Genomic DNA, 69,898 nt, shown 5'->3' with positions numbered 1-69,898 from the left:
GTGATGGGTAAGGTTCTGGCAGAGGGAAGGAGGAAGGGGAGAGACGTTGTGGTGTCTCAACAACACGCCCTGGTTCAATAAACAACCCCTGATAGTCCCACCTTTGCCATATGGATGTCTTCCTCCAGAACCCAGCTTCCTGTTGCAGCTGTGACCGGAGAGCTGTGCACTTTGACCCTGATGGGTGATTTGTGTGTGCTGTGTGTGACTAAGCATAGGGAGTTCAGTCATGTCTGTTTGCAAACCGCCCCCAGCCTGGTTTGCTGACTAAGGGTGGAGGGGGTCATAAGTCCCACACCACCTACTGTGTGTAATTCTGCCCGATTGCACATGGCCCGAGGAGGAGCCAGACTATGTAGACCAGGGAAGACTAGGGGACCGTCATTCAATCCCCGTTCTTAGTTTACCTGTAGACAGTCACAGTACATCCATCCTACTGACATCTGACATGATATATAGTCACACAGTTATCCGCAGAGTTTATGGTTGAGAACCACTCAATAGTCCACACACACACACACCTCATTTTAAGAGGATTTATAATTTTGTGTTGGGCCATATTCGCAGCTGTCCCATGGGCCATAGTATGGATGTGTCTGGTAGAAGTCTCTTGGGGATGCGAGGGCCGTCAAATGCGATCTCTAGTTAGACTGGGTTCCTCCTGTGGGGCTAGCACCCCAGGACCCATACAGGAGTGCTGTGGTAAGTTTAACAGCAGGCTGTCTCCGGGAAGTGTCCCCTTGATACCCTGGGTGTAGGATTGTGTCTGGAAGCCTGCCAGTTTGGGAGTGGAATGTGCTAGTTTGAGGACACAATTCTGGCAGCATCTCTCTATAAGCTGTAAACGCTGGTGTCGGCCAGTACCTGGTGCATAGTAGGCCTTCAGTCAATACCCGTTTAAATGAATAGGCCAAAGGACAGGTATAGGAATGAATAAACATGAGTGAATTAGCAAATGCATGAATGAACGGACAGCTGGCTGGGAGCCGAGGGCTGCTGCAGTTTGGGCTGACTTTGTTGAGGGATGGAGAAAGGGGACAGAGGTCTCAGAATCAGGACCCCGCTGATCCAAGGGGCCTCAGCGCCAGCCCCGGCCCCGGCCCGGCCCCTGCCCTGGCCTCAGCTTCCCCAGCTCCCCCAGCTCCCCCAGCTCTGGCCACCACTTCGCACATTCTCTCATAAATAACCCGGGTACAGTTAAATGCAGGTTTCTTGTTGGACCTTTTGTTCCCTCAATCATTACAAAAGCCGTATTAATGAGTTATTGGAAAAAACCAAGCCCTGCTCCCGGCCAGAGAAGCAAGAAGTGGCAAACTTAGAGGGGGTGGGGCCAGGAGGAGGGGGTGGGGTCAGGAGGAGGGGGTGTGGTCAGAAGGTGGAAGTGGGGGTGGGGTCAAGAGGAGGGGGTGGAGTCAGGAGGTGGGGTGGGGTCAGGAGGGGTGGGGTCAGAAGGTGGGGGTGGAGTCAGGAGGAGGGGTGGGGTCAGGAGGAGGGGGTGGGGTCAGGAGGAGGGGGTGGGGTCAGGAGGAGGGGGTGGGGTCAGGAGGGGGTGGGGTCAGGAGGGGGTGGGGTCAGGAGGAGGGGGTGGGGTCAGGAGGTGGGGTGGGGTCAGGAGGTGGAAGTGGGGGTGGGGTCAAGAGGAGGGGGTGGAGTCAGGAGGTGGGGTGGGGTCAGGAGGGGTGGGGTCAGGAGGGGTGGGGTCAGAAGGTGGGGGTGGAGTCAGGAGGAGGGGTGGGGTCAGGAGGAGGGGGTGGGGTGGGCTGTCTCTGGAAAGTGTGAAAGGGAATTTAAGTGTTCCCACAGCTCTGTTGCAGCACTACAGTCCACACAGACTGTCTGAAGGATCCCCCACAGCCTGACCGGGTTGGAGTCTAGTAGTCGAGCACCATTAGGGGAGCTACCTCAGGACCTTTGCTCTTGCGATTGCCCCTAGACACTCTCTCCAGCCACGCCCTCACTCTACGGTCACCGAACGCCACCTCCTCTTTGATACCTTCATCCCCGGTGACCTTGCCTAACAGGACACTGTTCTCCGGCCTCCTACCCTCATTCTATTTCAATTTTGATTTCATCGTATATAGAAGTTTCTAGATTTTTCTAGAAGTGGACCCAGATGGAAAATTTGAAAGCAGACAGTTATTTGTTGGCACTAGGGGATAGTAAAAAAGGGGAGGTGATGGAGGCAGAAGCTGTGAAGTTGTCACTGTGGGGGGCGGGGTTGGAGCTCACATCACTAGGAAATTGTGAGGCACATTCCCGGGGACACCTCCCCGATGAAAATGGTGTGGCTTGGGCCGGTGAGATGGCTCAGTGGGTGAAGGTATTTAAGATCTGGCTCAAGACCAGCCTTGGCGGGTGGGTCGGGTCCAAGGAACACACCATGCAGACAGAGCTTGCGTGGGAAGTTTTATTGGGGGACAGGAAGAGAGAGGGGGGAGAGAGAGAGATGGATGGGGGGAGGAAGATGAAGAAGAAGAGGAAGTAGGCAGAATCCCGCCTTTTCAAAGGACCACGCAGCAGGCCGGGGCACTGCGTGCACTGCGTGCCATGCGTGCCATGCGTGCAGGGGTGATGCGCATCGCCGGGTACCCAAGGGGCTGGGTCAGGTTTGCCTGGATGCTAACATTCCTCCCTTCTGTATTAAATAACGTGAGGCGTTAGGCGTGGTTAGTTAGGGAAATGAGCACATCAAGTTGAGACTGCTTCCTGCTGATTTGTGGGTGTCGAAATCTTGGGGGACCTGAGAAAGCTGGAGAGACTACAGGAAATAGGCCTTTGGGTGCAGCACTTCCTGACTCCTCCCCCCTGCGTTCCCTCCAATCACTATCCTGAGCTGTACCCTGGAAATCAGGCTTGTGCAGGTTTGGCCTAGCCCACAGGAGCATATGAAACCCCCTTCTTCAGGGATGAGCCCTGCTCCCAGGACCTTTCCTGCCTCAGCTGGGGTCCCCAGAACTTCGGATGTCGTTCATTGACAGCAGGGAATCCCTCAGGTCTTCTGGGGTGCAGAGAGGCAGTTAGTTGGGCACGCTGATCTGAGAAATGGGGGTTCATCTCAGCTAGCCTGCCGTGCTAGATAGGGACACATGCAGATGCAGGAACTAAGTAGCCAGACCCCTCCGTGGGTCTGCAGGCCACTTGAGGTCACGAGGATGCTGTGGTGGGTGCCTCTCAGTGTGTGTCCGGGTCCAGGGCAGTGCAGCCTGATATAACCTTCAGGAGTCACAGTGACAGAGTCAGTGACATGGCAACACAAGGTTTCTTTTCCTGGGCCCTAGAGAATCAAGCATAACAAAGACTGGTTTCTCAGCATTGCAGCAATTGGAGACCTGGGATCCGAATTTATTTGACTTGGAAAAATAAAACAGGATGACATTTATTGCAGGAGGATGTGGCAGTGTAAATTCAAGCCCACTCCAGTGCAGGAGGCCCTTGGGGCCTCTAGGCAGAAGGGTCTGGGTTGAAAGGCTTGCCCTGGCCAAGTGGGAGGAGGGGCGTAGAGGTGTGTGTGTGTGTGTGTGTGTGTGTGTGTGTGTGTGTGTGTGTGTGGTGGGGGGGCGGGCAAGAAGGCCACTAGGGAGACTGCAGAAGAATACAATGTTTCGTTTTGTCTCTAATGCACTTGAAAACAATAACATTTCTTTATCTCTGATTGTAAAAATAACACCCGGCCGCTGCTTGCGGAAAATTGGGGAGAAACCATAATATATGATGTCAGAGTTGCAAATCACCCCTAATTCCATCACCCACGATAGTCATTAAAACAGTATTATCCAGCCTTCTCATCTTTATTCCATACCCAGCCCTCCCCATAATTGAGGCCATATTAATATTATTTATATAATTTATATTCTATCTATAGAAGACAGCAGATCCCTGGAGCTCTGCACTGTAAACAAATGAGAAACCCCCACACACAGTCCCTTCCCATACACACTCACATCTTAATTTGCAGGGCGGTGGAACACAGAAGAAAAAAAAATGACAGGTACCCACTCTGCCAACAGACAGTATGGTGGCCCTGGAGAAGCGACCTCACGCCCCTCATGCCTCAGCTGCAGGGTCTGCACCTCACAGCGCTTTTGAGGAGAGTCACATAGCAATGTCCTTTAATGGCTGTCCCGGCATCACACAGCCACGGTGGTGAAGGAAGACTGACCTGCTGAGCTTTGCCATTCAATCTGCTATAGACTTCAAGGCTGCTGCTGCTGCTTCTCTTTCTCCTCCCTCTCCTCCTCCCTTCCTCCTCCACCTCTTCCCCTTCCCTCTTCTTTTTAAACATTTGGTGCTGGGGTGAAGGCTCCGCGGTTAAGAGCGCTCTCTGGCTGCTCTTGCAGAGGACCTGAGTTCAGTTCCCAGTGGCTCACAACGTTCTGCAGCCCCAGCTCCAGGGGATCAAACGTCTTCTTTTGACTTGTCATCACCCAGGCATGCAGGTAGCTCGCTTACATCCCTGCAGGCAACACACACATGAAATAAAAATAAATAAATCTTTAAAAAGAAAGAAAGAAAAAACCAACCCTCAGTAAGGCGAAGAAAAGGCCATCAACAGTCTCTGGTTTGAGTGCCCCCTTTGCTTCATGGTGCCTATCTGTGTGGCACCGGGGCTGTGATTAAACCCGTTTGTTCCTCAGAACCCTCATCTCCCAGGTTCTTGAGGAAGGCGGTCTGTGAAGACAAGCGGGTTTTTAGTCTAGGCTGTGAAATTTGAAACCACAGCCTCCCCCCCCCCCAGAAAAGCCCTGGAGTAGGGGGATGAAAAGGGCATGTAATTAATAGGCTGGGTTATCCACAAAGGGTTGAGAGGTTGGTCCCTTCCATTCCTGCAGCCATGCCTGAATCCTTATGCTCCATACCGCTGCTGTGGGCTCTGGAGATCCTCGAAAGAGCCAGGCAATGAGACTGGTTAGTCAGAAGGACAGAGAATCCCCTGGACTCTGGGCTTCTTGAACTGCTTGACTGGTGGCAAGGGACCCTGGCATTTCCAACACTCCCTGAACACTCAGAGCAATCAGAGCAAACCCTGTAGAGTCAGGGGACAGGACAGGGTGGCCAGAGGGAGGGGTGTAGGCCCACATGGCTCCAGGGTTGATATAGGTTGGAGAGAGGAAGGGGAAATGAGGGCCTGGGTAGGGTGATGCCAGTCTGCGGTCACATCTGAGCAGGAGTAGGCCCATACTCCCAATGTTCAGTGGGGCCAGGGACAGCCATGGTCTTGTGGAATCTGTGTGAATGGTGCCCCCTGCAGGAAATGCCATACCTTCCCCCTCACTGTGTGTGTGTGTGTGTGTGTGTGTGTGTGTGTGTGTGTGTACATCTGTTCATTCATACAAGTTGCCCCTCCACATTTGGTGCCAACTTACATGCCCCTCCAACCCCATACTCAAGTCGCAAATGAGTCATGGCCTGCCTAGCCTAAAGATAGTTCAAGGCTAGCCTGGACCACTTGTAAGATCCTGCCTTCAAATAAAGAAAAAGGGACCTGAGCATAGCTAAGTAGGAGACTGCTTGCGCAGTGTGAGTAAGACCCTGGCATTCGTTCAGTTCAGTCCAGTGGTGTGTAGGGGTGGGCAGGGGCAGTGATTGATGACTAAAGAAAACAATTTGGGAGAAGATTAAACAGAGAGAAGGAGAACTCAGGGCCTGTCCTTGAGTCCCCAGGCTATGACCTCGGCTTCACCGGTCTCCTTCCTGGGCCATCTCTTCAAGCTGGGGAACATTTGATCCTGCTTCTGGTAGAGCCTGCTGGGAGAGTGAGAAAAGCCAGCTCAGCGGAACAGGATACTTCCACGGGGCCCCGGGAGCCAGAGGACAGACCCTCTCAGCCGTTCTTGCAGGACCTCTGGCCCAGCCACTTCTCAGAAGCTGGAGGCACTGGGGACACTGTCTACAACCTGCTTATGTAGGGACTTCCTGTGGCCACCTGCCCCTCCCCTGGTTGCTTCCTTTCTCCAAGAATCAGCTCCCCAGGCTGCATGTGACTCAGATACAGCTTCGGAAACCTGGGCATTTGCATCTGCCCCTAATCCAACTATCCACCCGGTGATTCAGGCCTCATCCAAAGGCAGTTTTCGTTGATCAGCTTGGCTCACAAGTGCATAGGTGACTGTTGTGTGGTCAGCCCTGCCCTGGATGCTGTCAGCGGCCCCCATATGAGCAGGGCACGTAGAAGTATACATCTCGAGACACCAACGCCTCTTCCAGGCCTGGGACGTGGGTGGCATCCAAGACCGAGTGGCAGCTGGGGTTCCGGAAGTGGCTGATCCGCAGATGCCGGGCAGTCCCAGGGGCTGAGATGGGCTCCCGGAAAGGCTTCTGGAGGCTTCTTGCCTGAGTGGAGCCTGGCACCGCGGTGAGAGCCGGTTTTCTTGCCTGTGTGTTGCCAGCTGCCAGCGTCAAAGACTTCACCATCAAACAGGCCTGGTTCCCAGGAGCCTACAGAGACATTTACATTGAGAGAAAATGCCCAAATAACACTCAGGCTGCTTTTCTGGGGGTGCTAAACCTGGGAAGCTGCAGTCAGCCAGGCAGACGGGGTAAGAAGCAAACTTGCAGTAAGAGCATAGCGTCAGACACCAGCCTAGGGCTTTCTCTTTGCTATCAGGGTTCATCCCTAAATGTGTTTGGAATCATTTCTACACCAGGATCGGAACCCATCTCCCCTCTCCAGCAGGAGACAGGGCCCGGGCTGTGTCTCTTCCCTCACACCCAGGTTCCCTGTGGACAGGCTGTGTCTCCTCAGATGAGACTTCCCAAGGACAGGTTTTGCCCCCCTCTGACTGGGCCTCCCTGGGGACTGGCCAGGTCTCCACGCGCTGGTATCTGCTATACAATGGGCTGTGTTGACTACAATGTAGGTATGAAACTTGACTAAATCAAGTTCTTCTGCCTGTAGTCTTCCCTGGCCCATTCAGCGGGGACACAGCCTGGTGGCCCACTGTCATAGGACAGAGACCATGTATTTTTTTTTAAGTCAGTGTTAAAACAAAATTACTTCTGATCCGCTGAGGCAATCGGCTCAAAAGAGGTTAAACCAAACCTCCCCTGTTCCAACAGGAGTGTGAGCAGAGGGAGCCTGGGCAGCCCAGGCGACTGTCCGGTGGGAAATGGTGTGTTTCAGAGGCCAGGCCTCCGTCACAGCTCACAAGCCTCGAGTGTGATGCTGTGAGGAATCTCAATCCCAGCAATGTGGATATACGGCAGAAAGTTCTGGAAGCCCAAAGAGAGGAAGGTCACACAGTGAAGCAGGGTGCAACCACAGCCCAGTGGTTAGTCAGTCGGGGAGTCGCTCGTGGGTTCGTTGTTCTCATCTGTAAAACGAGAGGGCTAGCTGCCCTGCCCGAGCCCTGCCCTGGGACCCTGCTTCCCTGGCCCATCTTAGTCACACAGCCAGTGTCAGCTCGTTCTGGGTGCTTGCTGGGGCCCAGGTGCTGTGCTTTCTCCAAGACAAAGCAGAGAGACTGGGCCTGGCCCCAGTGGTGTCGTCGCCTTGCCAGGTAGATTGCTTCTGGAAATCACACGGTGGCAGCTATGGATTGAATTGCACAGCAGGCTGAGTTCTGGTCAGGGGGAGGAGGCTGGCTGGGAGGGGTTGAGGGATGGGTGAGAGTTATGACCCCGCTGCAAGACCAGTTTATTAATTCGAGCTCTAACAAATAGCCAATTAATGGTTCCAGCTGCTAATTAGTAAGCAGTTAACTTCTGTTATAAATTGTACAGCTCAAGACTAAGGATAAGGCAATCTTTCCTTGACACGGGGAGAGCAAGAACCTACCAAATTTTGTCACCAAGGCTGCAGCCCCACCACTCCCTCTCTCCTCCACGCCCAGGTAGACCCTGCTGACAGAATGCAGGCTTCATATGCGGACACTCACCTTGGTGTGGATCATTCTTTGATCTCCCTAGGTGCTGGGGACTCAATACAAACAGAGACAAAATCCCCTCTGCGGCCAGTGAGATGGCTCAGCATGTAAAGGTGCTTGCTGCCAAGCATGAAGACCTGAGTGCATCCCCAGGACTCACACGGTGGAAGGAGAGAACCGACTCCCAAACACACACACACACACACACACACACACACACACATATATACACACATACACACACGCACACACATACACACATACACACACACATATATACACACATACACACACGCACACACATATATACACGCACATATACACACATATATACACGCACATATACACACATACACATATATACACACACATATATACACACATACATATACACACATACACACATATATATACACACATACATATACACACATATACACACGTACACACATACACACACATACACACATACACACACATACATATACACACATACATATACACACACATACACACACCACATTCATACCATATACATACACATACACACACATGCACACACGCACACCATAACCTCATGTAAAAACTACTATTAATTTAAGTTCTTCAAGACAGGGTTTCCCTGTGTAGCCCTGGCTGTCCTGGAACTCGCTCTGTAGATCAGGCTGGCCCCAAACTCACAGAGATCCACCTGCCTCTGCTGTGATTGAAGGCGTGCACCACCATCGCCCAGTTTGTGAATTTTTTAAAAGACAAAACACCTGGGAAATAAAGAGGCCCAGTCTCTCTCCACTCTCCCTCTCTTCCCTTCCAAGCTCTGTTTCACAGGAGGAGAGCAAGCAGCTGGGTGGGATGGCAGTCTCCTACTGACAGTGATATCATTAGAGTCTGCTGCTAGCTGCCCTGCCCGAGCCCTGCCCTGGGACCCTGCTTCCCTGGCCCATCTTAGTCACACAGCCAGTGTCAGCCTGTTCTGGGTGCTTACTGGGGCCCAGGTGCTGTGCTTTCTCCAAGACAGAGCAGAGAGGGCTTTCTTCCATGAGGAGTAATGGTGGCCTGGGTGGCCTGCCTCAGTCTGATCCTAGGCTCCCTTCAGGGCTTCTCAAAGGTCTTGGGGTCTCATGCTGCCACGTTCCTAGCAGCCCCATGCAGGGTCCAGAACACTGTTCTGGTGCATGTAGAGCACGTGAGGTGCTTCTCATGAAGACATGGCTAGTCACCTCTGGGCTTGCATAGCATAGGTAGCTCCGGAGGAAAGAGCTAGGCTGTTCAGCTAGGGGCAGCTGGCCGTTCCGCAGCTCTGTGAGACACCCTGACAGGAAGCCTCTGCCCCCAAAGCAGGCACCCAGCTCTCTCAACCACTCTGGCAGGGAGGGATCCCACCTACTTGACACCTGCGGGAAATGAGGCCCAGAGAGAGCAGGGCTGGAACACTGGAGACGATGGCATTTTGCCTTCTCTGAGGTTGTCAGGCCTGGGGCTCTGTCCCAGGCAGCAGGTCTGGAACACTGGGGAGGAAATGTCTGCGTTGACAAGCACACATGAACAGGCTGTCGAGGTGTTTACACTACACACAGCGAGTATTCACAAGTGGATTAGCACAGCAAATGTTCAATCCCAGCCTGCCAGGCTCTGGACTTCTGTTCCCCTCCTCCCCAACCCTCCTCCCTCACAAGGCCTCCTTCTCTAGGCCAGTGTGTGTTCAGACAGTGTTCCCATCGTCTCCGCTGTCCAAAGAGGAACGGTTCAATGCTGTTCGGGGTTGGGGTGGCTAGCTGGAAAAGAAGACTACAGCTTCCCAGAATAGGCAAAGCCAGGAAGAGCCTGAGTCATTGGGATGACTCCCTGGGAGCTTCCTGGGGGATTCTGGGAGCTTTCCAATAACGGCAACACCACAGTAAACTGAGCTACTCACCATCACCCCCTCAGTTGGTGCCACTTCCCTTTCAGACTGCGAGGTAGAGGTGGGTGGGAAGACGCTGGCTATCTACGGAGCAGATCATGCATTTTCCCTTTGGGTTGACGGAAGACTGTGGAATCTGACCCGTGATGGGCATCATTCATTCATTCATTCTTCATTCATTAGGTTAACAAATCCCCAGTTTCTGAGTTGGGCTTGGACAACCTTAACTGAGCCTTGGACCTCCACAGCGAAAGGAAGGAAGAAATGAGGAGGGCAGGAACAAGTGTGGATGGCCTGGGTGAGTCAGAAGGGAGCTAAGAAGGGGTAGGCTGATGGACGCCCCTCCCCACCTACCAGACATATCATGCTGCCCACTCCTCTTTAGCAGGTTAGGTCTGCCCCGCAGGGCCAGAGGGGGAAGAACGCTGTGGGAAATGGATTTGGAGAAGGAAGGGTTTATTACTAATATTTTAATTTATGCGTGAATTTACTTGCAAGAGAATCAACTCTTTGGGTGAGCAGGTCTTTGAGCTTGGACTGATGCCTGGGAGTCATGGATCCACCACCGCGGCAGATCCGGAACAGGATCCAGTCTCCGAGCTTGTTAGCTGCGGCGGCTGTCCGCGCTCCCACGGGCCGCTCTAGTTCAATCCCTACGCTCACGCCGAGATAAATAGCGGCGACAGGTGGAGCAGGTGAGATTAGCAGGACCCGGGTGCGGGGACGCGATCGGAGGCGCCGGGGAGGTCGCGCGCCTCGCTCCCCAGCCCGCGCCCCTCCCTCCCCAAGGGCGTCTGGAAGGAACTATGTCTTGGTCACAGCTTGGGGAGGACCAGGTTGGGGTGGCGGGGAGACCTGGAGTGCTGGATTCAGGCCCCGGCTCGGCTGCGGGAAGGGCGTGCACCTCCAGGGCACTTGGCCACGCCTGAGGTCCCGCTGGGAGGCAGGGTGCCAGAGAAGCAGGCTGAAGGGAACCCTTGGTGCCCCCGTGGAGCTCTGGCACTGGGGTCTTGCTGGCAAACCTGTTGGCAACCTGTGGGCCGGGGCTAGGACGCGGAGCTGCAAGCGCGTTCTCCTCAGCGGTTCTGACCGTGGCTCGGCGCCCGACCCGGGGAGAGGCCGAGGCGTCTTGGAAGGGGGCCGGGGCTCTGCCAGGGGCGGGTGGCGGTGGAGGCGGCGGCGGGATTCCCAAGCCGAGCCAACATCCCTGCCGAGCGACAGCAGGCAACCGGCTCTCGCGCCAGCACTGGTCTAGAAGAAGCAGACGTCTCGGCCTTTCCCTCCGGCCCTAGGCTCCAGTCCCGCCTTCTCCAAAGTACAAAACATTCATAAGTGTCCAGTGCCCTGCAGACTTAGGTCCCCGCAGCGAGCCGCCCGTGCCTGGCCCGCGAGCGTGCAGCGACCGTTTGCACCCGGCCCGGGCTTTGCCCGCCTGGGCTGTGCAAGGGCAGGCGGAGAGCGTGTGCGAGTGAGCGGCTGCAGAGCCCGCGCCGAACCCACGTTCCCGCTACTGTCCTCGGGATAGATGGATCCATTGCTGCTTTCTGACATTTTCTGCCAGGGGGTTGGTGGGGGAGGCGGAGATAGCGAGAGAGAGAGAGAGAGAGAGCGAGAGAGAGCGAGAGAGAGAGCGAGCGAGAGAGAGAGAGAGAGAGAGAGAGAGCGAGAGAGAGAGAGAGCGAGAGAGAGAGAGAGAGAGAGAGAGAGAGAGAGAGAGAGAGAGAGAGAGAGAGAGAGAGAGAGAGAGAGAGAGAGATGGGGAGGAGGAGAGAGAGAGAGAGAGAGAGAGAGAGAGAGAGAGAGAGAGAGAGAGAGAGAGAGAGAGAGAGAGAGAGAGAGAGAGAGAGAGAGAGAGAGAGAGAGAGAGATATTGCTTCCCCCAGCCCTGTTTTGTTTTCTCTAATTGGTCCTGGGGGAAGCAAGGAAATTGGACAGAGGCTGGGCCGGGCGAGCTGGGCTGTCTTTAATTGGCTCCTTTTTTTAACTGGAGGGGAATCAAACAGGAGAGCGAGCGACAAAGGGTGGGAGAGCGAGAGACCGATCGCGGAGATGGGAGGAGGGAGAGAGGGAGGAGGGAGAGAGGGAGGCGGGGTGGTGGTGGGGAGGTGGAGGAAGCGCGGAATGAAAAGCTCGGAGGGACCAGAAAGCAGCACAGCGAAGCCCAAGTTGCCGAGCGAGCGGAGCGCTCCCGCGGCCCCGGAGCCCGAGTGGCCGCCGTGCCCGGGAGCCCGGCCCGGCCCCGCCCGCTGGGGCCCCCTCGGGCCCAGGCCTCCGGGAGGGGGGCGGGGACGCCCAACTTGGGGCGCGGCACAGACCCGCTCTCCCGAGATCGCGGAGCCCGGGAGAGCCACGGCTGCGGCCAGACGGCGGGAGAGGAACGTGGAGACAGGAGGCGGCCGGCGGCTTCCGAGCTGCTGCCCGGGCCTCCGCAAGAGCGCGAATTATTTTCAAAGGACTCAAACTTTCCTCCTTCCCCTGCTGGCTGCGGTCCCTCTTGCTTTGGAATCGTTCTCCGGATTCCCGCGGGGGCGCCGGGACGCGATCGCCTCCTCCGGATTCCTCGGCGGCAGCTCGGCTAACTTCGTGGACCCGGGGACCCGGAGCGCTCGCCCTGCGGCCGAATTCAGTCCTCGCTGCTCCTGCGGTCGACAGGACCGGGACCTGGGGCGTCCTCGCCTCCAGGAAGGGCGCCTAGCCCCGCTCCCTTGGGTCGGGCCGCCGAGCCCTCCGCACCCACTGCAGGACTGGAGCCAGCGGATTAACCTGGCTCCACCAAGGGAACAAGTTTGTCAGGCATCGGTGGCCTGTTGGATCGGAGCTCGGCCGCCGCAACAGAGAGTACCCCCGCGGTCGGCACCCTCGGCAGACAGCCTTGGAGACCCGGGGCTGCTAGGTGGCCGAGCTTTCTGGGGCAGGGAGCTGGCTGCTGCGCCCGGTGCGTAGAAGCACCAGGGTCTCGGCCAGCGCCCCCTGTACCCCCACCTCCGCAGCTGCCCCGTGGGAAGAGGACAGAGCCGAGTCGCCGCCTGCTCAGACTCTTGCTCTCGGTCGCCACGCTCTCTGTCGCGTCTCAGCAAAAAGGAGGGAAGGCAGAGGGCATCGCGGTGCCCCGGCGGATGCGCCCCCCGCCGCCTCTCAGGCTGCGCCGCCTCGCGGGGATGAAGCACTGGCCGTGAAGATGGAGGTGACCTGCCTTCTACTTCTGGCGCTGATCCCCCTCCACTGTCGGGGACAAGGAGTCTACGGTAAGAGCCCGCGTCCAGCTCCACCCTGGTGGAGCAGCGCGGAAACTTTGCTAGATCTTGCTCAAAGTGCGCGCTGCCGGGCTTTGGTGGAGCCCTGGGCTTGCACTCAGGAGTGGATGACCGCGTCCCCGCCCTCACCCGGGCGACAGGAGACCCAGTAGGCTGCTCCCGAGCCTAGGAGATGGTCTTAGGGTATGCAATGAAGCTGGGGGGTGCTGAGGCGAGGTCTCGGCTTTCTGAAATCTTGCCAGGGGTTGGAGTGATCTGGAAGTCTTGGGAGAATCCGGTGGCTCAGGAGACCGGGAAGAGCCCAAGCTCTGGGCTAGAGCAGCGATTTCCACCGAATTTTCTTCCTTCCCTGGCTCAATCTCCCGAGTGAAAGCAAGCGATGTGATCCGGAGTTGTGCGCGGCTGGCGGGCGGGCGAGATGCTTGCTAGCACCGCGGCCAGGCGGCTGGCTCGCATTCCCGGCAGTAGCCACCGCTCGGCCGCCTCTTCTTGATTCCTAACGGTCTGAGCCGATGCTAGACAACCCCTAGTCCAGGCGCCTGCCGTTCACCGCATCCCTTTTCAGACCTCTCCCGAGCCAGCTCCTCCTGTCCGTGGTTCCCACCCTTAGAACCCCAGCCCTAGCTCTCTTCTGCCTGCTTGCACACACAGACACGTTCAGCCACCGTCCTCAGGAAACGCAATCACGGCTCGCATCCATCCGACTACGTGTCTAAACTCTGCCTCCTTCCACGCAGCTCTGCTCCCGCATCCCCGAGCCACGCTCCGGGGCGCTGAGGAGTATTCTGGCCACATTTTCTCCACTTCATGCCGTGGCTTTTCTCAATAAAGGCTTCTTGGTTCAATACTACCCAGGATCGTCCTCCCGACCGACACAGCACAGAGCCCATGGCCCTGACTTTGTCTTCTCCTGACCGCAGGGTGGGCTTTGTAGTTACTTTCTAATGATGTGTGGCTGGGGTGGGCAGGGTTCGCCCTCTTTCTCTGGGGCCAAGAATCTAATTATTCTCTTTGAGAGTGGAGTGAGTTGGACCTGTACCGTGTGGGTGACAGAGCCCATGTCCCCGACTACTAGCTTTAGGTCCTGGTTTTCTACCTGTGCCTGGCAAGAGAAAGGAGCTTCCTGGGAAGCCAGGATCTGAAAGGATATACCCCTGGGCTCCAACAGCTAGCTGGCTTGGGTTTAATTCCCCGGTGAGGCCAGCCCAGGCATCCAGCCAAACTCCTTTTCTTAATTAGTTTGTGTGTCTCTTGCTGCCTGGCCCCTGGCATGGACCAGACCAGGCAGGCAGGAGGGATGCTACAAGAGGCCGGGTTGTATGTATTGTGTGTGTGTGTGTGTGTAAGAAACATGTCTTCCCTCTCTAGGACAGGAAGATACCAGAAGTCTCAGAGTCCTTCCTTCTCCAGTATCACCAAAGACACCAGCAGCTTAGCCACGGCCGCCTTTAAGGGAGTCCCCCAGAGAGGTTATTGCACCCTGCTCATATGCCCTCCCGAGTTCTTAGCCCGCTAAGCACCTCCCTCCAGTGCTCGGGGACTGGTCTGATGGCCTATCTCATGGCTGTCTCCAGTACATTCAGGGTGGCCCAATGAGCACCTAAGGAACCCTCTCTGGGCCTACATTGGGACCCCAACAATGAGGACAGACTAGGAGACAAGAGCCGTGGTCTCTGTAGACCCTCTGTCCCTCCCCTTCTCTGCCCTTTCCCTCTTCTTCATTTTCTCCCATCTCTCACATGCCCAGGTCCCAGGTGCTCTTGTTACAAATCCTTTGGGTCTAGCCTTGGCTCTTCCCCAGCAGTCTTCGCACCTTCTCTTGGAGAGCCTGGCTCCAGGGAAGGCTGGGCCGCAGGGAGATTGCCGCATGTGAAGTCCTCTCGGAGGTGGATGGGAAGCAAGAGACAGAGGAACTGGGGGACCGCCGCCCCTTGTAATGTTACAAGCACCAGTGACACCTCAGGAGGTTGGGACTGGCCTAAGAAGTAGGGTGGAGAGCCGGGGTTTGTCCTGACCCCTCCCATTCCTCTGTACCCCAAGGCAGGTGGAACAAACGCCTGGGAGTGTGGTGCCAGACGGGAGTGGAAGTGTCCACCCTGGCCGTCCACTGCAGCGTCCAGCCCCAGCATGGCACCCGGCACCCTGCAGGAACTCCGGTGAGGTTTGTTGAGTAGGTGAAGGGCTGCAGGTTGAAAATGGTTCATGAAATTCTCAGGTGTCTCCAGAGCTTGTCACCCCGCCAAGACAGACGGCTTTAGTCGAAGGTTTCTGCTCAAAACCACGAAGGGCCCTAGGGCTTGCAGCCCTGAAAGAGAAAAGCTGGACGGAAGCGCTGGGTTCTGCTGGTGTCCAGGAGGGAGGCAGCGTGCCGCCGTGTGCTGGGGATGGACTTGGCCTGTGCTGCTGCTGAAGGGGTAGGCTCGGAAGGAGGGTGAAGGCCAGGGAGGAAGGAGAGTCAGGATGGAGGCCTCTGGTGTGTGTGTGGGGTCAGTCCATCCTAGTGGGAGACGGCCGCTCAGAGCCCCACATCCTGCATACTTCAGGGCCTGCCCTTCAGCTCTGACCCTGTCAGCAGCAGCAGGACTGTGGGAGCCTCCCCGTCTAGCCAGGTGGCTTTACTCTTCTTTGGGGCCACAGATGCTACAGCAGCCTGGTGTGGGACCAGATGGTCCATTTGGAGCGGGGCCTCTTCCTTCTCCAATTCTCAATCTCTAGCCCAGTTTGTTGTTTACAGGGTGGATTCTGTAATCTGCTTTTGGCCTGGCCAGTGTGTGTGTGTGTGTGTGTGTGTGTGTGTGTGTGTGTGTGTGTGTGGCTGTCCCCAGAAGGCTAGTTCGGTGACAAGCACAGTAGGCGGGTGAAGGAGGGGTAGCATGTACTATGAAGGCAGAGTTGGAGGCCTCGCATCCTCTGTCCTGGCTTCTTGTCCCTCTCTCAAAGCCGTCAGACTTCCAGGCAGGGCCGGTGAGCAGGATTCGGCTGCTTACAAGAACACAACAAACCCCTGGATTATTTAATATGCAGGAGTGGGAAGTGACATTATCCTTAAGACAGGTTGTTTGCAACGCACTGGGGGAAGTCAAAATATTTCACCAAAGGTGTCATCAGAAACTACTATCCTATGCTAATTTTTGTGGGAACATGAAGACAGATGTTGAATAATTTGACAAGAGCAGCATCGCTTACAGAATTATCACCAAGTCAGCACCCCCCCCTCCTCGGGGGAGTGTGGGGAAGGAATTTCGGGAAGTGGGTTTCCCAGTGTGGGGCTTCTGAGTGTTGAGGGGGGTGGGGGTACATGGGCCTTTCCCTCCTCTGAGTCCATGCCTTGAAGGTGGCTGTCTGTATGGGGTCTTTCCTGGAGAAGGCCTCACCTCTGGAAGCAGGTTGCCCCTAGACTCAGCAGCAGTCTTAGGCCTCCCCAAATCCCCAAGAAGGTCCCCTCCCCCCACTTTTCTTCCTTTTCCCTTCTCATTCTCTGTCATAGACATTGTCCGAGGGAAAGAGAGTCTACAAATCCAGGCTACTTTAGCTGTGCGGTCTTCGACAACCTCCCAAGCCTGCCTGGGGGGGGGGCTCCCCACAGGGCCATCCTGTAGAGCTCTTCCTGGCGTGCCCCCCAGGCCACTTCAGGCAGATGTCTCCTCCGGCCCTGCAGGCTGGGCGTCCGAACATCATCCATACACAGGTGAAGTTCTAGGGTCTGGAAGCCAGATTGGAAGGGACTGTATGAATCAAGGAAAACACCCTCTCGGGGCGAGCTGGGAACTATCTGAGGGGCCCACGTGTAATTGGCTAGGTCTGGCTCTGAGCTGCTGTGGCCGGGTGGTAAAGCCTCATTTAGAGCCCCGTGTTAGCTTTGCTTTGCTGGAACATGGAGGAATGGGCGGGGAGCTCCGTGGGGAGGTGGAGAGAGCTAATCACAGCCGCCAAGGCCTGGCAAACGAATAATGCCAAAGATCGATACCTGGGGTGGGATTGGAAACCAGGCCGTGGCTGCAGGGTTGGCTTCTCCTGGTTGCCCAGGAGGCACGGAGGGACCTTGGAGTGCTGAGGCCCAGGTAGGATATGGAGGACCCCAACTTCCCTCTCAACCTGTTCCCCACAGCAACCTTCCTGTGACTCGGTTCAGGAAGATTGAACCAGAAGGTACCCCGCCCAGGAAAGTTTGGGAGAGATGGAATCTCGGGTCTCTCAGTCTAGCAGGAGCTCCAGTTCTCCCTATCCAGACACCTCCATCTGAGTAGGTCCCTGAGTCAGAGAGGTCGGGGTGTAATCCCTTTGGGTCCTGCAGTATAAAGCTGGTGCTGCTCTTCCAGACATTGCCAGCAGGGGGCGGGCTTGGCCACCACATCGCTGCTTCCCTTTGCTGGCCTCCTTGCCCCATCACAGAAGAGGGGGTCTCCTCGTTCTGATTCCCCAGTCTGAGGTGGAAGGGGGCTCTCTCCAACTCCCACATACCCGCCTTAGAATCCAAGGGCACCTCCATGGATAAAGCCACACTTTCTGCGTTTTCTAGATGACTCAGTTCTTTTCCAGGCTGGCTGAGAACTTTGTAGGCGCTCAGCTGAGCTGGGGGGGCTCTGACTCTAGGAGGCTGTGTGTGTGTGGAGGGGTCTGATTCCCCTGCACAACTGCATCTTTGCAAACCTAAGTACGGACCCTGGCCAGCATCTCCTTTTCCACTGCCACAGGCTAAGGACCCATGTGGCATTTAATAGCTGGTGCAAGAGGCCAGCAAGAGCCACACTTAGCCCAGAATCTTCCTTCCTTCCTCCTTCCTCCCTTCCTACTTCCTTCCTCCTACCTTCCTTCCTCCTTCCTTCCTCCTCCTTCCTTCCTTCCTTCCTCCTTCCTCCTCCTTTCTTCCTTCCCTCCTTCCTTCCTCCCTCCTTCTTCCTTCCTTCCTCCTCCTTCCTTCCTTCCCTCCTTCCTTCCTCCCTCCTCCCCCTCCCTCCCTCCTCCCCCTTCCTCCCTCCTCCCCCCTCCCTCCCTCCTCCCCCCTCCCTCCCTCCTTCCTTCCTTTCCAAGGGATTCTTCCTTTTCCCTAGGACTAGATAACAGATGAAAAACAACTAAAGCATACATGAAATATAAGAAAGTAAGACCCAGCCTCCATGAGTTGAAGATTAGAGTCCCTCACAAGTGCGGTGGTTCCCCATGCCCTGCCAAGTCTTGACCTGACTGTGGCCTTTACTTCCTTTATTCTGAGACGGCAGTCTGCGGAGGTGCCTGTCTCCATCCCTGAACTGAGGTTCCAAGGATATAGGTGACCTGCTCAGTGTGGCACAGTGGACCCCATGGCCCTTCTGGGTATGGAGTAAGGACAATGAGAGGTGATTTTCTTTGGTGTCTACTGAGTTTTACCTCTGGTAAAGCTGGTTCTGGACACCATGGGGCTGCTTGGCATGAGTCAGGGGGAGGAGGGAGTAGCTCCCCAAAGATCTGATAAATCCCTTGTGGCCAAGACAACAAGAGGCGCGCAGGAAGATGGAAAAGTCACCCCCAGGGCTTGTGGAGGTCAGAGATTGGACCAGCCTTGGCCTTCAACGGTCAGGCTTAGGGAGGCTGTCCCTGGCAGAGGGCGTATAGACCTGAAGACCCTGTGTGTCAGGCGCTGGTTGAAAGGCAGCTGAGGCTGTGAGGATTGGAAACACCAAGGAGTAATAATAATAGTGACAGATGATGAACATGTATTGCTGTCTCTGGCTTGCGCCAAGTCGCCTGGAGAGGTAGATTCTGCAGCCCATTCCACCCCTGAGGAAGCCGAGAGGTTCAGGGAGATGAAGTTGCAGCCCAGAGATGCAGCCTGCAAAGTCTGTGACGGAGGCCTTGCTGGAACGATGGGCTTCGGGAAGCCGGCCGGAGGGTCTCGGCTGGAGGCATGGTGGTGGCTACTGTTTTTGAGGGGACGGTGTGGAGAGACTTTCTGGAGCCTTTGCAGGGTGCAGAGCTGTCATGAGGTTTGGCCTGGCTCAGTGGCTGGGAGCAGGGAAGGGAGGAAACGCCTATGTAGCAGGATTTGGCTGCGGGGCGGGGGGGGTTCAGTCCTGTTTCTCCTAAGGTTTACATGTCTGTGGAGGGAGAGACTGGCCACAAGCATAAGAACATGAATGCGATGTGTCTTACTGACGGGAGTGTCGTGTCGACAATCGGACTGTGTACAGAAACTGTGGGTCAAGCTCATTCACGGTGGCTGCAGTTGGGGGGCTCCCCCGTGGAGGCATCCCTAGAGCAGAGACCTCACGGATAGCTATGGGAAGTATTCCAGGCAGGGGAATAGCCAGTGCAATGGCCTTGGGGTAAGAACGGGCCTGGCTTGTTAGAACAAAAGTCAAGGAGTCCACTGTGGGGAAGAGAATGAACCGGAGGAGGAGGGTGGCAGACGGGGCGGCGTGTGACAATCAGTAAGGACAGACGTCTGAAGTATTGAAGGCTGCGTAAGGACTCCCGAGTTTAGCGGGTTGGGTGCGGCGGAAGGGTTATGAGCATATGAGGAGCACAGTGGGCAGTTCCTAACAGAGTCCTTGAAGGAGGGGAGTGGGCAGGTTAGGGATACTGCAGAACCCCGTCGTGATCCCGTGGAGACCGGAGCTGACAATGGCCTGCAGTCGCAGCCGGGGAACAGGCTCTCAGTGGGAAGAGAAAGAATACAAAGCTGCTGATTAGACAGATTTGGGGCAGGAGAGTGAAGAGGGTAAGGCCCAGGCTTCTCAATGGCTGCTTGATCCTGCCCCAGAATGAAGCCCGAAGAAGAGGCGCTGTCCTGGGCCAGCCTTCTGTCAAGGCAGACGGACAAACAAAGGCCTTGACAAATAGCTTTAATGACTGGGGGGAAGGGGAGTGTTATTTTGAGTCGGGCTGGCTAGGTGGCCAGGAATGACCTTGAACTTCTGCTTTTCCTACCATCACCTTCCGAGCGCCTGGGTTACAGTGGCATCCCATCGTGCCCAATTTACGCTCGGGGACTGCGCTCGGGACTTTGTGCAAGCTTAGCATGGACTCTACCGACGGGGCTGCCTTCCCAGCCGTCGAGTGTGGCTTTAAGGTCGGCTTTGTGCGTAGGCTGTGCGGCAGTGAGGAAATGGTTACTGTGCACCTTGGTTTATGTCCACAAAACAATACGGACGTCACTGGGGAAGGTGTGTGTCTGTGGGGGACACTGGGATGAGGCCAGGGCCCCATGTCTAGAGAGAAGAGAGATGGGGATAAAGAAGATGTCATTAGGGAGGGGATGTCAGAGGTGGCTTGAGAAGGCTTAGCCGGGACAAAGTTGGGAGGCACCGTGTGAGGGAGAGGAAGAGGCGCTTCAGGGCCTGCTGAGGGATGGGGGCTCCTACACTCTCCCGGGGAGGCTCTTGGGAAAAATGCAGATCCAGGCCGTGTTGCTAGCGGAGCCCTCACGACGGTGACAGAGACGCTGGTGGCACACGGGTTGTTCTTGGCATAACAAGGGCAATAAGCAGGAGGAGAGCCTCAGTTTCCCTGTCTGGAAGGTGCTGGGGTCATGGGGAAGCCTCGTGTAATGCCAGCGTTTTGCCAGCTCGGAGGTGACTTGTAGGGACTTGCAGGAGTAGAGGCAGAAGTCCCTGTGTGTGTGCTGCATGGAAGCAGTGTTGTCTGGGAAATCTGGGAGACCTCCGAGGCCTGAAGTGGCTGTGGTTCTAACCTGAGCCCAGCCTGTTTGTATCTGGTAGAAGAAATTGGGGCTTTGGAATGGGTGACCTTGTGGCTTGGAAGAGGCTACTCCAAGCTCCCTTTGGCTCCCTTCCAGTCCCAGAGTCGGCCAAGAGGCCAGGATTATCTGGTGGGTTGGAAGCCGTGAGGTGGCACATCACAGCTATCCGGGAGCTTATCACAGCGCAGACCTCGCTCTGCCTGGGCCCTGTGCTGCAGGCGCTCTGCGGATGGAAGCTGTGGCGGGAAGGCCTGGAATTGGTGCTTTGACACAGAGGCTAGCTGGATCAACACAGCGGGTGTAGACACATTGGAATAAGTCAGGCCAAACTGCATCTTCTCCCTGGGATGTCTCCAGCGCATTGTCTAGGCTTCCAAGCCGACACCCAAGCTGAGGTTCAGCCAACCTCTGCTGGACCCTGGGGGCTGTAGCGCAGGCCACTTATTGTCCCTGAAGCCACCAGCTGGATACTTTCTGCTTGCGTGATTCTCACAGAAGGCTCAGGCTGGGATCTGGATAGCACTTTATCCCTGCTTCTAACCACAGGGCCTCCTTATCCCAAACCAACGAAGAGCTGCAAGGTGGATGGGTGCTGGATGTCCCTAAGGATCTCTCCACAGCCCTCATTTTCCAAGTGCAAAGGTTGATGGTCAGGCTGAGTGATGTATCTAGGTCCTGCCATCGAGCAGATGGTAGAGTTGGGATTTGAACTCAAAGCCACCCAATGCCAAACTTCATGCCTGCCTGTACTCCCCCGTGAGAGGCTACTCAAGCAGTGCCTAACTGGTTTGTTCCCCAGTTTTTCTTAGGGTGTCTGTGGCGGGGGCTTGATTCTTGGAGCATGGGGAGCCCTCCAGTCCTCCAGGGACCGCATTTGACTATGAAACACTGAGGCTTCAGTCATTGGCTCCTCGTTCCAGAGGTCCCCCGGCTCCTCCCACCTCGGGTCCTCTTTAAGCTGTAGTTCTCGGATCTGGCTGCACGAAAGACAACCCGGGACACTTGGACAATTCCCGGTGCTGGAGTTGTATCCTGCACAGTGAAATCAGCACGTCTGACATTTTGGCTCAACCCTCCTTCCTTTAAGGAGACTTCCCAGAAGCCCCTGGGTGGCTTCTGCTTACATTGGGCAACCTTAAGTTCCTTGGCCATTTTAACTGTCAGGGAGGCTGAGGTGGGCACATTCTTGCCTGCAGACGTACAGGCCTTCCATAGGAAGACATGCATAGGGTCAATTAGATGATTCGGTGGGGAAAGACACTCGCCACCAAGCCTGAGGATGTGAGTTCAATCTGCAGGTCCCATGTGATGGAAGGAGAGAACTGATTCCAGAAAGGCCACCCTTTGACCTCCACAAGCTCTCTCTCTCTCTCTCTCTCTCTCTCTCTCACACACACACACACACACACACACACACACACACACACACACACAATCCCACAACACACACACACTAAAAATTAAAATTAAAAAAGACAGGAATGGAGGAGGAGGTGGATAGGTGATGAGCTAGACATCAATTCCACTTAGATACGGGTCCTATTTTGGGGTTCGTATACATTGGAGGCTAGAGGCTGATGTCAGGTGTCCTTCTCAGCTGTCCTCCACCTTAACTTTTGAGACAGGGTCTCTCCTAGACCTGGGGACGCACTGACTGGCTAGACTGGCTGGCCATCAAGCCCCAAGGACCTGCTGTCTCTGCCTCCCCAGAACTGTGACCACAGGCATATCTGGCTCTATCTTTTTCTTTTTAAAATATTTATTTTTCACACACACACACACACACACACACACACACACGTACGTACGTACGTACGTACATACGTACAGGCATCTGTGGAAGCTAGACTAGGGACATCACATGCCCTGGAGGTGGAGTTATAGGTACTGTGATCTCCCTGATGTGAGTGCTGGGACTTGAACTTGGGTCCTCTTCTAGGGCAGCCAGTATTCTTAAGCACTGAGCCCTCTTTCCCACCCAAGTCTGACTTTTTCAAGTAGAACAGGGTGTCCCAACAGAATGTGGCTTCGTGTGACCCAGATGGTGAACTCTGAGGAGGAGGTGGGTCTTGGGGCTGGGCAGCCTCACACATTGAACCAGAGTGGGCAAGGGACTTGCCTGGAGTCACACAGGCACTCCTGTGAGAGTCTGGCCTGGTCTCCTGAGGCCTAAGGCTCTGGTCCCTCCCCTCCCAGCCCCGCCTCCCACATCTGCCTGGGAGGCTCTCCAGGGAGTCTGTCTCCACTGGCAAGTATCTCCTTTCAGCCTGAACTCTGTGACCTAGGGAGTGGCAGCTCCTGGCTTTCAGGCACTGAAGGCTATGGGTTGGGAAGTTCTTCTGAGGTGGCCAAGTTCATCTGCCAACTTCTGGGGGAGCCCCCTCTCTTGTGAGGTCATGAATCCCAAGTACAATTCGCTGCACCCTTCCTTGGGCCTTCATTTGGAGAAGTTCTTCTCACTGTCTGACCTGATGTCAACTTGCTGGAGCAGAGCCTGATCTCAGAAAGACCTGGAGCTGAGTGCCGTGCTGAGCTTGAATCTGCCCTTGGCCCAAAGCCTCTTCTTGCCTCACGGAGGCTCGTTTCTCTGGGTAGAACTGAACTCCAGTGACGGGATCCCTTGGATCTGACTCTAATGCTCCAGTAAAATACAGGGGGCCTTGGGGGAAGGTGGGGTTAGCTTCATGCACTGCTAAGGCCTGAGGCAGAAGCACCAGAGGGTGTGGCAGGCAGGACTCAGCCACCCCACAGTGACCTCATGTGACCCAGCCCGTTGGGATCTCTGAGATTCAGTGTAGGAAGAGACTTGAGACCAGAGAAGACAATTAGTTTGTGAAGGGCCTAATGGGTGGGTGGGTTCAGGCATGGGGGTATCCAGGGACAGTGTTTGGGGTGAGTGGTTAGGCAGGGTGCGAACTCTGGGTTAAGGTCATGGTGCTTGGAGGGGAGGTGACACGAACATGACATGGGTGGGAGCGGAATGGACTACCTACACACACCATAGATCATCGAAACTTCCTTGGAGTGTAGGCAGCCTGGGTTGAGAAGCAGAGACGTGAGCTAGAAAAACTAGGGGCCCCCTCCCCCTTGAGGAGCCTGATTAGGCCAGCTGCCCTGTGTCCCTCTGGAGTGGGCTGGTTCTTATCTGCCTCTCTGCTCCTGGGTTGGGGAGCCCACCCATTGCTGCTTCCATTGGCCAAGCCTTCCCCCATGGTAGGACTTGTTAAATTCTAAGCATGTAGGAACATTGGCTGTAGTGGTCGGGGTGGCATCAGACTTCACAAGATGGTAAGTGCTTGCTAGCGGCTAGGAGCTAGACGGATGGCCACTGAAACGGCTGGAGGGACATGGGGGACTGACAGCAGGCACCCTGCCGTCACCCTTTGTGGATCGGTCCAGCCTGATTTGGAGAGCAAGCTACTCACTAAATCTTGGTGTGATGATTTCCCCTAGACCAGTGGCTAAGTCTCAGTGTGAGGATTTCCCCTAGACCAGTGCTTCTCAACCTTCTTGATACTGCGACCCCTTAGTACAGTTCCTTATGTTGTGGTGACCCCCAAGCCTAAAGTTATATTTGGTGCTGCTTCGTAGCTGGAATTTTGCTACTGTTATGAATCATAATGTAAATATCGGATATGCAGATGGTCTTAGGTTACCCTTGTGAAAGGGCCGTTTGCCCAAAGGGGTCACTACTGCCTTAGACCTTTCTGGAAAATGGGGCAGGGCTTGTCCTTGAAGGGAACAGGGTAAGAGAGTAGTGAGGACAAGCAGGGATCTCCAGGGTACTTTGGGCAATGTTATGAGTGGATACTAGCTCTGAAGAATTCCAAGTCAAGGTCGAGGTGGCCCAAAACCTTGCCCTCCAGGTGTTGCTGCCCTGCAGTCCTGAGCGACTGGAGGTTTTCCAGGGACCCCATAGCCTTTTGGGGAGTTTACAACTGGGACCTGAGATGAATTTAGCATTTAGTGAGCACCTGCTGGGTTTCATGCAGCAAGGGCTAGACCCAGCTCAAATCCACGGAGGTCAGAGGTTGACGGCTGGTGGCGAGCTGGTCTATTAACTCCGATCTTCCGAAGCAGAAACGGGTGGCCAGGTGTAAGCCAATGGCCTTGCGCTGTCTTCTCAGCGGGACCCGGGCTAGCTGAGATGTGACGGGTGTGTGTGCGCGTGTGCGTGCATGTTAGTGTGTATGAATGTATGTGTGCATGTGTGTGTGTGCAGGATAGGCAGCAGTGAGTGACTTTTCAAACCACCTCGCTCCTAAGATGTTCAGAGGCTACAGCGAGCTTCACCCAGACGATGTGGTCCCTGGCACTAGCATCATGGTGGGTCCAGTAGGTTCTGGCTTCTAGGTCTCCGAATCAGAACGCCCCTGTGTGGCTCACTTCCTTCCTTTCACCTTGGGAGGAGCCGAGGGAGCCGGTGGAGAGCTCGCTGGGAGCTGGGACAGGAGCTGGCCACCTCCCTCCCCCATTCTGCTGGAGATGCACATGAGGTTGGCAAATGCTTCTCACTGTGGACCCTGACAGTCACACCAAAGCCTCTTATCTCTCTCTCACGCACATGGAAACCTGTGCACACAGATGAATGCATGTGTGCGCTGGGCGTGCCCTCAGGGACTCTGAGCAGCCACCTTTGTCCCCAGCCCTCCAACAGACTGTGGTTCCTGGCAGCCACCAGGCTCGGCCCCAACACCCCGGGTTCAATCTGTCTGTTCCTGGCTTTGGTCCCTGCTGGGCACAGGCCCTCTCTTCTCCCCCCAAAAGGTCTGGAGTGGGGGGCAGGAGCAGGCCGAGGCTGGCCAGGAGCTCATGGCTAATTTTCCCTGGCCACAATCGATCCAGCAGTTTCTCCTGAGTCTATTAGCAGTCGGCAAGTGAAAATATCCCCCATCGAGAGCACTGACCTGAGACAGGGAGGGATCCATAGCAATTTGTTCAAACAGAGGAGAGTGGGTCCCTCTCATTTCTATTCCAAATTATTCCAGGGAGAAGGGGGTCAGGCTGGGAGGCCAGAGCTGGACCCAGGCCTTGTCCACTGGGTCTCCTGTGCCAGCCAGGGTGGCAGCTGGTGCCACCCGTAGTTCCTGGGGGGGGGGCTGTGTGGGGAACTGGGAGTGAGGCCTGCCAGCCTTCCCGGCAGGCTTTGCTTGGCTGCTGGGCTTGGTTGCGGGGTTTGGTTTTCACAAAACACAAAGCCACCCGCCAGAGCCTCATTCCCAGGCACGGGCCGTGTGCCAGGAGTGTGCTCACCCAGGACACCCTTGCCAGGAAGGAGGCTGGGCTGGTGCAGGACCACAGTGCCCCCAACTGGGCCCAGCAGAAGGAGATGCCGGGCAGGGAGAGGGGTTGCCTTATGAAGTTCCATGGCCAGCTGGTTGGGAATAACTATGGCTCAGACGGGAGAGTGATTTCCTTAGGGCTACTGTGCGCCTAACTTCCTGACTCAGGCTCCTACTCTGAGCCTGGTCAGAGCAAACATTCTGCTGGTGGCCTAGCCGGGGAATCTCTTTCAAGCTCCTTCAATAATCGCCACTTCCGGGGCTGGGGATGGAGGGTAGTTGCTGGAGTGCTCGCCTAACACGCATTGAGTTGTGAGTTAGCTCCCCCGACACGGCACAGACTGGGGCGCACCCCTGATTTCACCACTTGGGAGGCAGGAGCAGGAGGTTCAGGAGTTCAGTCATCTTGGCTCCAATAGTGAGTTCAAGGCCAGATGGGCCGCACGAGACCCTACCTCCAGAGAGAAGAAAAGCCTCCTTCCCCAACATTTAAGCGCCCACTGTTTTCTGGTCACTAGGCATAGAAGCCAAATCCCCCCCCCCCGTCTCCCCCGGTTTCTCCCACCCCTCTCCCCGGTTTCTCCCTGTTGTTCCTTTTTCTCTTGAGCGTCCACTTGTCCCCTCAGCCATCTGCCTGGGTCCTTTTCAGGGCCTCCACGGCCCCAGGGAGCAGCCTCCTTCTTCTGGATGAGGAGACCCTGATGACTGCAGCCTCAGGACTAGGGCCACTGCAGCCCCTTCCCCAGGGACACCGCGCACAGGACCCCATCAGACCCAGGCCTCTGAGGAGTGGTGCCATGGCAACCGGAGAGGAGGCTTCTGGGAAGAGCTGGCCAAGTGGCCCCATGCGCAGAGGCCCCTCCCTCCCTCCCTCCCTGCTCACTTCCCTCCTTCAGAGCCCCAGGCAGGGCACGATGGGAGAAGATTCACACTGAGGTGTCAGCCGCTCGCAGATCTGAGGTCAGCTGTCTGCACATGACTTGTCGGGCTCAGGTGACACCACCACCCGCTAATTTCAGTACCCAGTAACTAAATATACCACAGCGAGAGTGAACAATGTCTCTCTTGCTGGGGGGGGGGAGGAGTAGGAAGGGGAGTGAGACAAGTGTGGGCTGAAGGGAAGCTGTAGAACCTTCTAGAATGCATCCTGGGTTCCAGTCCTGCCTCAGCCATGTGAAAACTTGAGTGGGATTTTATTTTTTTTTTGCCCTGTGCCTCAGTTTCCCCACCTATGAGGAGAATCCACGTGTGCTAAGCTGTCCTCGGCCCAGTGCCTGGCCCAGGGAGGTTGAATGACAGAGATGTTGAGGGAGAGAGCCCAGAAAGCAGCCACAGTCCCCACTTCTTCCCACACAACGCCACCAGAGTAGCGGCATAGCTCGCTCGGTGTTCAGGCAGACGGCGGTATCAAGGCGGGAGAGGACGAGGTTAGGGCTGTGGCCCCAGAAGGGAGAAAGGTAGAAAGGTTCTCTCTCGCCGCGGTCCTCACATGGAAGCACAGCCCGAATCATTCCCATGCCCATTCTGCCTCACCCAGACCCCCAGCCACCTCTGTGTCACCGTAAATGCCACACTTCACCTTGCCTTCCTGCAAGCTAGCCCCTCCCATGTCACAGCCACGGCCTTCCCCTGTGGAGCCCTCAGGCCTCAGGAGCAAACCCCTCACCCTTCGCCCACCCAGTCATTTACGGGCTGTTGCGAAGCATAGCATTATAATCAGATCCCACGGCTTATGCCACTTACAGCCAAAAAAAAAAAAAAAAAAAAAAAAGGAAGAGAAGCCTTTCAGTGATGGAGGAAGAAAGAAAACAACAGGAACTAAGGAGAGCGTGCTAAAGAGGAGGGCAGGCATTGTTCCCTGGTTTGTAAGTATACTGGGTGCTGAAAAGAGAGCAGCCCAGACTGTGGGTCTTTTGAACTGACTCTTGGAAGAAGATGGCATGTCCTTTTAGATATTTAACATGTGTTCCCTGCCCAGGAGTGTTTGCTTTGAAGGGATACAGAGAGAGAGAGAGAGAGAGAGAGAGAGAGAGAGAGAGAGAGAGAGAGAGAGAGAGAGAGAGAGAACAAAAAAATGGCTGGGTGTGGACAGACTTTATTTCCCTTTAAAATATACTATATGTATGTATTTGTGTCTGCATGTATGTGTGTGTGTGTGTGTGTGTGTGTGGTGTGTGAGTGTGTGTGTTGTGTATGGTGTGTGCATGCATGTGTGTATGTGTTTGTGTGTGAGTGTGTGTTTGTATGTTTTTGTCTGCGTGTGTGCATGTGTGTGTGTGTGGTGTGTGTGTGTGTGTGTGTGTGTGTGTGTGTGCATGTTAGTGTGGGCTTCCATGGAGGCTGGAAGAGGCAGTTGTGAGCCACCCGATGTGGTGCTGGGAATTGAACTCGGGTCCTCTGTAAGAGCAGCCAGTGATTTTAGCTGCTGAGCCATCTCCCAGGCCCTGATGAGCCTTATAAAAAACCCCACCAAGTCAGCGCAGGCTGTAAGGGGGGTGGCCAGGGAAAGCCTCTTGGAAGGAGGTGCTGCTCTGGAGAGTTGGGGATACCTCCCCCAGCGGAGCAATGCCTTATCGGAGGCTGTGAGAGAAGAGGGGCGTGCTTCAGGAACTGTGTGGCTGGGCTCAGGAGGGGGCAGCGGAATGCGGGGTGACAGGGAGGAGAGGACAGGCGTGGTGGCTGGCCCCCGGTGTCACCTGGCATGGGATCACCTGCGAGACACACCTCTTGGGTGTGTCAGTGAAGATACTTCCAGAAAGGGTTGACTGAGGAGGGCTGGGCGGCACCAACAGGGTGTGCACCTCTCTCTGCTCCGACCACGGATGCCAAGTGACCAGCTGCCTCATGCTCCCTCTGCCATGACTCCCCACCGAAATGGACTGTGAGCCAGGATAAAGCCTTCCCTGTCCAGGAACTGGCCACAGCCGGGAGGAAAGAAACGGCTCCAGCCGGTTGTTGAAGGCCTCGTTCAGGGTTCCATGAGACAGGAGTGGGGTGAGCAAAGGAAGACAGGGTTTGTTAACGTCACTTCTGCTGCTGTGGGGCAGGCTAGCGGGTGAGGGAAGAGGCTGTGACGATCGACCTGTCAGGGCCGCTTTAACCATCCCGGCAGGAGCAGGTGACAGGGACCAAGAACAGGGTGGCGTAGGGGACGCAGGCTCCAGGAGACAGCTGGTGAGGCTCGCTAGTGGGCTGTGTGTGGGATACGGGAGGAGGAGAGGTCTCGGGTGACTCCTGGCTTCCTGACAGACAGTGAGCATCGGGAGACAGTGTGCCCCACTCATGTCGGGGTGACGGCTCCAGAGGCTGGAGTGGAGGGAGAGTCAGTGTAACCTTGGAGTGAACCCACCCGTGGGACCTTGGTGATATCCTGGCCTTCAGAATCACACCGGTGACTCTGCACATAAACACTCTTTGGGAGGTTCTGGAAACGTGGCTGTGGTTCCTCTCTGAAGCTGGCTCGGAGCATCCCAGGAGTGGGGACTCCACTGGGGACTCCCAGCAACCTGGGGTAGGGGGTAGGGGTCCCCAGGCCCGAGTCCTCCATTCTTCTCCTCTCTTTCTTCCACCCTAGAAGCTGGGGCCCTGCCAGCTCCCGGGCTGCAAGATTGATTTTGCTTTCAGTGTTGTTATTGTTATTATCAGCCACTTAAACAACTTCACAGGAAGCAGCCGGCCCCTGTGCCCATCAAACATTAACCGCTCATTCGAGCTCTCTGCCCATACCTGTCGATACATTTTTACATAGCGGTAAACAGTCTTCCCTTCCGTGCTCTCTGCCGACTTTATCTCCCACACACGCCTCTCGCTATTGACAGAGCTCTCAGACCTGCCACTTTAATGGGCAGGTGGTAGCACCCTCCGCATTGATGGGCCGGGCTTGGGTCACCGTTTCTCTGTAGCCAGCTCCTGGGCAGATGCCAATTTGCCTTTCTCTTGGATACCGCCATCACGGATATCCTTATGTGAGCGTTTTTTTTTGTTTGTTTGTTTGGTTGGTTTTTTTGTTTTTGTTTCCCTTTGCGATTCTTCAGAGGCCTCTTCCCCAAAGTGAGATCTCCTTGTAGCTTCTGGCACAGAGACAGTTCGGTGGTTTTCTTGTTGCGTGGCCTGGCTGTACCAGTCTGATCATTTTCGTGTGTTTGCCTGCCCTGGTTTCACAGATGGATGGTCTCGTGCTTCTTAATTTCTGACTTTTCACGCCCCGAGGCCGTGTTTGGACCTCTCGACACCTGATGATCACAGCAAGGGTAGATATGCACTGGGCTTTGCAGTTTACACAGCACTTTGTTAGATGTTGCACTTAGCAAGACACTGTGAGCCTAATATTATTTTGTGGGGGTTTAGTCAAGTGAAGAGCTGGTATGGAGCCTTCGCTCAATGCCCAGTTCCAGCAGACTGGATGGCAGAGGATTCAGACCCAACCATCACCGTCACCGTCACCGTCGTCACCGTCACCGCCACCACCACCACCACCACCACCGTCACCATCACCATCACCATCATCTTCTGTCTGAGGGCTCAGAGTCTCGGACAAGCCCCCCACCAGAAGCCCAAATGGAGCCCTATGCTTTGGGTTGGGTATTGGATTCACAGGCTCAGATGGAGCCCCATTAACCTTTCATATTCCTGGGCTTTGGGGTCAAAGTCTTCGGGGACCCTTGACTTTAGCACAGTACTGCTTTGCCTGTTCCTGGCCAGAGTCTGACCCAGGCTACGCCTTCTAGGATGGGGATCTGGATGTGGTACAGTAGGAGAGGCCTGGTTCCAAGGACCTGTGTTCCAAAATATAGGGACAGCAACACTCTGGGGGGGAGTCATGAGGATCCACGCTGGAGTGCCCAGGCCTGCAGTGCGGGTCTAGGTTACTGTGTCCTTGCCCGTCTGTCAGGTGCCCAGTGCTGACACTGGGGCACCCTATCCTTACATGCTCACTATTTATGACCAGCCCATTTTATAGTCAGAAAACTGAGGCTTCAAATGAGAGTATATGATAACTCTCATGGATTTGCCTCAAGTCACACAGTAATTATTGTCACGGTTGAGACAGGAAGCCTGTCCCCTAAGATGCCCAGGGCAGATCTGTGTGTATGTAAGGGCAGGGGCCTGGATTATAATCAGACTCTGGACTCCTGGCTGAGACTAGGGCTGGAGGAACTGTGAGGATGAGAGAGCATGTTTGGGGTAGATAATGAGGATCCAAGTTAGAATACTGAATGAGTGAACCAGTGAGCACCACCCCAAATCCCTGAGCCAGGCCAATAGGCAGCAGCCTCCGTACCCCACCAACAGGGGGAGCTCTTTCACTGGTGACCAGGCTGCTCTGGTTTTTGTATCCTGCTAAAATGTCCTGCACTGAGTTTTGTTGACTCCTCTTGGGGAACTTCAGGGCTGTTTCCCAGAGGACCCTGGGCTCACTTACTAACTGGAAATGGAGCAGAAACGAGTGCCTGCAGGCACCAGTCCCTGTGCCCAATGCTCGACCCTCAAGCAGAAGTATGAGGAGCAGTGCTTCCCCATCTTGCAGATGAAGAAACTGAGGCTCAGAGGTTTACTAACTTGCCCAAGGCCACATGACTATGGAGTCCCACCTGTGTCCCTCAGACCCACCTCATACAGCCCAGGACTCACAGCCTCAGTCTAGCAGGCTCCTGCCTGAGGTTCCGGCCTCCCTGCTTTCTCTTCCCCTGAGCGACTGCTCCGCGCTGGCTACTGCTGTTCTTTGCCCTCCTCAAGTTTGGACTGGTGCCCCGGCACCCACAGAAACCTGCAGTTCTCATTTAGAGGTCTTCCCCAGTGGCCTAGGGAGGCTTTCCAGACCCTGGTGAACGGACTTGTGAACGGACGTGCACCCTCCATGGCCGCTCACTGGCAACTGGCCAATGCGAGCTTCACCTGGCCTCCCACTGATGAGGCGCAGATGTGGTGGGAGGTGCCAGGGACTCAGAAAGATGAAGTTCACAAGAGGCCCAGCCTCTTCCAGAAGCTTCAGGCTCTGCCAACAGGCAGTGTAGCTTGTTTCTGGGCTCAGTGGTGGTGCTGGGACAGCAAACTTCTCATCCTTGCTCGGCAGCAGCTCCCTTCCAGGTAGTGGTGAGGAAGGGGGAGGTTGGCTGGGTGTGTGGTTGGTCTTTCGTTATTTACTGTTCATTATTTTATTATTAGCATGGGCATGTGACTGCAAATGTGTATGCAGACCCATGTGTGTGGAGATCAGAGGTCAACTTTGGATGCCGTTCCTCAGGAGCCTGGGTGGACCGAGACGGAGTCTCTCACCGGGCGGTGACTCACTGACCTGGCAAGGCTGGCTGACTGACCAGCAAGCCCCAGGGATCTGCCTGCCTCTCCCTTCTCGGCACTCACTGCCATGCTCTCTGGCTGTTAGCGCGGATGCTCGGGGTGGAGCTGAGGTCGCTGTGCTTGCAAGACAAGCACTTCACTGACGGAGCTGTTCCTTCTGTCCCGTGGGTTTGGTTTTGATCAGCACAAGAGGCCTAGGGGTGGAGAACACATTTTACCTTGGTCTGTGCAGAGGAGCCCCAAGGCTCCTCACAGAAGAGACTTTCTGTCTATGAGGCTCCATACCCTGGCTCGGAGGCTGGAGATCGCTCATTCTGGAGGCTCAAGAAGTGTTTCGGAACCAATCAACACATAAGTGGAAAATTCAAAGGCGATCCCTGTGCCCTAGGGAGGCTTGGGAGTACAGGAAGAGAGGGAGGATGAAGGACAAGGAGCATGGCCTTGGGGTGAAGCCTGGGGGAGATGACGGGGTGGATGGGCCAAACATCTGCTGGAATTTCTCCAAAGGTAGCTGGGATTTCCCCGAAGGTAGCTAGCGCTGGGGTGAGGTTAGAGGAAATGGGCAGGGAGAAGTGAGATTGCTTTAAACTGGTTTTCCCACTGCGGAACTGGAGGTAACGCTAGTCTAGGCAGGTTCCCAGAAAGCCTGGGTCACCCCTGGCTGGCAGTGTACGGAGGCCAGGCTTCTAACAGCCTCTGGGCCACATGGAGGTTAGACCAGCCCCATTTCAGAGAGCATGGAGGACAGGGCTCGTTTCCCCTGGAGACCTATGTCTTATAACCTGTGGGTCACAGGTGGGGCTCAGAGAGTCAATCCTGGCAGAAGATGGTCGGGGAGGGCTGGCTGTCACCTGCCCAGGAAGCCTTCTCCTAGGTCACGTCACCGGCCACCGTTCTCTGAGCAGCTAATTAAGGGGAAAGCTTGTTAATATTTCAGCACTGTTAACTGTGCTACATTATTAAGTGTCCGTTTGCATTACATGCATAAAAGGATCAATAAACATGTTCGTACCCAGAGATGGGAGGGCAAGAGGGGTCTTGGGGAGGGAGCATGCGGTGAAGGATGCTGCCCACGTGACCTGGCCAGAGCCTGTGTCCTCAGCCCAGTGCTTAGCACTGTACTGGGCACCCAGCAGGTGAAATTCCAGAAGTGCAGTGCCTTCCAGACCAGAGCAGTGTGCAGGGCTCATGTAACCTTGCGGAGCCTCATCTTTCTCATCTGAAAGATGGGAACAATGATAGGATCATGTCTGAGATGAGACACTCCGTAGAATACTGCAGAAGAAATGCGTTTCTTCCTCCGCTACTGTGGTGAGGGTGTGGGGACGCCCGAGGTATGACCCAGGTCCCCAGCTCACGCAGATCCCTCTGGCTCTCTGCAGGCCTTCAGTCACAGCTGGTGGCCTCCTGGAGAAACAAAGTAGGGGGGTTGTTCCCACAGGACAGTGAATGGAGTTGCAAGGTCTCAAGCCTGGGTTCAAGTCTCGGCTCTGCTATGGTCTCAGTGAGTGACCCAACCAAAGTGTTTTCTTCTGTGTGCCTCAGTTTCCCCCTCTGAGAAGGAACATATATACAGGGCACACTGGGACCGTGTCACTACTCAGCCATGTGTGGCGGGGGTGGCACCGTCTTCATTCAAATGTGTGCCTCCTCGCAGAGAGGCGGGTGCCTGAGCCCTCGTGTTAGTGTTAGCCTCAGTGTGGTGGCCGATGGTTTAGGTGGCTTGCTGCGTGCCACACACCACTTAATTTTATTTATTTAGTGTGTGCGTGCATGTTTATATCTGTGGGATATACATGTATGACATCTGCGCATGTGTGTCTATGTTCCTGTATGCAAGTCTGTGAGCCAGCAGAGGGTGTGTGAGGTGTCCTGTTGTGTTATTCTCCACCTTATTGATTCAGGAGACTCTAAGCTTGGAGCTAGGCTGGCAGCTAGCAATCCCCCCCTACCCCACCAATCCTGAGGTCAGGCCCTAGGCTTTTCCATGGGTGCTGAGGATTTGAACTCAGGTCCCCATGCTTAGGCAACAAGCACTCCTGCTCTCTGAGCCGTCTCCCCAGATGTTTTACACACTCACGTGGGTTTACTTAACACATTCCTCACAGTCACTGCATTTTTTTAAAAGAAGACGAAGGCTTGAGGGGCACTGTACTATAAGAGAGGGGGGCTCACAGAAGCACCCCCAGGGTCCTCAGTCCCCGCACGACCCCCAGCGTGAATGTCTGGTGCAGTGTCTGCTCCCTGTGTTTCCTCTTGCTCCTGTCTCATCGTCCTGGGCGCTGTCATTCATCATGAGAGATCCAGTCATTCGGGCCAGTGTTTTACATGCACTGCTTTGACTGAGAGACATCACCGGTCTCATTTACGAGCCGAGAGGGTACGGCTCAGAAAGCTTGAGAAGCTTGAGCAGTGTCTCCCAGCAGGTGGGCAACGGACCTGGGCATTAGCCCTAGACTGGGTGACTTCAGAAAAGTCTGTCCCTGCCGTCCTTTGTCACACCCCTTTGCTTTGGAGCTTTCACTGCACTCCCTGAAGCCTCCTGGGTCCCCTTCGCTTCCCTGCTTGGTCATGCTCTTTGAGGGTGAGTCCTGCTCACTCCTGGTGACAGTCTAGGCCAGCACCCAGCAGGGTGCCGCCTTCCCTGAGCTTTGTTGTTGGCCAGATGGAAGAAGGGATTATGACAGGCTCTGGCTTGGTGGCCAGGATGTGCAGAGCTTGGGGCTAAGGAGAAGTACAGTCAGGGAACGTGGAACACGAAGAGAGCAGACTCTGTGGTCGTGACCTGTGCAGGACATTGCACAAATCCACATGCCAAGGCCAGGAGGCACGCGGTATATGATACCAGGAGGAAAATGTAAGGCTGGAGCCAAATCAACTCTTTTTTGTTTGCTTGTTTGAGACAGGGTTTCTCTGTGTAGCCCCGACTATCCTAGAACTCACTCTATAGATCGGGATGGCCTCAAACTCACAGAGATCCTCCTGCCTCTGTTTCCGGAGTGCTGGAATTAAAGGCCTGCGCCACCACTGCCTGGTCCAAATCACTCTTAACATGTGGCTCTTCCTGGAGAGAAGTGTGTGAATGTCTGTTCACCCACATAAGGCACCTCGTGAAGCTGAGTTTATGGTGTTTGCTTACAGGAGGCTCGGCGACTCAGTTAAGCCCGTCTCTGGAGCTCCATGCACAACTTCCAGGCAGCTCTTCCAAAGAGTCCTCTCTCCAGCAAAGCTCCTGCTTGTATGACCTTTCCCAGGGGCCCTGTGACCTCTGAAACCCTCAGAATTGCCTGTTAATCTGCAGGAGTCTCTCTCCTGTTAAGGAAGAGCTGTTTCAGTTCCCCTGAAATGACTACACTACCATCTCCAATGTGGGGGTTGGGGTGATGGTTCTGGGTGCTCTGGGGTAATTACAATGATTACTGCCAACGGAGACAGGCAAATAGGTGTCTTGTTTCTTTCTTTAATTGTTTCTTAGATTGAAGTATAGCTTAGTGTGTTGGTCGCTGTGACAGAATGCCTGAGAAACTCAACCTAAGAGTTGAAGAAAGATTTGATTTAACTCAAGGTTATTACAAATGCCTACTACTGTGTCCAGCTTTTTTTTTTTCATGAGTTCTTTGGATTAAACTCAAACCCTCATGAGTGCAAGGCAAGTACTTTACTGACTGATGCCTGTGCAACCCAACCCAGCCCTCTTTGAGACAGGATCTCATGTAGCCCAGGCTAGCTTCAAAGTATGTAGTCAAGAATGACCTGGAAGCGATCCTCCTGCCTCAGCCTCATAAATGCTGGGATTAAGGACATGTGCCATCGTACCTGGTTTTATGCAATGACTGGGATCAAACAGAGGGTTACATATAGGCTAAGCAAGCACCCTACAAATTGAGCTACAGCCTGAGCCCTCTTTATCAAAGGCCTTTGATTGATTAAATTAGTACCCTCATGATCCAGTCACCTCTTATAACAGTAGGGAACCAAGCATCCAACATGAGAGCCTTGTGGGGAGGGCTATGTCATATACACATGATACCAGATAGGTTGATGCCCAAACGGATTCCCGAGTGTCTGGACCTCGCCACCATTGAACCAGCACTCAGAGGGAGGTTTGTCCATCCCACCTCCCTGGAACATTCTGGTATTCCCTTCCCAGTTACTAATACCCTGTCTACCCAAGGCAGTCACTGCCAAGTCTCTGTCACTACAAGGTTAGCTTTTGCAGTTCTGAATTTTGAACAAATGAAATCATGCATTATAGACACTTTCGTGTCTAGGTCCTGTCAAATCGTGCCTGGGAGGTTCAGCAGCGTTGGCCTGGCTATCGCTCATTTCCTTCACTTAGGCTGATGTCGCACTGTGTAAAAACACCGGTGGGGGCTGGGGAGATGGCTCAGTGGGTTAAAACACGTGCCGTGAAAGCCTGACATCTTGAGTTGGATCCTTAGAGCCGTGGAGAACTGGAGCACAGTAATGGAAGCAGCTGTAATACCAACACACCCTCCCTGAGAGATTGGAAGTAGCAACGGGAGAGCCACCAGAGGCTCCCCGGCCAGCAAGCCTGCAGCATGTAGTTGAGCCAACCTGCCTTTTGCTTGTTTTGTCTTTGTTTTTGTCTTAAGACAGAGTCTTCTTGTGAAGCTCTGGCTGGCACAGAACTTGCTATGTAGACCAGGTTGGCCTTGAACTCACAAAGCTCCACCTGTTTCTGCCTCTCCATCTTGTATACCAGCACATGTCACCAAACCGGGTTCACCTCTACCACTCTTGACAGGCGCGTGGGTTGCTTCGGAGTTTGCATTATCAGAAGGAAAAGCCACTCAGAAGGCTCTCTTTTTTTAAACGTTTATTTGTGGTTATGCGTATGTGTGTATAGGGGGCTGATATGTATGTGTACAAGTGTGCTGGGAACTGGACTCAGGTCCTCTGCAAGAGTAATCCATGTTCTTCACCACTGAGCCATCTCCCCAGCCAACCCCTTGGCGGATTCTCAGACCTGTCGTGGGATGGCCATGGTGCTCACTCCTACAAGGGGAACTAGAACATCATGGGCACAGGCATGTTTTACATTCATAGGTATGGCTCAAATCTCTTCCAGTGTACTCGACCATGTTAGGGTAGGATCGCCTTAGTAGCTAATATCAGCAGAGGGAGGTGGGCAATCTTAATGATGTCATCCGCGATGGCTGCTCCTTGCCCTTCTCCAGTGAAGAAGCTATAGGCCCCACCTGTGTCTGTTGGCCAGCCCCCCCCCCCCGCCGCCCCTCAGGCTTGCTGTGCCCCCCCCCCCCCCCGCGTAGGCAGCTTTGTGGCTCTTTTCCATGATTCCTTATCAGTCACCAGAGCTTCTGTCATTACAACACTGCCTTGCTGTGGGCAAGTCACAGCGTCCAAGATTATAGCTTATCTTCCATTGAAGCCTGCTCAACCGATGTCTTCCTTGTCAAGAGGCACCCCAGGCTTCCTGCAGATATCCATGCAGCCTTCTGGTCTTATCAGCAACCGGCATGCATGGCATCTCTTGGTAGTTTGTTGCTTGATGAGGTTTCCCGGGGACCCGGGCCAAAGATGTCTATCTCTTCCATGTATGGTGATGTTCATGCGTTTTTATGGCATGGTGACAGTGACAAGGCCCAGTCCCTGGAGTGCCGTGTGCATTTTATACAGACACTGTGCGCTGATTACAAAATCAATAGCCAGTTGAAAAAAAAAAAACCTCAGAGATCATCAATCCACTTTCCTCCTACAAATGGGGAAACAGGCTCAGAGTGGTGTCTCAAACTGTGGGAAGGCACACAGCTTCTCTTTTAGCTGCTCAGCCTGGGTTCGTTCCTCTGTGCCAGACACACACTCAGGATGGCCACCCGGACACTGCTTGTAGAAGCTGGACTTGGTAAGCATGGCCAGTGTCATGCCAAGTGGCTGCACCACAGGTTTTCATTCTATCTGGTGTTGATGGCATGTGCCTGTCACCCCAGCACTTAGAAGGTGGCAGGAGGATCGGGAATTCAAGTTCATCCTGACCACAGAGTGTACTGGAAACCAGCCTGGGCTTGATAAGCCCCTGTTTCAAATTGTTTCTTCAGCTGCTGGCTGGTCGCCTTTTGGGACAGTGCTCTGGTTAGAACATGTTTGTCCCAGCTGTGTGGATGATGGACACTCTTTTGGAACACATGGCAATTCGACTTTTCATTCATCACAAGTTGGCTGCACCCCCATCTCAGAGACGGGCAAAGTAAGGCCCAGACACCACTGCTGTTCTTCCTCAGTGACACGCAGTGTGAGACTCAGCTCCGGTCCCTAGCATGGGTCTTCTTTGCTCTTTGAAGGGTAAGCACTGCTCTTCCACGGAGCCCCCTAGGGTCCCCCCTGCAACCGCTACAGCATTCCTCTCCCAGGAACACCCACCCTTCTCTCCACAGGCACCCTTGTGAATTCACGCCTCAACACGGGGCCTTGAGTAGGAACCAAGTTGAGGCCTTACGGACCATTATCCCGAACCCGACAGTCAGTCTGATGTGTGTACACTCTGGATACGGGATGCTGGAAGGCGCCAGAGGGGATGCTTCCCACTGGTCCTTTGTATCAAATCTGCTCCCCCTAACCCCTGGACTCTCAGTCTCGAGCAAGCAGCTGTGAAGCCGGGGCCTCCCCTGCTTCCCAGAGCCCAGGCACTGGCAGGGGGTGGGGGTGTTGTGTTAGGAGGATGGGACTGACTTTAGTCAGTTTCCCCCGTGACCCTCTAGCCACACCCTTGACTTATACCGCTGGCTACGGGGTAGAAAGGGATCCACAGTCTTTGAGGGCTTCTAGCCTCCCATTAAAACGTCTGTCCCTTGGAGGAGAAGCTCTGCGGGACTTGGGGGCGACATGAACGAATGATCTGGTGTGGGATGGAGCGTTGCTGAAGCGTTGTCTCTAAAAGCCAAGGCTGAAGGAAGGGTCTTGGGCGAGAGAGCCCTTGTTTAATGGGTAGGACTGGAATCCGGCGCCACAGGTGTAACCACCAGGCGGTCATGCAGCATGCCATTGACCCTAGTGCTTGCTTGAACGGCCGGAGAGAGGAATCCCTGGAGCAGATTTGCTATCTTAGTCAGCCGTCTGAGAAAGATCTGGATTCACTCGGGAGCCCCTGGCTCCATGAGTAAGATGGAGAATGACCAAGTCTTCCTTGGTCATTCTCCAACCACCAACTCCTACCACCAACTTCAAACCTCCACACACGTGTGCACACATGTTCACATACGCAGTCACACACACAAACACCACACGTGCATACGTATTCAAAATGAAATGGGAAAAGCAGAAGCTGGAGAGGATGGGGGTGGCTGGTGTGTGGGCGTGTGATTTGCGAGGCACATGTGTGCTCTCAAGAGGAACCGAGAGGGGCAGCCAGGCAAAGACCAGGTTTAGGACGTTTGGCCTCAGCCTGTTTCTAGGGGGAACCCGAGAGCCCGAGCAGCCACGATAACCCCTCTCCCTGAGTGTGTGCTCGTGCATGAGTGTGCTCTCAAGAGTATGCATGGATGCGGTGTGTATGGATGCTGGGGCATTTGGGTCACCTGAGTGCTGTCTCTGCCGTTAGTTGCGGAGGGGGATGGGCACAGCTGTCATATTGTAGACCTGGGAAGATCTAGAGCCACCAAGACAGGAAAGCCAAGCTGCCAGAGCAATTGGCTACACAGCCTGCAGTATTATTGAACTTGGGGGTTACAACCTGTGACCCAAGTCATGTCTGGCCACTGTCCTCAATAAGCCAATTAAAAGAGACACTAGTAGGATGCAGAGAAAGATTTACTCAATGTGGCCACACTGGGAAGAGGGACAGAGATTGAGGGCACCCCAAAGTCCACCTTTGGGGGTCCTGAAATGAGATCAATGACATGCACATCTAGGCAGTCGCTGTAAAGGTGCAGCCCCGCCCACCATTGACCCCCCATCCTCTGGCCTTCCGTCTCTTCCTGTGTTGTTGGAACTGTGTGAAATCTCTTGCCGGGGACAAGTTCCTCTTCTGTCTGCCCCTTTTCCTTCTCCATGCTATTCCTGGGGAAATTTCCCATCCTTCTAGGTCCTTGTTTTAACAGTCTGAAAGGATAGATCGGGAGACACAGGGTCTCTTCAGAATTCTTCATTTCTCCCGTGCCTGTGACAGCAGGGTATGCAGAACACCAGCCACCCCATGCCACTACGCTTGTCCCTCACTGAAAAGCAAATATGGCACCATCTCTCTCCCAAATCCTGAGGTCTCCTGATCCTGACCAGTGGGGGTGACATCTGCCCCCCACCCAGACATACGGAGAGGCAGCCCTAGCCCTGAGCTCTGCGAGTCTCTCCTAATCCTCCCCGTCCTCTCTCCACAGCTCCAGCCCAGGCCCAGATTGTGCACGCGGGGCAGGCCTGTGTGGTAAAGGAGGACAACATTAGCGAGAGAGTCTACACCATCCGGGAGAGCGACACCCTGGTGCTGCAGTGCCTGGTCTCTGGGCACCCTCGGCCCCAGGTGAGCTGGGCCTTGACCTTGCTGGGCTCCCATCCTGCCCACGCTCGGTGGCCTGGGATCAGGGTTTCAGAGGGAAGCAGGAGGTGAGGAGCTTCGTACACTCCACAGGGCAAGCAACAGGGCAGGCCAAGGAAGACTGGGGCAGGACTGGCCTGGAGAGCAGCTCTTTAGAGAAGTAAGCGCTGCATGGGCTCTGGGTGCCATCACCCCAAAACATTGACAGCTGAGAGGAAAGACGGAACTCCAGCTGTTCCGTTCCACTCCATCCCCCTGTGGAACACACACACATCTCTACACACACCCTCTAGGAATGCTGGCGGGCAGACCATATGCCAAGGAGGCCCCTTGCCCAGTGTTTTCTCTCTCTCTCTCTCTCTCTCTCTCTCTCTCTCTCTCTCTCTCTCTCTCTGTCTCTCTCTCTCTCTCTCTCTCTTTCTCTCTGTCTGTCTGTCTCTGTCTCTGTCTCTCTGTCTCTGTCTCTGTCTCTCTCTCTCTCTCTGGCTCCTCCCAAGGCCCCATTTTACAGCTAAGAGAAAGCGAGGACCTGGGAGGCTGGGCAAACTCCCAAGGTCCCACAGCGCTTCTGAAAACAGAAGCAGAATCCGAGTCTAGAAGCCGTACCCTCTGTGGCTTGGCACACTGCCCTCCTCTTTGGGTTAGGAACTGCACGGATGATATGGGCAGCACTTCAGGCTTTTGGCAGGCCAGAGCGAACTCTGGAGGTTCAAAGACACAAGGCAATTAGAAAGGGGACAGAAGACAAGTGTCTGGAAAATGCCAGATGAGCTTTGCCATAGATCAAGCGCTCGGGTTCCGGCAGGAGGTGGTAGCTGGCTGTTGCTGAGGGCTGATGGAGGAGGCAGGTGGGGAGGAGGGCTGGAAGAACCGGCTGCCTGGCGAGCTGCTGTGACCTTTAATACTTGAATAGCAGCAACAAAGGTGGCAATTGGATTCTAGGAAGGACGTTGAAATACAGAATCCTTTTTTTTTCCCCCTGATAATTTGGGGTAACGGAGACAGCTTTCATAGCTCTGGCATGGGATGAGCAGATGCGCAAGGAAACCCCTAAAGGTTTCTTCCGTCTAAAGCCACCACCAAGGCTCGCTCCTGCTCGACGGTCTGTTTGGCACTGACAACAGTGCAGCTGCATTTCTGTGGAACTTTGTGTCACGTGTGACGATGACAGCAGGGATGTATGTGGCTGGTGAGGCCAGTGAGGAAGCTCTATGCTGATTATCTGTGCCTGTGTCCCATACATGGCCACTGATGGCCACGGCTAGGTAACAGGGTCACACGTGACCCAGACAGGCCTCAGACTTGGCACGTTCACAAGGATAACTTTGAACTTCTGACCTTCCTGCAGGCATTGCAGACCTAAGTTGCCACACCCAGTTCGTGCGGTGCTGGGGACGGAACCCAGGCTTTGGTGCACTCTGAACATGCTGGGCAAGCTCCCCCTGCCTTCTTGTTTTCATTAATGGCTGCATTGCTTGCCCCGCCAGACAAGCTCACATATCTGGCTTTGCCCTGTGTCCCTGACAGTTGGCCAGACTGTGAATTTTCGTGTCTTATGTGGGCCTCCCCTTTATTACCCTTCTAGTCAGATCTTCAGCCCTGCCCCTGGACTGCTCTCCCAGGCTCTCTGCTTCTCCCCTACTTTCATTCCATTGGAACGAACACCCCCAAGTCTGCTCCATTACCCGTCTCCCCCCAACTTAGCAATAACCAGTGGCTCCCCATTGTTCACCAGCTTTGCTCACATTCCTGGGGTACAACTGGAGACTTTTTGTATCCTGGCTCTGCTTGCCCTACCCACCCGTGTCCCAGCTATGTGGGCCACCCGTCGCTCTCCAGGCACGCCCTATTTATCCTGCTCTGTCACTGCGGCGTCCTCCTTACAGTGACACTGAGCATCTATCATGTCCCAAACACAGCGGACGGGTGTCAAGGATGCAGCTGGGGCAGCTACCCAGCGGGGAGCAAGGTGAGAGCCTCGAGGCCCTCGCCAACCGAGGTCAGGGTGTAGGGGTGACCAGACAGAGTTCATCAGTTCAGAGAAGCAAGACGTGGGCATGCTAGGGTCTGCGACTCAGAGGGAGGGGAAGCAGCAAACCCAGGGTTTTTGTTGCCACTCAAGCAACCAGTTTCTTGAGGACAAGTTGTTGTTGGGGGGGGGAGGTAAGAGCGGCTTAGAGAGCCAGCAAGCTGCCAAAGATGGAGGGAGGTAGCTTAGCAAATGGATATAACTCACCCTAGCTGGGTCCCATCCCCAGCACTGCAAAATAAGGTGTGGTGGTGCACATGGAGAATCCCAGAGCTTTGCAGGTGGAGTCCGGAGGCTCTGGAGTTCAAAGTCACATATCAAGTTCAAGGCCACCTGGGCCTGTACCTGAGAACCTGTTTCGAAAATCGGAAGAGGCTCTCCCTGGGTGGTGGGTGCCTGGCTTATGTAGGGAGCCGTGGTTGAGGTGTGGAACAGATGGGAGGCATGTAGTTTGGGTCCTCAGGGTGATCACAGACTTAGGGTACTCTGCCTTTCTGATGTCTGGGTTCTCTTCTCTGTGGGCCCCTGGAGTAGACGGGTTCTTTAAGTCTAAGGGAATGCTGTGAACGAGAAAGACTTCTGTTCTTTGTGCTTTGGGCTTGCTTTCCAAGGAATAATTAATCCTGTAGCTAATTACTACAATACAAAAGTCTCCTCTGGGAACAAGGAGAGAGTGGAAAGCCACTTTCCCCCAGAATCTGGGAGAAACAGAGAAAGCAACCGAAGAACATTTGCTGGGGGCAGGCAGTTTTAAAGCTGTTAGATGTCAGCTATGAGACGGCTGGTGGGACACGCTGCATGTGGCCCAGCGGTGTGACCTCCCTCCCAAATCAGTGGGATTTTAAGTCAACTAAGAACAAATGAATCCGGAGGGGCTTTAAAAAGGATTCGCCCATCCCCACACCCCCGCCCGGGTACCATCGGCAATGAGCAGAAGCTGAGGAGCCCGGGTTTGCACACACCTCAGGAGGAGGCGTGTCCATATGCACAGGCCGAGTTAGGCCTGAGGCCCACGGGCGGCAGTGTTTCCATTGCTGTGACAAAATGCCTGAGAAAGTAAACTTTTTATCTCAGGGCTTCAAAGGTCTCCCAAACCACGCCCCTACTGTGACAAACTTCTCCAAATAAGTGCCCACGTCCCACCTCCTACAAGCTCCGTGCCATCAAATCTGAACCCATCGATAACCCACCTCCCCAAAGCCCACTGGCTAGCAACAAAGCCTTGAACACACAAACCTTCTGGGCACGTGCATATCCAAACCACAGCAAGGCTACAAGTCCAGCCGGGGCTAAGAGCTGAAATGGACCCACAGCAAGAGCTTCTGCCTATGAAGGGGACCAGAAGCTGTTCCCAGAGTCACAGCAGGGTGCAGCACCTGGGGGAAGCAGAACCCTACTGTGTCCTCGATCAGTTTGACAAGGTAAAGACAAACAGAAATCATAGGAATAAAAGCAGTACTCTTTCTTTAAAGATGGCCTCCATCCATCAGAGATAGCTAAAGAGAAACTTAGTAAATCGGGTAACAGATCTGAGGACGTTAACCACAACTCTGGGGAAGCAACAGAAATTATGAAAGAGAGGTTTGAGAATGGAGCTCAGTTAGTAGCGTGCCTAGGTGACCCCAGGGTTTGACCCCAGCACTGCACTGAGGGACATGGTGCTGCACTCATGTGACACCAGCCACTGTGGAGGGGGAGGCAGAAGAATCAGGAGTTCAAAGTTATCTGTTCACATAGCATTTGAACCCAACCTGAGATAAGACAAAGAGAAAGAAAGAAAGAAAGAAAGAAAGAAAGAAAGAAAGAAAGAAAGAAAGAAGGGAGGAAGGGAGGAAGGAAGGAAGGGAGGGAGGAAGGGAGGAAGGGAGGAAGGGAGGAAGGGAGGAAGGAAGGAAGGAAGGAAGGAAGAGAATAACCATCTATAACACTCTAGTTCCAGTGGGTCCCTCCACCCTCTTCTGGCCTCCAAAGGAGGCACATTGTATACAGAAACAAATGAGATGAAACAAAACAAAACAAAAAACCCTACCCAAACCAAAATCCAAGTTTTGGATAGTATGTTAAAATCCACAGACAAATCAAGGCAAAACCACAGAGCATCAGCGGCTAACCGAGAGTACTATCAATAATAGAAATTGTTGAGTGGCTACCGTATTCGAGGCACTGCCTTTAAGTGCTTCCCTTCCTAAGCCTCATAACTTGCAAAGTAGGCATTACGCTATATTAGTTATTGTTGACTGGCGAATACTTCAAAGTGCAGGGGCTTGGATCCTGGAACCCTTCCTGCCTCCCAGCGCCAGTGGCAGGGATCCAGCAGCAGGCTGAGTCTGCTGCAGGGAGGGGCTCTCACAAGGCTGCTGCTGGGTGTGGGTCATCTGCGCATGGCTGAGGCTGGAGAACTCTCTGCAGAGGCAAGAGGGCAGCTGATGGCGCCTCCTAGTCTCCCATCCACGGGACTACTCCGGGTAGAAGAGCTGGATCAAGGCCTTGGTGGAGATCAGTTTCACACCCTATCGTAGTCTCTCTCCAGCTGACTTCTATTGGCCACACAGACCCTCCCTAGAACAGTGGGCTGGGCTGACAGAAGAGAGGGAAGCCCAGAAGCCCACCTTTGGAGACTGCCTTCCCGTAGAGTGTGAGGCTAAAGGTTGAGTAGCCTGTGAGGTCACTAAGCTAAGAAGCGGGTTAACACACACACACACACACACACACACACACACATACACACACACACACACACACACACACACACACACACACACACACACACACACACACACCGTTTATCCCCTCTCCCCAGTGCTAAGCATGTACTGGCCCAATCCTCCGTTAATGCTGGGCAACTTAGTTGGGCAGGCTCCTGACTTAGAGTTTGACCTTGATTTCTCACTGCGGTGTCCTGAGGGGCCACCTGTGCCTTCCTGCCACCCGTTTTGGGTCAGACCTGGGTCCACCCTCTGCTGTCCCCTGGAGAGCATGGGGCAGGCAGGGGATGCCTTTGCAGGGCCCTCAGCCCTCCAGCCCAGCCTCAGTGCGGTGACTGCCCACCCAGGTGCGGTGGACCAAGACGGCTGGCAGCGCATCCGACAAGTTCCAGGAGACATCGGTGTTCAACGAGACGCTGCGGATCGAGCGCATCGCCCGCACGCAGGGCGGCCGCTACTACTGCAAGGCGGAGAACGGCGTGGGCGTGCCGGCCATCAAGTCCATCCGTGTGGATGTGCAGTGTGAGTCGGAGGCCCCGTGGGGCCCGGTACCCTGCCAGTCCGTGTCCCTGTGGGCGACAGCTTCCGGGGGTGGGAAGGGGTAGGATGGAGAAGTGGAATCACGTCTTTGGCAATGGACACCTGTTTCCCCCAAACCCTTTCCTTAATTCCCATGTCACCCTCCTCCCACGGACCTTGATGCAGCCCTTTAAGGCGGGCAGGGCGTATTAGATTATAGTTCTTCCACAGAGCAGGAGAGCAGCTTCCTACGTGAGTTGAGGCCACAAGAGCGGCTCTGGGATTTCCCTCTCCATCACCCTGTGCCACTGTGGGCCTCGAGTCACAGCCCTGGCTGTACACTAGACTCTGAGGAAAGCTTAAGATTTTATTACCTATGTAGTGGGGAGGGGCCACAGGTCAGCCTGCAGGAGTTTGTTCTCCCCTACCTCCTGGGATTGGGGATCAAACTTCTGTCATCAGGCTCGGTGGGAGGTTCTTTCACCCACAGAGCCATCTCTCCTGTCCTCGGGAATGTTTTAAAAACTGCTGATCCTTTTGCTGGGTGTGGTGGTACCTCACACCTTTAACCCCAGCACTGGGGAGGCAGAGAGAGGCAGGCGGATCTCTACAAGTTCAAAGCCAGCCTGGTCTACAAAAACGAGTTCCAGGACAGCCAGGGCTATACAGAGAACCCCTGTCCCAAATAAACAAAAACCAAAACCAACGAAACAAAAACCCTGCTGATCCCTGGGCTCAACTTCAACTTCCAGAAGCTCTTGTGTGAGTGATAGGGAATGTGACCTGACATCAAGGATGTCTTAAGCCACCAGCTCAGTAATGGCTTATGTTTGCACGTGTGTAAGCACCATTGGTTTCCACGTGTAGTGTGTTCTGAAGGATCTAGACTAGGGCTGATCCAACCTGTGGTACGGACACCATATGTACCTACAATGGCCGCAAATACGACCCGGCACAAACTCACCTAAAACATTATCAGGTTTATTTTTCTCTTTCTTTTGTCATCCGATTTTGCAGTTCTCAACCATGAACTTTCTAGACTAAAACTTCATGTCCCACCCATCAAAACATTGGACATGCCTGCTAGGCAATTCCGTCATAGTCCCTTTCCAGTCAGTAACACCCCAGAGATGATCACCCACACTGGGGGTTCTAGGCATCAGCGCTAAAAAGGAGTTTCAGGTTGAGATGTGGCTATGGGTAGAGTTCTTGCTGAGCTTGCAAAAGGCCCTGGGTGTGACCCCCCCACACACACACTGCACAAACTGTGTGTGCCTGTAAGACCCAAGCTTGGGCCCTAGAGGCAGGAGTATTAGAAATTCAAGGTCAACCTCAGCTGCATAGTGAGTTCCAGATCAGCCTGGGATAGGTGAGACCCTGTCTCAGAAACAAACAAAACTAAACAAAACTCAAAAAAGCAACGACAAAAAGAAAGTCTCCGTATCATTTAAACAGAGCTGAATGCTACCCATCTGTCTGATTGGCCAATGAGGACGTTGAGGCCCAGACAGAAAAGGAAGGAACTTAGGCAGGTCGCAATACAAAATCACAGACAATGGGGGGGAGTTGAACTTAGCTTTCAACTTGTTTCCAGTCTACGGCTGCCGTTCCATCCTGTGAAATGTATAGCGCTTGAGGCCCCATACAGGTCCCTGGTAGGGAGCCCTGGAAACCATTAGATTCAGTCCCCTGCCCCTAACAGCTTGGCCAAGCTTGCCGAACGGAAGGCAGGCATCAGTTTCCTGTGTCTTCAGAGTGGCTCTGCTCTCCCCAAGGGTTTCAAAGATCCCGAGCCCCTGCTCTGAGGTCACCTCATCTTGACTTAGGGCTGGTGTCCTTTCAGACTTGGATGAGCCCGTGCTGACGGTGCACCAGACAGTGAGCGACGTCCGCGGCAACTTCTACCAGGAGAAGACGGTGTTTCTGCGCTGCACTGTCAGCTCCAACCCCCCTGCCCGCTTCATCTGGAAGAGGGGCTCTGACACCCTGTCCCACAGCCAGGACAATGGGGTTGACATCTACGAGCCTCTCTACACTCAGGTCAGGATGGACAGCTGGCTCCCCACACTCTTATACCCACGAGGGGCTGAGGCCTGGTGACGGGGACTCCCGGACGCTGGCCTGAGCTCCACAATTCAGTGGGAGGCACCTCTACTAGAGTTCGCACCGCCTGGGGTGAAAAGTCAGACAGTTAGAGAGGTCAGAGGGCAGGGTGAGTCCCAGACAGCGAACTTTTCCCCAGAGCATGACCGGATAGGAAAAAAAAAAAACCTTCCAAAGGACAAGCGAACCATCCGTGCCTGCTTCAGTGGCTGAGATGGAGACCCATGGGTGGATGCTACAGGAGGTGGGGTGGAAAGGCCTCTCTCAGTCCATGTTTCCCCACAGTTCCTGGGGATGGTGACAAAGCCATTCTGCTAGGGAGGGCTTTCCGAAGGGACTGTCAGACCCTTATGTGGCCCGTGGGCCTGTCCCATGTTATATGGGTTACAAGCCACAACAGTGTCCCTTTCTCATTCCTCCTCTTCCCAGAAAGGGACACTGAGGCCCTAGCCCTGGACGGTGTGCACCAGGACTGCCTCTGCCCCGGAGAAGCCCACGGAGGCCCTGCGGGGAGCATGGGCGCTTCCTCAGGGAAGATGGTGGGGGTAGGGCTTGAAGAGATAAGAACTAGAATAGGAATTGCCTGTCGTGTCTGTGGTGTGGGGTAGACACGTGGTCGTGGGTGACCCCCCAGAGACCCGACAATGTCCTCCTCACTCCGATGATCTTCTGTCATCCAGGGGGAGACAAAGGTCTTGAAGCTGAAGAACCTGCGACCCCAAGACTATGCCAGCTACACCTGCCAGGTGTCCGTGCGAAACGTGTGTGGCATCCCAGATAAGGCTATCACCTTCCGGCTCACCAACACCACAGGTACAGGCAAATCCCTGCCCACAGCCACTTGGACCCACTCCCTACCCTAACGCCCAGATCTCCCTCTCCAACATCCGTTCCTGGGTCTCCCTCGTCCCCGCCAGAGTGTCCCTGGCCTCTCCCTCTACCCAGGTTTTTTTTATCCCCCTCCTCTCCCTCTCGTTTAGCACTGGAAGTCTCCTGAGACCCAACCTCCTTGTCCCTTTAGCACCACCAGCCTTGAAGCTGTCTGTGAACGAAACTCTGGTGGTGAACCCTGGCGAGAATGTGACAGTGCGGTGTCTGCTGACAGGCGGCGATCCCCTCCCCCAGCTGCACTGGTCCCACGGACCTGGCCCACTGCCCCTGGGCGCTCTGGCTCAGGGTGGCACCCTTAGCATCCCTTCAGTACAGGCCCGGGACTCCGGCTACTACAACTGCACAGCCACCAACAATGTAGGCAACCCAGCCAAGAAGACGGTCAACCTGCTGGTGCGATGTAAGTGACCGGGAAGGGCTGGTGGGAGGTTGTGGGGCGCGCAGGGTCTCTGCCCTTCAGGGACTTGCCGGTGAACGGGGAGAGGAAGCCATCTGCGTGCCACAGAGGACGAGGTGTGTCAGGGTCTGGGATGAGGTGCTTCCCCTGCAATTCAGCAGTCTACCGCTTGGATCAAGAAGTAAATGAACAAGGTTGGAGCTCCCTGGCCACAGCTTTCTCTTCCACAGCACCTTCCCCATCAAAGATGAGCTATTTCCACCTCATTCCACTTGACCTTGAAAACCTGGGGTGGTGAGATCTTTCTGGACATCCATAGTTGTGGTCACCTCTCAGGGTGGCTCTGCAGCCTGCCCTGTCCAGCCCAGTCCTGATCTCTAAGCCACTGTTCCAGCATCCTGCCAAGTTAGCTCCCCGCCTATTAAGGGCTTGAACTGACTTCAGACAAGACCCACTTTTAAAAAGCATCCGGACCCTTAGTTTTCTAAACCATGTGATGTCATGCGATTGCGTACAAGAGCATCACTTTGGCTTTTTATCATTAAGAAAATCACGCAGGTTTGTTGTAAAGAATCAGGCAGTACAAAAGGGGGGTGCAGTTATTGCTTTTCCGTTTCCTTTGGATCCACGCTAGATAGAGCAGTTACCGAGTCTCATGTTCCCTTCTATCTCAGTGCTTTGTAGACACAAGGTTGAAAACCAAGCAGGGTGTGGTCAAGAAGGCTTTGGGGGCCACAAGTTAGACTGTTAGAGCCCCAGTTCCTTCCACAGACAGTGGGACAGGTTAGATGCACTGATCCATGTGTGACACCTGGGCCAGCACCCCTCACTGATGGAGTGTGCTGATTAATAATGCCTGGAGCCAGCACCAACCTCACTTTTCTGCATTGAGCTCTTTAAAGCTATTGAAGCTGTGCGGTGGTGGCGCATGCCTTTAATCCCAGCACTCGGGAGGCAGAGGCAGGCGGATCTCTGTGAGTTCGAGGCCGGGCTGGACCAACAGCCTCCAAACAATACAGAGAAACCCTGTCTCGTAAAACCAAAAAAAAAAAAAAAAAGCTATTAAAACACCCCTGAACCATTGGAGCCATTTCCAGACTGAAGTGTGTGTGTGTGTGTGTGTGTGTGTGTGTGTGTATGTATGTGTGCGCGTGCATACTCGTGCAGGTGTGTTGTGTATATGTGTGCATGCTCATGCGCGTGCAGGTGTGTGTGTGTGCACGCGCCACACACATGCAGGGGTGGGGTGCAGCCAGTTTGAGAGGAGCAGCTGGGGTGGGACATGAATACCTGTCCTCGGGGTCAGCCCCAGCCCTTCTCCGCTCCCCATCTCCTTGCAGCCTTGAAGAATGCCACCTTCCAGATCACCCCCGATGTGATCAAAGAGAGCGAGAACATTCAACTCGGCCAGGACCTGAAACTATCATGCCACGTGGATGCGGTGCCCCAGGAGAAGGTGACCTACCAGTGGTTCAAAAATGGCAAGCCAGCACGCATGTCCAAGCGGCTGCTGGTGACCCGCAACGACCCCGAGTTGCCTGCCATCACCAGCAGCCTGGAGCTCATTGACCTGCACTTCAGCGACTACGGCACCTATCTGTGCGTGGCTTCCTTCCAGGGATCACCGGTGCCTGACCTCAGCATTGAGGTCAACATCTCCTCTGAGACAGGTGGGAGCATTGGGAGCTGCGGGGAAGCCCAGGAGGCCCAAAGTGGTGTGTGTGGTACGGGGACACAGCAATTTACAAATGGGTGTCTAGAGGGAGGAGGGCATTTGTTCCACACACACACACACACACACACACACACACACACACACACACACACACACACACACGTTGGGTCCCTATCATAGCCAGGCCTTGGGGTGGAGTCGTGGGAACAGTAGATACCTCGTTCCTTGAACTTGGCAGGAACACAAACCTATTTCAGACAGGTCACGAATAAACGTTATCACCGCAAACTGTAATTTGAATGAGACCTGAGAGATGAGAAAGAGTTTGCTAAGCAAGAGAGAGCCAGGGAGGCCACAGAACCAGCCTGTGCAACATCACCACGGTGGGAGCACTCACTGGTTGTCTGGAGGGAGAAAGGGACAGGGGCTAGGAGAGCAGAATGGTACAAACTCAGAGAGGTCACCCTGGGGACCTCTCAGCCATGGAGGCTGGAGGTCTGAGGTCAAGGTTGGGTTCCTGACTGGCTGGTGGCATATTCTCCCTGCTCATGTCCTGGGCCGGATTAGAGGAGAGCCCATTGGCGTCAACCTTCAAAGGCCTGCTTCCAATACAGTCACATTTTTTTCAGACACTGGCATTAGGATGGCAACATATGGATTTTGAAGGGACAGAATGCATCCTATGACAGGCCAAGGTGAAACGAGTCAGGTCTTTATTGTTATTTTTTTGGTTTATCGAGACAGGGTTTCTCTGTATTGTTTTGGAGGCTGTCCTGGAACTCGCTCTGTAGACCAGGCTGGTCTCAAACTCAGAGATCTGCCTGCCTCTGCCTCCCGAGTGCTGGGATTTAAGGGGTGCGCCACCAACGCCCAGCCCAGGTCTTTATTTTTATAATAATTATTATAATATGATGAGTTGATAGTAGGATATTGAGTGCTCACTGTGTATTCTTAGGGAGCGTATGGTTCCTTTACTCACCTCTGTCTTATTTTATGGCGGCAGAGTCTTTTTCCATTACTTTACTCACTTATTTTGAGGGGATGTGCGCATATGGGCATGAACCGCGGTGCACATGTGGGAGCCGTTGGTGCTCTCTGTCTACCACGTGGGTCCCAGGAATCAAATCCGGGTAGTGAGGTTTGGTGCGAGTGCCTTTGACCCTGGAGTTATCTCACAGGCCAGTGGGGTAGCAATTTATCTTCTCATTTTGCTGAAGAAGAATCAACCCTTAGAAACTTAAGCTTGAGAAACTTAGCAAGCTGGGGTGAGAGCCCAGGCAAAGGTCTGTGCTTGGCACCGTAGGAAGATGGCATGAGGCCCACGGGCAGGGGTGATCGTTGGACGAGGGCTCCAGGACCTTCTACTGGGAAGCTAGCTGATCATGCCTGGTGGGTCATGTGACGAGTACAATGCCAACTCTGGTCGTTATGAGTATTTCCTCCTTTGGCACTTAAACTCTGGTCTCCATTTCTCTCGGTGGGCAATTAGACCCAGTGGCCTCAGAGGACCCTCCCATCCCCCACATCTGCACACAGGGAAGCACAGAATTGCAGAGTGTAGAAGAGGCTTCTAAAGGGAGCCGGGCTTGAGCAGGACCTTGGAGTGGATGGGAACTCTGCAAAGAGCACATACGCATTTTGCCATTTTGCAGAGCACTTCATGCGAAGCTGTGGGAGGCTAAGAACCCAGACTCCAGCACTCCAGGCGCCTGCCTCAGATCTCACTGTCTGGGCGTGGGAGCTAGGGCTGTTAGGAGAAGGGAGAGAGCAGGGGAAAGGCCCGAACTCTTGCCTAGGAGTCTGTAAAGGAGACGCTAGCAAAGGAAAGCCAAGCTGCCTAGGAAGCCAGAGAAGGTGGTGGGTTCCATGTGCGTCTTGGAGGGTGCTGTGGGCTCTGCCAGGTGAGGACATAAATCCAGGAGGGGTACAGCAAGAAGAAAGCCCTCAGGGGCCCCACAGTGTAGGAGACTAGGTGTGTCTCGGGGTAGGTGAGCGGATTCCTCACAAAGGCGGCATGCAGATGGGAGTTGAGGCTCGGGTTGATGGAGGGCAGAGTCTGAGGGTTTCTCCTCAGAGGCTAGTACAGAGCTTTAACCTGAGGACATGTGGTGGGGGACATCTCTTCATCGTGGGGGGCCTGGAGGTGTCTGGCTGAGGGAAGCGGCCTAAGGCTGCTTCTGCATTTGGCTCACAGATCCAATGCCTGGAGCACAGAAGCCTTGTAATCGCCCCTGGGAACAATTTAAACCTGGAGGGGGGAAAAACGGGGAATGAACTGGCTCCAAAATAGGAAGATAAAGCCGTGATATGGAAGCCAACGGATGCACAGATGTTGGCAGGGCACAGTTTATATTAACGGGATATCTGGACCTTCGCCTGGTTTTTATAGTTATTTACAAATAGTTGCTTTATATCTAATTATTTTTAATGTTCAACGCTTGACATTTAATGATAAAATGTTGGACGTGGGTTAAGACCCAGGGAGGTCTTCTCAAAAACTCCATTTGGCAGTGTGCTGGGGCGGAGTGGGTTCAGCTGTGAATAACAGAATTCTAATTAATAGTGATTTAAGCACTGGGGTGTGGCTCAGTGGCAGCGCCACTGGCTTAGCGTGCTCAAGGCCCGGGGTCTGTCCTGCATGCCGCACACAGACTAGTGTGTTACTTCCCTGTGGGGAAGGCTGGCTTAGGATAGCCACTGGTCCCCGGAAGTCCTCAGGACTCCACCTAAGTGTAGTCACCTCCTCCACGATGGCCCTTGCACTGGCAAAACCAGTGATCTGCATTTGAGCTGCAGGAGGACCTTTATTTTCTTTAATATCCCATTGGGCCAGCATTCATTCAGAGGCATGCTGGGAAATGTAGTCTTTATATTCTGGGAGGCTGCCCTTCCGAAACCAGGTGTCCTTATTACTTCGGAAGAACTGCTTGCTGCAGGATGTCAAGAGGGAGACTCAATGTGGTGTGCTGATACCGCAGGCAAGAAAAGCTGGAGAGACGGCTCAGGGATTAAGGGCATTTGCTGCTCTTGTAGAGGACAGGAGTTTGGTCCCCAGCATCCGCGTTGGAAATCCAGGGGGGGTGGGGCGGCGGCTCACAACCGTCTTGTAACTCCAGTTCCCAAGGACCAGGTGCCCTCTTCTGGCCTCCTTGGGCAGTGCATGCATGTGTGTATACACATACATACACACAAATACACAGAAAAATATATACGCAATGCTGAAGGGCCAGAAGTAGAAGGACTGGAAAGGAAGAGGTTTAAAATGCTTGAGAGCCCAAAGCAGGAGGATGAGTTCAAAGCTAGCCTCGGCTACTTAGTAAGTTCAAGACCGGCTTGGGTAGCCTACAGAGGTACTTTCTTACCCTCCGGCACGTGCAAGAAGGGAAAAGAAAAGAAGGAAAAGCAGGACACCCTGGTACGGATGTTAGGGAAGGGGAATGGTGAGGCTGACTTCAGGGCTCTTTCTGAGCTGGGGGAGTCCGAGGTGGAGATGAAATGTGGGGAGTGGAGAGGACCGGGGAAGGCCATTGCACTGTGCTCTGGACATTCCAAGGGACCGTGGGACCCACGAGAGCCCCGTGTCAGAGACCAGGGGTCCCTAACTTCCGTCCACCCCTCTCCATCCTCTTTCAGTGCCGCCCACCATCAGTGTGCCCAAGGGCCGTGGGGTGGTGACCGTGCGCGAGGGCTCTCCTGCCGAGCTCCAGTGCGAGGTGCGGGGCAAGCCCAGGCCACCGGTGTTGTGGTCTCGCGTGGACAAGGAGGCCGCCCTGCTGCCCTCGGGGCTGGCCCTGGAAGAGACCCCGGACGGGAAACTGCGGCTGGAGCGCGTGAGCCGCGACATGAGTGGCACCTACCGCTGCCAGACGGCTCGCTACAATGGCTTCAACGTACGACCCCGGGAGGCTCAGGTGCAGCTGACAGTGCACTGTGAGTCCCCTCCCCAGACACCCAGCCTAGGCCAACCCCCACCCCTCCACCTACTGTTTGCACACCTAAAAACTTGGTGATCCCTCCACCGAGGCACAGAGAAGTAATTTGATTCGGTTTGCACAGCAAGGCTTGGATTTGAACTAGGTCTAGGGACAATGCTCTAAGCTCCATGACTGTGCGGTCTTCCGTTACGTTTGTAGGGGGACCCACTGAGGCACAACCAGAGGCCCCAGTCTGGGAAGCATGGCTGGAGGGCAGTCTGAGCTTGGCTGTTGTATGACTGAGTTGCGAGTGTGTATCCGCCCTGAGATCCTCCCAGGTCAGGGTCACGGGACTGGGGGACAAACAAGCCTCCTCCTCCATTGCCCTACTGACGGCAGCCCTGGTCCCCAGTCCCACCAGAGGTGGAGCCCAGTTCCCAGGACGTGCGCCAGGCGCTGGGCCGTCCGGTGCTCCTGCGCTGCTCGCTCCTGCGCGGCAGCCCCCAGCGCATCGCCTCGGCCGTGTGGCGCTTCAAAGGACAGCTGCTGCCCCCTCCACCTGTTGTCCCCGCCGCCACCGAGGCCACCGATCACGCCGACCTGCGCCTGGACACCCTGACCCGTGACAGCAGCGGCAGCTACGAGTGCAGTGTTTCCAACGACGTGGGCTCAGCCACCTGCCTCTTCCAGGTCTCCGGTGAGCGTCTGGTCGGCCCCACCCCTGCCTGCCCACCCACGCCCACCCGGGACCAGACTCCGCCCCCCGCAACCCTGCCACACCTGCCTGGGCATCTCTTTCCGGCAGTCTTAGGCATTCGTCCTTCCAAGACCCGCCCATGCCAGGTGTAGCCCCCGCCCCGTGGAGCCCAGATCCAATCCTTGACCTCCTCTCGAAGGCCGGTCCCCTCAAGATCACGCCCTGTGCTCCGCTTTCTCCTTCAGGCTGCCCCTGCTGAAGGTTCAGTTCCTCCCTTGGGTGTCCTACAGCCACGCCCCTTTCAAATCCAATCTCTGCAAATTACCACGGTAGATTTAGACGCCATCAGCCTCACCCAGCCCTGTGCCGCTGTCCCTCCAAGCCGGCTCACGCTCAATACCTGGGCCCAGTCCCATCTCAGCCATAACTCTAGCCCTTCGCCCGTGGTTCCTGGCCCCGAAGTCCTCGGCCTCAGAGGCTGCGGATGGGGAAAACCATTGGGAACCCCGCTCGTAGCTTGGAGGGTAGAAGATACTCCTAAAACACTGGGGGATGTCGGGGTGAGGCTGGACTAGCCAGAACACAATCCCTCCAGTCTCCCCGCCACCCTAGAAATGCAAGCTGCTGGGTGCTCAGACAGCCTTCCCAAGCTCGCTTTTGCATCGGGCCCAGGGGGCTGCTGATGGGCCAGGAGTGGGGGGCAGAGAGGCTGAGCGGGCCAAGGGCAAATACAGCTGCCTGGGTGGCCAGTGGTCTTTTGAGAGCCACCTGCCTGCCAGACCCGGTGGCAGTGAGCCTGCCTGGGAGACCTGTCTCCCTGCCGCCTGGCACCCTCAGATTTCTCATCGGCCCCTGCAAGGCACAGGGTGCCCCCTTCAACCCTCGTACCTCTTGGATCCCCCTCAATAGCAGAGCTCGAGCTGCAGGTCACTGGCCACCTCCCCCCCCAGGTCTCTCCCCACCCACTCGGCTTTGCCAGCCAGGGGCCCCTGTGACATTTCCCACCTCCTTCCCGCCCCCGTTCCCCCGCTTTCCCCGGCTCCCCACCTCTTCTCCTGTCTTTCCTCTCTATATGCCTGACCCTCGTCTTTACCGATCTTTCCTCCTTGGCCTTTCCCTCTGTTCTCACCAACGCGCCCTCTTGGATTTACAACCTCCCCGCCCTCCTTCTGCCCCACCCCTTACCGCACCCCTCTCCTCCCAACGCCGACTCTCCTCACGACACCCCTTTCTCTTTGTTGCCCCCACCTCTGACCACCCCCCCTCCCATGGCTCCTCTCTCCGTGTCTCTCACCTCCACCCTCCACGGCCCCATGCCCCCCCTCCCTGCCCTCTCAGCCAAAGCCTACAGCCCGGAGTTTTACTTCGACACCCCCAACCCCACCCGCAGCCACAAGCTGTCCAAGAACTACTCCTACGTGCTCCAGTGGACGCAGAGGGAGCCAGACGCCGTGGATCCCGTGCTCAACTACAGACTCAGTATCCGCCAGGTGGGCCGGGGCGTGAGGTGAGGCCAATGGGGGGCACGGGGCGTGGTCAAGGGGGTGTGAGGCGTGGCCAATGGGGGTATGGGGTGTGGTCAAGGGGGCGTGGTACGGCAGCGGGTCCTGGAAATAGGGAAGGGGAGGAGTTACCACCGGGCACAGCCCCTCCCCAGAGGAAGAGTCCCAGCCAGAGCTGGGAGCCTTTGAGCATGCGGGGCCCTCTACACAGTCCCTGGGCACAGCTGAGAACCAGACACAAGATTTCTGGGTGCGGGGCAAGGCCAGTATAGCGCTCAGAATGAGCATTTGCTCGGGTGTCCAGGGCCGAGGGTAAGGGCTCTGTGAGACAGAGCCCAGTCTGTGAGCTTCTCTCATGCCTGCCTGGCCCGATCTATGCCCACGAGGCAGTCGTGGGAAGAGAAGACCGTGGCCCTGGGGACAGGGTCTGGGGAGGGCAGAGTGTCTACAGAGTTTAGCAAGCTTACAGTTCTTTTGACCCTCGTTTGCTCGCCTGTGAAGAGGGGCAACGTCACCATTTCATGCTAGAGGACTGTTGTTTTGAGTTATGATGCCTAAGCACTTTATAGTACCACTATATATCCTTGGTATGGTGGCAGCGCTGGAAGGGGGCCCGGAACAGCACATTGTTCCATCTCACAGATGGCGAAACTGAGGTGCTGATGTCCAGACCTCCGCTCTTTCTTCTCCCCTGAAGCATTCCAGGGCCTGGGCTGCCCCTCCAGGGGAGGCTATGGCCTGCTGGGCATCTGGGCATTCTCCTGTATCCACAGTTGAATCAACACAATGCCATAGTCAAGGCCATCCCTGTGCGGCGTGTGGAGAAGGGGCAGCTGCTGGAGTACATCCTGACTGACCTGCGTGTGCCCCACAGCTATGAGATCCGCCTCACACCCTACACCACCTTCGGGGCTGGTGACATGGCTTCCCGAATCATCCACTACACAGAGCGTAGGTGGTGGTGGTGGTGGCAGCCCTGGCAGTGTCAGGAGGTGTGGGCCCATCGAATGTACCCCTCCTAGACAGCCCTGACCCTGGGGCAGCCCGCTGTGCACACATACCCCAGCATTGCAGGCTGGGCCTGCCGGTCCCCAGTCCTGGCTCCGAAGGCCCCGCCCCCACCCCGCCGTCCCGACCCCCAGCCTGGACATGCTTGGCATAGCCACACACCTCAGTTCTGACTCAGTTTCCTTGCTTGTTTTTTCAGCCATCAACTCGCCCAACCTATCAGGTGAGACCCCAGTCCTTAACTGCCCCTGCTCGTCAGGGACACACAGGCTCTCTGGATGGGACATAGGGACTTTAAGAGATATCACAGAGAAAGATCACTTCTTCCAGTGTTTCCTTGGAGAAGGGCCAGCAACAGAGGATGGGAAAGGAGACACTTTGCAGACTTTGTTCTGGGCGGAGGGCACTGTCTGCCAAAGGGATGGAAGGTCGGGCTGTCCTAACTTCATCTGTTTCTGAAAAAAAATCCCCTAAACAAAAAGCAACTTAGGGGAGACGGGGAGCAGGGTGCTAATCTGTACTGCTGGGCTCCTGGGAGAGACCTCTGTCTGAGTCAGAAGAGGGGCAGGGTTATTTATTTATTTTCCCTGCCTCTGACGGAAATTTAACAGCTCTTTAATGATGAGGGTAGACAACACGCCACAGCAGAGTAATCAGTACCTGTTCCTTTGTCACCGGCAGATAGCCCGTGTTTTCCCGTCGCCTTACCGTTGTTGCAGACATCTGTAAATGTCACTTTCGTTCATTAGTATTTCAGAGCCACAGTAGTTATTAGACCTAACGCTAGATCTTGTGATTTAATTATGTAATAAAGAGGCCCCCGTTATTATATAACGGATTACAAGAATATTTTGACAACTGTATTTCAATATAATTGATTTCCTTTGGAGTCCTTGTGTATTTTATTGTATGTGTCTAGAATCATTACTGTGAAAGGAAGTCTGAAACCAGAAGGCATGCAGTTCTTTACCTGAATAAATTTGTCCCGGACCCCACTGCCTGTCTCTCTGGCCCTGAAGCCCTGGCCCCAGATGTGGATTATTTAAAGCTGTTTAGGGATGATCGGGGGAGAGCAAGGCTAGACGAGGGGGCTGAGGCTGAGACTCTTTGTCCCACCCCCTGTGCCCTCCATGCAGACAACACCTGTCACTTCGAGGATGAGAAGATCTGCGGGTACACCCAGGATCTGACGGACAACTTTGACTGGACACGGCAGAACGCTCTTACCCAGAACCCCAAGCGCTCTCCCAATACTGGTCCCCCTACTGACATCAGTGGCACCCCTGAAGGTGAGGACATGGCCTCTTGTTAGGAATAGAGGATGGCCTCTGGGAGGAGTCTAGGCCTACGGGCCCCAAGTCAGAGTGGAGAGAGACACAAACGATCCTCGGGGAGCCTGTGAGGGAGACAGAACTCTGACCCAATTGAAGATCAGAAAGGAAGAAAACTGTCCGTAGGGCTGGGCACTTCTGAACCTGGAGCAGAGCCCTGCGAGGCTGAGTGAGGAACCTTGGTGGGGATGGCCTTGGGCAGCTTGTGCTAGGTCTGAAGACCAAGCAGGGAGGAAACGAGCTGTACGGAGGCTGCGTGACTGAGGAGAGGTTGCCCCCCCCCCCACTGCAGGCTATTACATGTTCATTGAGACATCCAGACCCCGGGAGCTGGGGGACCGTGCGAGGTTGGTGAGTCCCCTGTACAACGCCAGCGCCAAGTTCTACTGTGTCTCCTTCTTCTACCACATGTATGGGAAACACATCGGTGAGTTGGAGACCATGATACCGACAGTATGAGCTGCCTGGGGAGGATGAGGGAGAAGGCTCAGGACTTCCCAAGGAGTCCTATGCTTCTCGGGTGGGCTAACCTAGGAGTGGGGGCGGGGGGCTGCGGGCCACCCGTGCTGAGGATGGAGAGTACAGGTTAGCTGCGTGGGTTGTGTGTGGATTGCTTGCCAGGTACTGGGAATCCACATAATTGAGAGGGGTTAAGCATTTCCTCAAGACCACATAGCACAGCAGGTCTGGTGTCCCCGGGTCTTAAAACACAGCACTGGAAGGGTCTCTGAGCCTCGAGGGGAAGTGCTGCTTCCTAAGCGTGAGACTCGCTTAAGGACCACTAGAGGAGGAGAGGGGTCAAGTAAGCATCACTTTTCATCCGTGAGCCCACCAGCCAGCATCAGTAGCTTTGATGCAGGAGATGGGCACGTCCCCAGTCCTTCAGCCTAGGGGGACAGGCAAATCTGACTGCCAGTGGCATCCGGTGGGAGTTAGCGGCCACTGTGTTAGTGGAAGGTCAGGACCACGCACAGCAGCAGGGTGACAAGGAAAACAGCGTCCACCTGGAGGCTGGGCTTGGGAGATGGCCCAGAACACGAGGATTATTTAATGTGCTGCTTATGCCGGGTGTGGCCGTGTGTGCCTTTGATCCCAGCCCTCGGGAGGTGGAGGCAGGGGTCAGTGTGAGGCCTGGTCTACACAGCCAGTTCCAAGCCAGCCAGGACTACATAGTGAGACCCTGTGGAAGAGCGAACGTACTTTACAGGGCTGAAAGTCATGAGTGAGGTGCGCACCTCCTCCAGCCTTTCCTGGTCCCACCAGACGGCAGTGCACGGTGGCGCCTCTCTCTCCCCTCCGTTCTATACGGTTTCTATACTCACCATTTCCCTCTGCGCCATCCATCATCCTGGCAATTCTTCCTTATCGGTCCACGGAAGCTTCCTCGTTGCCCTTGCATGCTCCCTCCCCCTGCACAGCCGAGGGAGTGAGTTTAAGGTTCACCCTGAGGAAGTTTCCACTCAGAGGGAAGTGGGTGGTGCCGGACGGATGAACCAAGGATGGGGTGAGACAGGAGTTCCGCCCCAACCATCTACAGACCAGCCCTGCACCTGGGTCTGGACTCTGAGACGGTTCACCTCTGTTGAGGAATGCGGACGACCCTGGCTTCCACTTAATGTCAGAGCAGTTGACTCATTCTGGCTTCCCTAGTCTTAGTGGTGGGTCACCATCAGCTTGGAGCGGTCCTGGGCATCCAGGTGTCAGGGGGGACACAGAGCGTATAAGCCTGGGGGATTAGGGAGGCAGAAAGCCTGAGGTGACAGGCTCTGTGACACACAGACCTTGCTGTGGGCTTCCCAGGGGTGGAACAAACACTGGGCAGTAACGTCTTCAGAGGGGGGCAGCTTTGGGCCTGCTAAGGCGGCCTCTCATCGTCAGACATGTGGGTCAGGAGTGGGCTATTCCAGAGGCGAAAGGGCACCCCACCCACAGACAGAACTGTCCAGCTGTGGAGAGACTCCATCCCGGGCTATGCAACTCCTCTGCCCAGGACCCCCTGAGCCTTCCTGTCGCCATCTTCAGGTCTTCTATGCTGGACACAGCTCTAACCCCTCTCTGACCTTGTTTGTTGACACCCGAAGCTGCTGACACCCCATCCCTTGCTGGAACCCTCCAGGCACATTCCTGCCTCGGAGGGCTTTGCTCAGAGGGGCCTCTCTGGCCTGGAATGCTGCTCCCTCCTCCACTCAGGCCTCCCTGGGGCAACCCATCACTAGCATACTCAACACAGACTCTCTTCCCTTCCCTCCAATTACTTTTTTGTCTTGCGTGTGTGACTGGGGGCGGGGCTTGCGTATGCACAGGTCTGCGTGTGCGTGCACCTTCATGTGGGGTGCAGAGAGCAACCATCCGGCACTGCCCCACTGCCAACTTCCACCTCGTTTGCGTTTTGTTTTGTTTTGAAGCAGGGTCTTTTTATGTAGCCCAGGCTGGCCTCAAACTCACAGAGATCCGCCTGCCTTGCCTTCTGTGTACAGGGAGTAAAGGCGTGCGCCAGCCTTAGTTTTTGAGAAAGGGTCTCTCACTGAACCTGGAACTCACTGATTCCACTCAAGAGACGGAGTAGCAGTTAAAAAACACCTACTGTTCTTGAAGAGGACCTGGGTTCAATTCCTGACACCCACATGATGGCTCAAAACGGCCTGTAACTCCTGTTTGGGGGCATCTGATGTCCTCTTCGAACCTCTGTTGGCGGCGTCAGACACACTGTGTGGTACAATACAGATACACAGGCCAATACAATTGTACACATACAATAAAAATGAATGATTCCTTTTGAAAGATTGCTTTTGAGACAGGGATTCACGTAGCCCAAGCTAAACTCAAAAAATTGTTTTGTAGTTGAGGGCTTGTAAGGACCCTGATAAACACTGGAGCCAGGGTGGCCATTTCCTGTTCTGCTGGGACAAGTAGCAGCTCTCTTAGGAGCCCATCCCTGACTGATGAGGCCTTGGCAGCCTTGGGCCGTTAGCATGACCCCCAGACCTGGCTTTGCTATGTAACCCCGCCCCCCCCTACACACACAGGCACTGAGCCTGGCAGCTTTGGACACCAGCTGTCCCTAAACTTTGTGTCTCATCAGCTCTTCTTGGTCCCAGCCAACTCCTTTCATCCAAGGCAGGTAACATTTGGTGACTCTCCCCCAGCAGGGGGAGGGAGATGTCTGTCTATCTGGCGTCACAGATGGTACAGCTTTGTGTGGCCAATGCCACGGAAATGCCAGCCACCAGGCGCCTCGGAAGATGGGTTTCCCTTTCCTGCAGAGCCGGGTCTCTTGTGCCATGGGTGTGGCCAAGAAGGGCTGAAAGAGACATCCAGGGGATGCGTATAGCTCCTATGTGACTTTTAGTCAGCTGCCCCCTGCTCCTCCCCTAGTGCCCACCCAGTCAGCACTCCTAGGATCCCAGACCCCCAAGGCTGCAACAGACGGTTAGCACCCCTAGACTAGTGCCCTTCAGATCTGCCCTAATTGTATTCACCATAGCATGTGGCCCTCAGATGTGTCCCTAAATAAACTTGTCTATGTTTCAGTGTTGTTTTTTTAGCTTTGTCCTAGCATGTCTTAGAAAGAGCATTGGCTCAGAAGGCTAGCTAGCTTTACCCGATGCATAAGACATCCAAATAAGGTGCTGGGGAGATGGCTCAGCGGGAAAAGTGTGCCATCCAAACACAAGGACCTGAGTTCAAATCCCCAGCACCTGTGGAAAAGCTCAGTGGCAGGGCACATCTGTAACCTGATGGGGGTGGGGAGGTGGGGACCAAGATGGGCAAATTCCAGGGGCTTGCTAGCAAGCCAGCTGTCAATCAGTGAGCTCTAGGGTCAGTGTGCAAAAAGACTTCTAGGAAGATGCCTGGAAGATGCCTAATGCTGACCTCTGGCTCACACACACACACACACACACACACACACACACACACACACACAAAAATAAGTATCTCTACATAGAATTTTTTAAACTACACAAATAAATTAAAAATGGTAAGTCCCCTTCTGCACCCCACTAACCACATGCCTGCCATCTGGGTGTGCACCTGTGCTCTGGGCATCCTGACTGAGCCGAGGTGAGGGGTGTGCCTGTTCTGGGATGGTTTCCCTCCTGGATGGGGATGGCAGGGTGTGTGTGTGTGTGTGTGTGTGTGTGTGTGTGTGTGTGTGTGTGTGTTAGACCTGACTCATTGATTACTCAGAAAATAAAGGAGGGAAGAAAGGAACAGTGCAAGCTGGTCTGGGGACAGGAACGGGTCCGGCGAAGCAGGGCAGTGATGAGAGAGGGAGAGGCCGGCTCTGGAAGACGAGAAGGCGGGGATGTCATTGCCAACCTCACCAGGCTCTCTGTCATCCTGCCACAGGCTCCCTCAATCTTCTGGTGCGGTCCAGGAACAAAGGCGCTCTGGATACACATGCCTGGTCCCTCAGCGGCAACAAGGGCAATGCGTGGCAGCAGGCCCATGTGCCCATCAACCCCAGTGGGCCCTTCCAGGTGAGTCGCCGGTGAAGGCTGCCCCTAAGGCAGGTGGCTGTCCTGGCCAGTGCAGGGTCCTGGGGGGTTAAGGCAGGGGATGGGGGCTTCCAGGTAGCCTGAGGTGAAGGGGCGGGGATGCTCTGGTACCAGGCCCAACTTCCCCAACCCTTCCCCCACTCTCTGACCCCACCCCAGATTATTTTTGAGGGGGTTCGAGGCTCGGGCTACCTGGGGGATATTGCCATAGATGATGTCACACTGAAGAAGGGAGAGTGTCCCCGGAGACAGATGGATCCCAACAAAGGTATGCGACTTGAAGTGGATGGGGGATGGGGCAGGAGGGGGCTGCTAGGGCGGGGTTTAGGGTGTGTGGGTGAGGAGAACTATTAATGAGTGCCCACTTGGGCACCACCCTGAGTCAGCCTAGGAGGAAAATGGAGGACTGGAAGAGGCCACGGGCCCTGCCTCCCCTCAGCTGACTGACTTGTCTGTAGTATGTGCCTGTGGTCCGGGTGTTTCCAGTACCAAGAGCTCCAGCTGACTGAGCAATGACCGTGTACCAGGCACGGGACAGAAAGCTTAGTGCTCCTGGCAATTCCCCAAGATATCAAATACTGTTAGACCCATTTTGTAGGTCAAGAAACTGAGGCCCACTGAAGCCAAGTCCTTTGCTCTGTGAGCTTGAACAGCAGCATGCTGAGTTAACCCTCAAGAGTGTGGACTACCTGTGTGAACTGTGTGCAAACTCCTACCTTCAGGCTCCCTTTACCCCCTGAAGAGAAGCAGAGACGTGGGGCCTCTCTTGCCTGTCTCCCTCCCTCCCTCCCTCCCTGCACCTGCTGGAGCTAACCAGAGCCTGGCCTGTCTCCCCTCTATCTCCTGTCACAGTGGTGGTGATGCCAGGCAGCAGAGCCGCCCGCCTGCCCAGCCCGCAGCTTTGGACGTCCGTGACCATCTTCCTCCTGGCGTTGCAGAGATGATGAGGGCTGTGTGGTCCCCCCACCCCACCCCGCCCCCGGCACACCAAAGTGTCCCACATCGTACCAAAGACTGACTCCTGCCAGCCGGGGTGCCCAGGGGCGGGGCCGGCCCGCCCCACCAGGGAGGGGGCCTTCATTGGCTGCAAGAATGGGCGAGGAACACGGACAGAGGCCAGGCCAGGCTCTGATGGTTGTTCAACACACGCACACACGCACACACTCGCACACTCACACACACAGATATATTAAAGCACAAGTTTCTATCCAACCTGCCAGCACCTTCTTTACTATGGAGACAAGGGATTCACCCGAATGGCGTCCCCTCCTCCAAGGACCTCGGTGCCACACTGGTCTCATCTTGGCTGCGCTGCACTGTTTCTGACCTTGTCCTGTCCCCTGACTCAAGGCCGAACTCCAGCCCAGAGGCCTGCCAGGAGGGAGCCGGGTGTGGGCAGACTCAACCTTGTGCTGTCTGGGTGGGGCTCACCGGGATCAGAGGCAGGCTGGCTGGGACTCTGCGAGCTCTCTGACGGTCCCTTGGTCAGAGGCTGAGAAGGAAAGGGTTACCTGCTGCAGGCAACGGTCCCCGGAGTGTGGAGACAGGTTGGACAGTTGAGGCACCAGTCAGCTCAGACCCCCTTCCCTGTCCCTGAGATGTCATATCCCCCTCCACACTGGGCCCAACTGGAAGGGACCCAGCACAGGGCTTAGGGTATGGGCAGCGTGAGGACCCACCCCCATCCTGCCCCACTGCATAGTCCCAGCTCGGGACTCCTGGAGACGCTGGTGGTGTGAGGAGTGCTGTCCATGCCTTTTCCCAGGTGGGGCCAGGCTTTGTCAGGGACACGGAGCCCTGCCTCTGCGGTTCCGCGTTCCCACAGGGAACAGTGAGCTCACGAGGGGAGTGGATCCCCCGTTTCTTAGGTCCTTAGTCTGACAGGGAGTTAAGCCGCCGTCTGGTCAGCTGTGGAGCGCTGGGGTAATGGATGGAGGTGGCTGCGTCTCCTTGTTCCCTGGGAGCTGGGAAGAGCTCTTTGTCCTTGGACATTGAAACGGATGGGATAGGGTCTAGAACTTTCCTCTTTGGTCCCCTTCGTCCCCCCCCTCCCCAGCTTCCATGGGAGAGCAGAATTCTAGCCCCTTCTAGAATGATTGCACGCACACGTGGTGTGTTTGTGTGTCCGTGCCCGAGTGCGTCTGTGTGTGTCTGTGCCTGAGAGTGTGTGTGTCCATCCGTGTCTGTAGCACTGTGCACATCTCTGGGTGATTGTGTGCAGGAGTATGAGCCCGAGCACAAGCCTAGTCTCTGTGGGTGACCGTCAGTGTGCACTTTTCTTCTTAATGACGTCATCATCATCATCATCACCATCATCATCACGGACTGCTGGGTTGTCAGGCCAGGCTACAGTTAGACCTTCTGGTACCCAACCAGCGTGCCTGCCTTCCTGGCCTCCTCAAGGCTTCTGTCTGAAGAGAGTTGCTCTGGTTTCCAGAACACGCTTCCGTGGCATCTGCTGGGTGTTGCTCCTTAATTGTCCCATCTGTGCAGAGTCTGTTGACCCCAACTAGACTGTGAGTCTCTCCCCCTCTGAGCCCCTCCTCCGCTCTTGCTGGCATAAGGGAGATGCCATCCAACCAGGTGGGATGGATTCCATTAGCCAGTGGTCCTTGGCCCTGGCTATAGACCGACCCTCTAGGGGTCCCTGAGGGTGGGGTTGTGATCTAATGGTATCAGGATGCAGCCTGGCATTAGAAACACTGAGAAGTATCTTAGCACAACCCAGAGGGTAAGCTCAGATGCTCTCGACTCCAGGGTCTCTGGGCCAGTGCGGTGCTGGAGAAACAGCTCCATGCCTTCTTCTGTGGGGTTCCTACCCACCCTGTACCTGCTCCCCCACATCCACCCATTGTCCTGGCTGCTCTATTGGGGGGATCGTCTCCTGTCTCCTTTTCAGCTCTGTATCTCAGAGCCAGACACGGGAAAGGTGCACAGTGTGGGTTGGCCCCACATTCCAGAATCTTCCCTGTGGTGAGAGCAGCCATGCCTGAGGGTGTGTGGCCTGGGCTTACAACGCCTGTCTGCTAAGAATCCTATGCTTGGAGCGGGGGTGTGCACGTCTGTGCGAGCCCATGGCGTGCAGGGGCTGGGGTGTCCAATGCGTGTGTGCTGGAAGCACTTAGGTGTGTGCAGGGCTGGGAGCCTAAGTATGGCTAAAGGTAGGAGCTTTCTGCCCGTGGGTGCCTGTGAATCAGCATTCCTGTATGTGTCTTGTAGGTCAGCGTTGGGATAGATGACCTGTGACCACCGCAGTCCCGGGAGACTAGGCTGCCGGGGTCTAGCGTTTCTCTTCAGTGGCAGCCTCACCCTCTGTGTTGAGGGACAGAGGAAAATTGTGGCCTTAAAACAGGGATCCCAGAGTCAGCTCACAGGGTTCTGGGGCCCTCTTACCCCGGGCTCCTGCAGGTTAGTGTCTTTCAGGATGGGGGATTCTCAGCTTGAGGGTCCTACCCCCGGGGGCGGGACCACAGGTGAGCTCTGGGGATGTCATTCATCTGAAAACCACGCCCGCCTGCTCCTCCCGGCACATTCCCCCCATCGTTCCTCCTTTCCCATTCTCCGTCTTTCTCTGTTCTGTGGGAGCACCTGTTCAGGCTAGCGGGGGCCAGAGCGAGCCTCAGACACGCCGGCCTGTCAAGGCACAAATGCAGAGGCTGCAGTGGGGAGGGGCAGGGCTGGCTCAAGCCTTGGAAGCCAGTGCCGCAGCCCTGGGGGCCACTGCTCCCAGGAACCTCTCACCTGACTGACTAGCTACAGGCAGCTGAGTGGAACTGACCCTTCCTTCTCTCACCTGACTGACTGACTAGCTACAGGCAGCTGAGCGGAACTGACCCTTCCTTCTCTGGGTCCCATCCATGCTGCTGGGCCTGTCACACATGTGGCAGGTGTCATGGGGATTTTTAATTTTTTATATTTTGAGAAAGAAACCACCTCCCTGTCCTATTCTGGCCTCTTCTCCCAGAGCACAGTGACTCCCAGTCCGTGGACAGCACGGATGCCGCGTGGCAGCTGTCATTCTCTGTCAACACTGGCCGCAGCCACTGCTCCAGACAGAGGAGACTTTGTTTACCCTGCTGCCCGCTGCTGTCTGCACAGGAGGCTGGGCTGGGAACCAAGGCTAGCAGATGCTGGTGTTCTCATCCCCCTGACATCCTCCCCAGGACCAGGAAGGTGGTGAAGGACATGCAGTGTCCTTGGGTTTTCCTCTTCTTGCAGCTCCTTGGGGCTGGGGGTGGGGGTGGGTTTCCAGGGAATGTCCTAGGAGTGTGATGAGGTACCCTGTACTGGGGAGTTTCTACAGGCCAGTGGCTGAGCTCAGATTCTGGCTGCATTCTGTTCTGTCAGTTCTCTGTGTGTGTGTGAGCAGGTGTGCCTGTGTGTGTGTGTGTGTGTGTGCATGAGTGTGCATGTGTGTGTGTCTGTGTGTCTGCGTGTGTATGGGCAGAAGGACCACTCTTTTCAGAGATCTCTTGACCCTTAACACTGGAAGGGATCTTAGAGGCGTCTGACCCAGTGTGCCCGTTGAACAGGTGAGGAAACTGAGGTTCAGAGAGATGGCACCTGCCCATCCCCATCCCCCTCCCTTGCGTGTGTGGCCTGCCTTCATTGCCCAGGGCCCCTGTTGGAAATGCTCTCCCTCCTAACGCCTTCCTCCCTCCACCCAGACACCCTGTTTCCCTCCATCTCAGCCCAGTTGGGCAGGAGGGGGAGTGCTCCAGGGCATCCTCAGGCACCACCATCCTCTGCCCCAGGGCGGCTGCTCATCATGTCCTTATCCCCGGCCCATAAGGGACAGGAAAGAGGGACTGTTGGAGTCCTGGGGCCTCAGGGATGGGAGGAATCCCTTCCCATATGCCCAGGCCCATATGTCTGCCCTGCTCACCCTGCCACCGAGGTAAAAGCACAACAGGAGACCCCCACTCACGGGTGACATGCCTTGGGGTCGCCTTCAGTCTCACGACCCTGCCTCACCCCTTTGCCTTGCTCTCCGTCTCCACCCAGCCTCTGTCCCCCATCACCAATCTTTCTCTCTTCCACAAACCCCAAAATGTAACCTCTAGTTGCGGCCGCGGTTGTTTCAATCAATAAAGATGCAGTGTTCTAGAACTCGGGGCCAGCCTGCGAGTGTTGGGCTTAGGGAGGGAGAGAAAGGTGGTGGGCCGGGCAGGGGGGTCTTTCTTCTCTTTGCCACCTGTCACTGTGACCTAGACAGAGGGCGCCTGCGTCCTGTCTGCCCACAGTGACTCTCCTGTTCTATTCATCTGCTCCACAGACGCAAACACTGCTGTCACGTCCTGGAGTCTCCCCCCTAGTGGGAGAGACAGACACAGAGCTAAGGCTGACACCGAGAAGTATATCGTGGAAGCAGAGGGCTGTCAAAGGGAAATTGGGTTCGGGGCTTCAGGGAAAACATTCCTTTTTAAAAGAGACACTTAGTTAAGTGTGGAGCGTGCTTGCAATCCCAGAAATTGGGAAGCCATAGCAGGAAGATCTTGAGTTTGAGGACAGACTGGGCTACATCAGAATGAGTTCATGGTCAACCTAGTGAGAATTTTTCTTAAAATAAAATGTAATATATATATATACATATACATATATATATGTATATATCATGTGTTGTGGGGTTGTGGATGGAAGGTTCAGATGCCAGACCTCACATGGCTCTTGCTGAGGACCCAGGCTCAGTTCCCAAACATGGGGTGGCCAATAACCTCCTGGAACTCTATCTCCGAGGGATCTGGTGCCCTCTTCTGGACTCTGCAGGCACCTGCACTCACGTGTTGCATATACCCACACATAGACACACGTGTGTGTGATTAAAATATTTTTTAACGCTG

At 55.0% G+C, this 69,898-nt stretch overlaps 1 protein-coding gene across 2 annotated transcripts; it reads left to right on the top strand.

Moving 5' to 3' along the window:
- The first annotated feature begins 11,949 nt into the window (after positions 1-11,949).
- Mdga1 (MAM domain containing glycosylphosphatidylinositol anchor 1) lies at positions 11,950-69,167 on the top strand. Of its 2 annotated transcripts, none has more exons than XM_040732267.1 (17): positions 11,950-13,010; positions 40,634-40,773; positions 45,870-46,044; positions 47,885-48,081; positions 48,825-48,957; positions 49,166-49,435; positions 50,773-51,102; positions 54,741-55,037; positions 55,434-55,718; positions 57,057-57,208; positions 57,994-58,171; positions 58,428-58,451; positions 59,365-59,517; positions 59,852-59,986; positions 63,910-64,040; positions 64,270-64,326; positions 64,911-69,167. In XM_040732267.1, the coding sequence occupies exons 1-16, from the start codon at positions 12,944-12,946 to the stop codon at positions 64,282-64,284; spliced, it is 2,682 nt and encodes an 893-aa protein (XP_040588201.1). In that variant the 5' UTR covers positions 11,950-12,943; the 3' UTR covers positions 64,285-64,326; positions 64,911-69,167. The 2 variants fall into 2 exon arrangements, with proteins under 2 accessions (XP_040588201.1, XP_005084975.1); XM_005084918.4 differs by having other exon boundaries at positions 11,968-13,010; positions 64,218-64,326.
- Positions 69,168-69,898: the final 731 nt, after the last annotated feature.

This window comes from Mesocricetus auratus, unplaced genomic scaffold (assembly GCF_017639785.1).
Source record: "Mesocricetus auratus isolate SY011 unplaced genomic scaffold, BCM_Maur_2.0 Super-Scaffold_100027, whole genome shotgun sequence".
In the NCBI taxonomy this organism is placed as follows: Eukaryota; Metazoa; Chordata; class Mammalia; order Rodentia; family Cricetidae; genus Mesocricetus; species Mesocricetus auratus.
The sequence above is the reverse complement of the archived record's forward strand: the minus strand, read 5'-3'. Positions and strand labels throughout refer to the sequence as shown.

Coding starts and splice junctions, on each gene's coding strand:
- Mdga1 (XM_005084918.4), top strand. CDS start 12,944: ATGGAGGTGACCTGCCTTCTACTTCTGGCGCTGATCCCCCTCCACTGT. Junction 40,774..45,869: donor CTGGGCACCCTCGGCCCCAG/GTGAGCTGGGCC, acceptor CTGCCCACCCAG/GTGCGGTGGACCAAGACGGC. Junction 64,041..64,217: donor ACCCCAGTGGGCCCTTCCAG/GTGAGTCGCCGG, acceptor ACCCCACCCCAG/ATTATTTTTGAGGGGGTTCG.